We start from the raw sequence: 72,089 nt of genomic DNA on the forward strand, positions 1-72,089 counted from the left end.
CACTGAAGGAACAGGCTCACCTTAAAAGGTGCTGACAGCAACCTCCAGAGGTTCCCACCACGAATGACCATGCACCTCGGCATCCTGAAGTGATACAGCTCCACCAGCCTTACTCCAGGAACACAGAAATACCATGCTCATTTAGGAGAGTAAGTTTTTTGGACCATCCTTCTTCAGAGACTCCTGATGTCAAGGCCACAGGTCTCCCCTCTTGCTCCTCCTACCCTACCTGGCTGGAGTGCTTGTAGCAACTCACCTTTTCTTTTTCTGTTGAATGAGCTGCAGAAACATTCAAAAACACATTAAAAATAAACACAACTCCCAGCAGGCTTAGGCAACTCTGAGTAAAGAATTCTGCATGAACAAACCTCCTGTTTAGTGCACTCTCTGTTGAGTCAACGACAGCACAGGCTTTAATCTCTGGAAATCCACTCTTTCTGCAGCATTACTAATTACACGTTCTGTTTAAGGCTCTGCGTCTGAATGGGACTTGCAATTACATGAGTTGCTGCACCTTTGATTTTTTTTTTTTGCGCCATAACAAAATGGGCCGAAATACTAATTCCAAATATTCAGTTTGGAGATGCTTGTGGTAAGCAGTACAGTGTTTTATCACTGCTGTCATTTCCTTGTGAAAGGTGGTAGAGAAGCAGAGGGGGTTTCATCTTGAACACAGCCCTTCCTAGACTGCCAGCTGACAGAACTTTGTGGTTCTCTTCTACACTCTTCTGGGACAGCCCAGGGCCAAAGCTGTGCTCCAGAGGTTTTTCAGGTAAAGTACAACATGCCCATCTGGAGGAATGTGTTTGAGTGGTCAGCTGGCTCATGTGCTGAAGAGACTAACTGAAACAGGCCAGTGCTGACTTTGCCCATGTTTTGTGGTCAGGTTGGAAGTGTAGGCTATTGAAGAAAAGGTCTTATTCTCACTTGTGTAAAGCTGAATTTGAAGCCTACACACAGCGGCTTTTCTAAGAAAACAATTTTTCTAGGAATGCCAGTTGCAATTTTAGGAAGGAAACAGTGTGGCAATTTTCAAATTCAAATCAAAATTCGGTGCAAAAGAGAAGAAAGGCTTGAGAAGAAAAGCTCATGACAAAATACTATAAAACAGGTAAAAAACTGTCTTCTCTTCTTGTCTCCTTTCCCATCACTTTCAAGCCAGCTTCTTACTAGAAAAGCTGCTTTCCATCTAAACTTCCATCACACTGTCAGTGTAATGCAGAAAAGCACTGCCTAAAAATAGAGCTTTTCTTTTACTAGAGGATAATTACTAGTTGTGCACTGTCTCATTATAAAATGCTGTTGAAGACCAGGATTTTGCTATGAAGATGCTAAAAAGCGTCTTTTGAAAAACTGTACTGTTGAGAAACTATACTGTTTCATCTGTCCTCTGCCCCTGGAAAACACCACTTCTCTGGCAGACAAAGTAGAACACAACATCTCTTCCCGTCATTTCTACAAGATCTGCTTTAAACTGAGAGCTCTGTAGGGTGGGGACCCGTTAGGAACTATGCTATGTATGTGCATTGTAAAGAACTTTGTTAGATCAAAAGTGTGGCAAAAAATTCCCAAAAAACTCAAAGATAGTAATACCAAAGCCTCAAGTGTAGGTCCCAGGAATGACAGTGTAATTATTTTTAGAGATGACTACAGCAGTAACTCAACATGACATGAGAGACTGGGGAAACAGCAAGCCTTTTAAACCAAGGGGAAAGCCAGGAATACAGAATGGAGACTGTTCCTAATGCACCATATTGCATCTGAACATTTTGTTCCTACCCATCACTCCAAAGCATGATGTTTTGCATTTCATATTAACATTCTGAAGACATTAAAAAATTCTTCAATTCGATGTTCATATGCTGTGTCAGAACTCACACTCCAACTGCTTAGAGAGATGCTATGTCTACCTTTTACTCATCTTCCCTCCCTCAGGCTCCTAACCATCCTCCTTCCCACTCCCAAAAAATCCCATGGTCTATTCTTTATTGGTAGCATTATTTAGTTCAGCAGCAAGTTGGTTATGAATACAGTTTGTGGGATTTGGACTTTACTCTGGATTTCTGCACTACCTCAGCTGTTATGCATATGTACTAAGACTGACTGCTAACAAATCACAGTAATACTTGAGGTTCATATACTATTTCTCATCTTCAAAGTACTTTAAAATTTCCTAGAGGTTCTACAAAATCTGGGAGAGAAAGAGCTATGGGCAAAAGTCTTTGTTTAGCATTGGTCTTAATATAAACCACAGTTAGTCCCTTTCCGTTTAGCACTAAACCAGGAATGTTGAAGCACTCAGATTTAGGTCTGAAGTGCTAAACAATGCTAAATTGCCAATAACACATTTTCACTAAAAAGTATTTAAAATACTCTTTGTCATATGGACAGCTCTCTTCAAAAGTTCTGTTCTCACCTTTGAGTTCAAAACTAGGAAAATGGTGACATTAGCATAATGTGTTCAGAGATGGATTTATGCATCAAAATAAAGGACATTTTGATTTCAGAAAGTTTTGTTAACAAAAAAGTCATATTTCATAGGAATAAAACAACAAAGAACATAACCAGGAATCAAAAATATTTTTTAAAAGGTAAAACTAATAATGTTTTACTAATTCCTTCAGTGTTCGAAGCAGAACAGTCAGCTTTTAACATCTGAAAGGACGCTCGCACTAATTTTCTGGCCAGCAACAGAAACAGCAATCAAGAGAAATTGGAAGTGAATCATTACAGGCCTTACTTCTCCTTATCATGTACCAGGGGAAGAATTTTTCTCAGTGCATGAGACTAAGTAAAATGTTCTGCCCCCTTCAACCAGTGAACCATTGGTTTGCAGGAGCTTCATGCCCACTCTGGACATGCACTCTGCAGAGCGCATCCAGGCTCCTGGTGCCCAGGTAAACCTACTGGGTGTTGTCTTTAGCTGTGGGACCACTTCCTGCTGAGCACAGGAATGACCTGTCCAGCTGCACACTCAGTGCTGCACTCACCAGGAGCAGCCTCTGAAAGTCAGGCAGCATCAAATCAGACCTTTTAGGAGAACTGCTACAAGCTATGTTCTTATTTTGACTGGCTGAGTCAGGCTTGCAAATTTTTTTCATTTACCACCATCAAAAAATGAGGATGAAATTAAATGAAATCTAACTTTTTTCTTAGTGGTAAATAAATATGAAAATGTAATGAATAAAATACTCTACTTCTCATGTATTCTACCAAACACGCAATCAAAGCATGACTTGTATTTCACACACTTTCTAGGGCACAGAGTTCTGTGACACAATAAATACAGGCTGCAAGTTTGAAACATACATGTTCAATCAGTTCTTCTGAGGTCATTTATTTGATTGGATTCCTTGTGAGCATGAAACATTTCTATAACATTTCTACAATGGCTGACAAAATATGGAAACATTCTCAGATGAAAGGATACATGCATTCCAGAAACAATTCCACTGAAATCTAAAGGAACTCTTCTTGAGAATACTGAAGTGCAAACTCTTCAGTTATGCAATTTTAATATGGTGGAAAGAAAGAAGTGTAAGCTATTAAATTTGTTTTAAAGCTTAGGAAGCAAATTAAAACAAAAGAACATATATATTATTAATGAATAGCTACAGTGCAAGGTGGGTAATTACATGTTAATTAAATTCTCTCCTTATTATATCTGCAGTGCTTCAAAATTATGTTTCCTCTCTATGTATTTTCCTTGTAGCAACATTTCCTGAAAAAAACATAGGTTTAAAGCAGAAATTGTTAAGTATTTCACAACTGGAAGAATGCAACTGCAGCTTTTTTTTTAAAGTTAGAATTTGTACTCAGAAATAAACTGAACTTCAACATGTTTTAATTATGTGTCCATCTGTTTATAATCTTCAACTTAAGTCTAAACTAAGCAACAACACTGGCAGAACACCGTAAATTTGAGGGACTGGAATGAAATACTTCCAGGTAACTGTTAACAGAACCATTTTCCTCTACACAGAAATAATTTGGGTCAGGCAGCAAGCCAGCCTCCGTGTGTGCCGTCCCCTACTGCCCAATTCCTGCAAAACCCAACATCACCTTTCTTATCTGGCTGTTTAGAACTTTTCAATTTTTCTGTTCTCCAAGTCTAAGCTTCTTCCTGCATTTGTAGCTTTTCATTTAAGTCTGCCTGTAAAGAAAATCAGAAAAAAGAAGTGGTTATGATGGAGCTATCTCAGACTCACATTGTCTTTTGGTTCTGACACAGTGTACTGCAGCAAGGCAGACAACATCCTCTATACCTTCCTGTTTAGCAGACAGAATGGTGTTTCAGCCTGTCCTTATGTGATAACACGTTATCATATTGCCGTGAACAATTCCAAAGGATGGCATGGCAGCCATGAGCAGGAAGTGATCAGGGACAGCCATTCCTCATGTAACCTCGTCTTGGGAGATAGGCTCATTTTCCTGTATTCTCAAATAGCCTTTACCAGTAGACACCAAATCAGAAAAATTGCTTTGGGATCTGGTTGTTGCTACTGTTTTCCTTTGCTGCAGATGTTTGTTCTCTAGTGTAATGTGTTTTATTGAAATAGTGCTGGAATTAAAAAGCATTACTGAAAATGAACAATAAAAAACTGTATTTCTGTGATGCTGCTTGTCTGTCTTAATTACATACACAATTATGAATATGTATCTCATTCTGGAAATCCAAACTGCTGTAGACATTAAGTGTTTAATTTGTAATGTAACATTTGTGGGGAAGGTACAGGGGTTTGGATGTATTCGAATGAAATCTTTGACAGTCACAATGCATAGCGATCTCTGATTGTATGACATTTGGAAATGTGGGATCACTGGAAAAAGGGCCACAAACACTGGTATTTTACAAGTAATTTATGTATATTTTTCAGTATGAGCATTGATTACTGCAAAAATACAAGACAAATGGAAGGAGTGCAATGACAGTATTTCTAAGTAAAATAAAGTTATAAAGTTTTGTTCAAATAACTGGCACAGGCTCACAGGTCTTTTACAGATTCTACATAAAGTGTTTCAAAACTCAGAGTTACACTCTTAATGGAATTCAGGTAATTTTGATAAAGCAAATGGATTTGTACCAGAAGCGCTTGCAGTAACTTGACATTTTAGGAACTTTGTGGCTTGCCAGTTCTAGAAATTCCTATTAGTGCTATTCTGCAATATATCAATGGGTAACCACATCTGAAATGTTTACAAAGTTCTCAGTAGCTCAGATTAGAATCAAAAGGCTGGAATTTCTCTCTCAACTTTGTATCTTTGGAGAAGGCCTTCACCATATTCAATCCGAGTACCAACAAATATATATCTTCATCTCTTTACATGATGTGCGTACTTGGTTGCTGGAACAGTGATCCTCTAGGCGAATCAACTCCCAGCCACTCCAAACGCCTTTTCTTCTCCAGTTTTTACATACCTCTGTCTCTGGTCCTACCTCCACTAAAAATTGTCTGCCTCCACACTTCGCTATGGCTGCTGCTGAGACCACTGAGTGTCAGCACTGTGATATCAGACTAGAAGTTATTTTCTAGACTCAATTAGAGCAACAGCTGCCTTGTTAATGCATATGTTAAGACATAATGCAGATTGTGAAACCATATTTCACACGTAATAAAAAATGGTATGAATTTGATCATGAATCAGGTAAAAATCTAATTGTAAGATTACTTCAGAAGTCAAGAAACTGAGAAAACAGGTGAAAATGATACACTGGTGAAAGAATTAAAACCTGAGGGGAAATTATTTTCTTTGTATACAACTAGAGTTGCAAAAAGAAGAAAAAAATAAAGCATTTTTCTCATCTGTGCGGTCTTGTAAAGAAAAAAAAAATCAAGGTCAAGTGAAAACCAGGTATTTAGTCTTTTCTATTGGTACAGACAGGAATAAGGTAACACAGGCCCATTTCTAAAGACATGTTGAAATGGAATATGAACTCAAATAGGTAGATCTAATGACCAAATCTATTCTAATTCCTACAATAATTAATATAATTATTCTAATTCATATTCCCTACTGATGCATAGTCCAAGTAAAGCAATTTACCAATAGCACAGTATTTTCAGACAACATTAGGTATTTATTAAACTGCTGCTTAGTCAATAGTGTCTAATATGCTGTATCTGAAGTTCAAAATGCCTAATGCCACCTGGTTATTGCCATTAAGAGCAAATTCCAGCAGCTCCTTGGTGCAAATCTGTTCTAGCAGGTTGGCTTTCAATCATTTACTGTTCATTCCAGTGACAGTAGCTTCCTTCCCTTCCATGAATCTCACAGAAAGAAATCATGGACCCCTCAGAGTCTGTAGACCACATACTGACAGCTGATCTGTTTCATTATTGGCAGCTCTTGTGTAGTCACACACCTACCAGACAAAGCCTAAAATTGGTATAAGTGAGTAATTTCTCACACAAATTGAAGGACGTGTGGTATAGATGCAGCTAACAATTTATATTATGCACACATTGCATATACTCCAGCACAGCAGCTGGTCCTGAACCTCTAAGAAGGAATTTTATCACTGACATCACTGAGAACAGAATTTGGCCCATGCTTTTGACACATAGTAAGGCTGAAGATATATGTTGTCATATTACTGAGTATTTTTTTATTTTATCATATGTAAGCTGACTAAACTAGGAGTTATTTATAGAGGCTAATTCACATTTTTACAGCATATGGATGTGCTTTTTGCCAGCTTTAGCACAAACACAGTTTATATTCATTAAGACTGAGCTAGCTAATTAACCATAGACAGAATTAGTGAATAGCTTTCTAGTAATAGTACCTCAAGGTTGTCAATAATTTCATTTGGGATTTCCCACACTGCAGACTTCTCATCTTTAGCAGCATCACCTACAGCATCCGCCTTGGAAGACACTGCCTCTGGACAGGGCCCTTGCAGGTAATCTCCCTGGTCAGACCCCTAGCAGCAACCAGCCACAGGAAACACTGAGTTAGAACATTCTTCTACCCTCTACGAGACCCAACAGCACAAACACAGACAGGCAACAACACACAGAGCTGCTTTCAGAAAGTGCTGCCTTGACAGAGACCATAGTGGCTGTCTCACACTGCCTAGGCTAGGCAGACACATCCACCCACAGAGCGAGAGCCCAAAAGGGCTCCACTCAAATAAATGTCCTCTGCTGACTGATTAATGCATTAAAAGTGATTTCATTTAATCTTAGAAGAGAATGCGTGCTATGTTCTAGAGAATAAATGTCATCAGTGACTGGGATCCAAGGGAAATTCATAGAAAAATCACTTTTTAAAAAAAAAACCAAAAATCTAAAAGAAACAAAACTATACCTGAGATTCTGTCGCTGAAGCTGAGGAGGAAGCTGCAGGTTGGTCAAGTTCAATCTCAATCTGGTAGTAGTAAAAGATAAAAAAAGAAAAAAGAAGAAAGTAATTTATGTTTAATTATTGCTCAGGGGTTTCTTGCAGTTTTTTTAAAACTGAAATGGAATGGCTGGCAAACAACAATAAACAATACCTTTTCTATTACTATCCAGGTGCTCAGAATTGGAAAGCATTCTGAAAATGATTACAGATTAGTTTTAATTTCTAGTTGCATCTCAAGGGGTCCTCTTTATAATGCTTGCAAAGAACAGACAATTTTCATAATTTCATAACACTACAGCTTCTTACTCATGTGGATAATTGCGTTTAGAAAATACAGTGCTTAGGTGACATTCTGCCTTCCCAGTGCAAATTTGTCACGTCTGAACAGGGATGCTGTTGCAGTTTGGAATTGCAGGGGAGTATCAAAGGAGTCAGCTGGAGTGAAGTTGCAATGACACTAAATCAAATAAGGCCCTAAGGAAAATATTAAAATATGTAACTATAATTTAGGAGTTGTTAATGGTCCAAGTTTTGCTGCTTCATTTTGTTCCTTTTTTATGACCATGAGAACCTCACTTGTGTTCTGCTGGTGTGTGACCTGCAGCTCCAGGAATGCTCTGACAAGGGTATGGCTTTTCCTCCTCAGAGCAGCTGGATGAAGCGCCAAGTCCATGCTCAGGTTCTCAGTAGTGATGCAGGAGGCAGCCCTGTGTCCTCTAAAGGGAAAAGGGTTTGCATCCCATTTAAAAAAAATGAATGACAGAGAACATATGTGCCAAATAGGGTGAAAAAAAGGCATTTGTGACCAAGCAAGGAGCAGGGTACAGCACTGAAATGGTGTGTTTGGGGCGTCTACAGGGGAAGCGCCCATCGAGAATATAGGCAGATCCTCCAGTTCAGAGTCAAATCCTGATTACAAACATGATTTTTCTTGGATGGTGTAAGTAAACGATATTAATTCACATTAGGGTAATTGCAGCTCCCTTAAATTAATTTCCTCATATTTTAGAAATTGTAGCTAGGTTGATATTTGGGTCATCTAGTTACTTGATACAGTTAACGTGCTGAAAATATTAGAACTTCTATACATCTGCAGAAGTGATAGCAACAAATGAAAATAAAAAATTAGACCTAGCCACTTCATTACAATAAAAATCTCTTTTGTATTCCTAAAGGCTTTTCAGAATTTCTGTTTGGACTCTGTCACTTACCTCCAAGGTTCCCTGTTATGTGTGAGCTCAGTAAAGTAGGTAGATAGTAGTAGCCCATATTTAAAAGAACCTAAAAAGTTGACAGCAAGATTTGCAGATTATAACTGAGGAGAAAAACAGTTATAGAAGCATTTTCCTCTATCACTTGTAATTTAAATTTTCAGCACTTTGTCAGTGCCTACGTACAAAAGAAATAGTCAGAAAGTTTGGGTTTTCTATCAGAATGAAAAAACTGAACCAAATTGTATTTCTTTCAAAAATAAAGACACTTTATTTTCAAATCCTACCTTTTTAAAACTAGAGCTTTTTAAATTTAGCAACTATTTCAAATTTCTCTGATTTCTTACCTTATATTTTCTTATTAAAAGCATTAGCTGAAGTAGATTAGAATTCAAAATTACTTCTAATTCCTCAAAATATTATTTTTTGCTTGGCTAGTTAGCTATTCACTCAAAATATATTTTTTAATTTAAATTATTATTCCATTTATTCTCTTCAGTCTAATTTTTTTTATAAAGTAAAATTATGCAAAAAAATAGACCAGGTTTTTAAAATCAATTCCAAGCCAGTCAAATACATTTTTGTTGCACGGATAAGATTTTCAGAGGTTCTGTTTTTCGGAATAATATTTTTACCTCACTCTTTTTACAGAGAGCCATTTTCTACTCATCTGTTCCATGTCTAATAATAACCCTTGGATCACCAAGAAATAACTAAATTACAACAGAACTAGTCTCTTTAATGAGGTATAATAGTCCCAACATTCAGTCAAAAGGTTTTTTAAAGACTGTGAAACTTCAATGTAGAATATGAAGCATTTTGTTTAGTAATAACAAGTTTACGAGCAGGACTACAGTTTACAGCCAAAATATAGTGACCTAAAAATGCCATTTTGCATTGCTCTTTCCTATACATTGTGTTCTTAACAAATCCAGGGGAAAATTAGAATGAATGAATTATGGTGAGAGCCCAAAGCCAGCAAACTTATTTAAATTAATCCTTCTGATGCAATACTTTCCTTTAAAAAGTACAATTAAGTCTTTGTGTTTCCTTGAACAAAACCTCATGTTTAATAGCACCAATGGCTCTGTAGTAAAATCTATTTTAAAACAGAGGAGACACAGTAAGTTTTATACAGTTACAGAGGCTTTAAAAAAAGGTTGCTAGTTTCTGAAGTCTGAGTAAATTTATGGTGAATTATTTCCACTGACCTACATTAAAAATTTCACCCTCCTTTTTTTAATTCCTGAAGATTTGTCATTATGTGAGCATTATTCACTATAACAAAGACGTATTACTCCAAGTGTCCTCTTGAATCAATATAACTATTGAAATGTGAGAAACAGGTTGGCAAGATGATAATGCCTTAAAAATTAATTGGCAATATTTTCCTGCACATTGCAGTCCAGTGGGTCCACAGGAATTCAAACATAAAGACATTGTGAGCCAGTTGCACAAATGTAGCTGGCATATCAGTGTCAGCTGCTCTGAAAGAGATTGAAGGGACAACTAGGTGCACTATTCTTACCAATTCTGAGGTGAGGTGGGGTGCCAGGAGGCAACTTAGCCAGGAGAAGTCAGCTCAGCTTGACATGGGACTAATGGGTCAGCACCACTTCCCTCAGCCCAGTGGCACCAGCCCAACTGAGAACTGCAGCTGGTGCAGACACTGCTCTCAGAGCACAGCCCTGTACCACAATCCTGCTCTGGAATTCATTCTGGTACAAGTGGGCATAAAGACAGGTTTGTATAAAAAGTGCTGTGTTGTTCTGTACATAAACTCACACGCTGTTCTTGTTGTTGAGAGGGAGCAAATTGCCTTTTTACAAACATAGGCAGGGAAAAGACAGGAAAATAGTACACAGGGAAACTTCTGAAACAGAATAATGGCAGGAAAGATTGGTAAAGTGTTCTAATAATGAGTTCCACAGATGTGGTAGTTACTATAAAATTAACTTTGCATAACTTACCAATATACCATTACATTTTCTCCCAGATGTTATTTGTTACTTAAATTAATTTTGCTTAAGTTACCATTATTGCAGATTTTATCCATGCTGTATTTTATTATTTAAAGTTTCTGTGGCATGTAACAAGCCCTGGATGATAGTGTTACTTTTAATAATATATATAAGTGGTTTTAGTATTATAGAAATGGCTGCTGGGTATATGTTAATAGTCATAGCACAGAATGTCTGCTCTCAAAATATTAAGTAGATTAAAACTAGCTATTTACTAACACTCTAATTGAGGGCATTGGAAAGGTTTGCAGTATTTACGTATGTGGTATGAAGGGGAACAATCTACTCCAAGAATAAATACCAGAGCTTGGAAATTAGCAAAGCTAAGGTCAAGGTCAGTTTAGCTTTACTAACGTGCTTGCTGAACATGAGAATTCAGAGTTTATGTTTACTTATTTCATAAACAAGAAAAAAGACTGAGGGGGTAATGCATTTGCCTCTTTAATAGAAGGCTTTTGTATCACAGAAATATGTTAAAACCACCTTTTCAGCTTGATATTAACTGCAATTCTGTACTCCTTTCCACACAGTCTTAACATAAATTCTCTGCAGCGAATCTTACGAACACAGGAAAATAATTATTTATAAGGACTGGGAAAAAGATCCCACGTTTAACATGGACCATTTCTAAAGCCTTGTAACATCTTTCCAAGCCTTTCAATGGATATGGGTTTGATTTATACAAAGGGCAGATGAGTTTCAAAAAGGGAGCCCTTTGTACATTATTCTCTATATTCATATTACCTGTGTAGTTTGTACTTGTATGCCACGGGACCTTATGCTACCAGAGGCCTGCATAGGTTTCTCTCCCATATATGTGAGATATGCTATCAAACAAACTCTGTAATACAGGATTTACATTAGTTTGCTATTCGTGCTAAGCATGGCCGGCCACACACCTACAGATGTGCTGAATTTCAGCTGCTGGAACAAAAGGCACTTATAAGAGGTGGTTTATTGGATGCCTGTATTTAATGTGATTGAATTTGAATGAGTACCTAATGGACAAAGATGCATTGACTCAAACCAGCCTTACTTTTAAAAATCCTTCCCCTTTAACCTGTCAGCATATGCAAACGCAACTAATTCACCCTGCTTGCCTGCAGAGGCATCGCCCACGAGCGTTCCCAGAGGAGGTTCCTGGGAGGTTGCTGATAGCTCTACAAATACATCTGCCATCTTCTTTTGCAGTAATTTAATGCATGAGGTCCAAAAGACCAAAGGATTTTATGAAGCACTCAAAAACTTAATCCAGATATCAGATCTCTGTGGTGTGACTGAGGTGACAGAGCGTCCTCCTGCACACCCTTGCTACACACATTTGTATTAATATTAAAAGTAGAATTAAGATCAATGAGAGCCTAAAACTCTGTCTCTGAAGGATGTTCCCTGGTTGCTAATGATGCACATGGAAATTCTGTGTGTGTGTTCCTCGGCAGGAGTTTTTAAACCACTATTCCTAAAAGAGACAGAAGTTTAGTGAGGCAAAGTTAGGCTTTATGCCCTTTTACTCATTTCAAAATCCAAATTACTATGTTCTAAAAGAGTTTTCCATGTTTCTAATCTGTGATGTGAATTGACTTTGTTGATAATACATTTGTAAAGAATCTAGTCTAAAATAGCTATTTGAAGCAATCTGGTGCCTACATTGATAAAATAGAATCTCCTCCTCCCCCAGGAAGCTACAAATCAGTCAGTGACATCTGGCCTCAAGGACATCAGAGTCATCTGAAATGTGGCAATTTATATTAATGAACATCAATATTAATTTTTAAATAAAAAGAATTTGCTACTGCCATTATGTTTACATAAGAAATATTATTTATAGCTTGTGTTCCTCCTTTCCTACAATTTGCCCATAAATTACTGTAATGAAACACAATGTCAGCGTTATAAATATTTTTCCTTGGCGTTAAAGCTTTTACATATCCTCTTACTGTTTTCAGTAACTATATGAGGACAACAATCAGGATTTTCTTGCTACTCCAGGAACTGCTGCCAATTTTAATGCTTGACTGAATAAAAAAGGGTGGTTCTATAAAAACAATCAAAGCCTTCCTCTCTAGAGATATCTTAATGCAGAGTGCCCTTAACACCTAGATTCTGTAAGAATCTATCTTAGCATATCAGGAAAAAAAAAACAAAACATCAAACCACCTGATTTTACTAGGCTGCAGTTGTCTTCTGCTGCTTTTACCAAGCTTCCAATTTGCAGATTATTTAGAAAGACAAAATGAAAGACATAAAAAAAAAATCCCCAGTTGGCTTTAATGCCAAGGACACATCACTAAATAATTCACCTTGGAATGGTCACTCTAAATTCACATTGTACTTAGCATTACCAAATCTCCTAGTTATGGGATTACAAGAGAATCTCAGCCTTCATTTAAAAATAAAGTTAGCTCTTATGGTTGCAGAGGAAAGACTGAAAACCTTAATCTTGAAAGCTCAAAAACTAGACTACAAGGAAAAGGAACCAAACAATTATTTTTAAGCAACTCATGATTTTTTTGGATATGTCTCATAATTTTAAATGCTCAAGGCTAATGTAACCCTTTAAAAAATACACACAGATTTTCAGGAGGGGTGAAGGATTTTTTTTTTTACTTCTTGGAAGTGCAACTCTTGCATGTCTGGACTCTTCAAAGTACCAACCCCGCCCTTCCACTTCAAGGATATCCATTGAACAAGCAAAGAGCAGCCAGCTCCTATTCTGGCTGTAGAGTCATAATCAACAGGGATCTAAAGTAATTAAAAAAAACCAAACCAAAACAAAAAACCAACCAACTAACCAAAAAAACCTCAAACCTCACAAGCACCTTTTCCACAGGAACCACCTATCTAGAGCTATAAATGTTTTTTTAAAAAAGAAGACCTTTTTATTACTCATATGATCACATATGAAAACCATAAAGTAAGTTTTGTTGAACCCAACGAAAAACAGGCAGTGGCATCCACCTTTATCAGGTTGGAGCTTTACACTTACCTGTTGTGCACCTCTTCTCCCACACTATTTCATCAGTAAAGAACCAATATGAATGCTGAAAACATGATTAAAAAGTGAAACAAAACCAGATGCATCTTGGTACTTCTTTCTGGGACCAGGTTTCAAAGATTTTATAAATACTTGCTGCAATTCCCTACTCTCAGAAAACCAATTTTCATGAGAGGATGTGCCTTTGGCAACAAAATGGCTATGAGAATCAAATTGCTTAGGGGGCTGGTATTCATCACACCTGCTTTAGGGGCTCCATGATCCCCCTAAACCTCTCCTTGCAGGAAGTGCAAAGACAATTGCCTCTCCTGAGAGATAGTCAACTAAGTCAACTAAGATGAATTAAGAACCTAAAAATTCCATAATGTACCTGCCCTGGACTGCAGCAAGCACAGCCTGCTCTCTCACCTTTTCCCAAGGGGAACCTTGGAAAGCTGGCTTCCTCATTCAGGGGCCCTGGTTTGCCTGGTGCTGAGAAGTATGAAATATTCGGTATTTTTAATTCAAATGGTCACTGTAGGAACTCTGAGATGATTACCTTGTGTTCCTCCTGCACCCCCGAGTATGCAGGGGAAGAGTCAGACAGCTGTTGGCACTATCCTGGACTGTTTTTTCCAGGTGTTGCATCCAAGATGCAGGAATATTTCACCAACTCTTACTGTTCCACAAGGCTTTAGGTCAGCCCTAAGACCTCCAAAAAGTCTGCTAATGTAGACATGCCCGTTTCCAGCACATGTGAATCTCCATTGTGTCTCATGCTCTGCACACACCAGTTTAGAGCAGCCTGTGTGCCCCAGGAGCTGAGCCCCACCAGATTTCTCTTAGTTCAGCAAGCACAGAGTTCAGATTTTACCCAAACAGGAGTGTACAGGAGACTATAGGAAAAAAAGGCAAAATTCCAAAGACCTAGGAAAACTTAATCCCCCCACCTTTTAGAACAAAAAGGGCTTGAGAAGACCCTGGGGTCTCCTGCAGAGAAGGTCTGACAGCAGAAAAATAGCATTTTGCTGTTGATACAATAAAATGCAGTCACTGCCTGCTGGAAAGAGGTCTCCTGCCTTTGTCTGTCACTGCTCTTGGACAGCCTTCCCTTCCTACCCCCTTCCTCTGAAATCAGCATTTTTTCCACACAAGGCTGGTCATGGACAAGCCCCTCACATAACTGCCCTGTGCTCTGCACATTCTCTCAGCACCAAATGCAAATAAACAAGCTCTCTCCAAACTCCTCTCAGTCATTAGGTGCATTAGATGGGGATAGGTTTGTATTGATTCACCCCAGCTGATGTTACAGAAAATAGCTGCACTAACATTTAAAAGGTTGCTTTAAAAAAAGACCCAAACCAACACAACCTAAGGAATATTGATCCAGAGCTAAGAGGGGGAAAAAAACTGCTCACATAATTTAAAAAATACAATATAGATTTTTTGAAGAAAAAATGCAACATCAGAAAACTTTGCATAATATATGGCCACATAAAAATGGGGAGCTTGTGTTTTGTTATTAGACCTAAAACATAAAGTCTTTGCCTGAGTATGTAAGTTTCTGTTAAAACAACAATTTGTCCTGTGGACTGTAAATTCAATTACTGTTTTTATTGGAATCACATTTTGCTTTGGAAACAGTCATGCAGAAAAACTTAGACATCTTAAAAACATCTCAGAACAGGCATGGCTCTGAGAACAGATCAGTTATGGTAATTCTTCCACTGTAAACGGCAAGGTTTTTAAAATCTATTTCCATATTTTTAATTAACGTGTAGTTAAAAAAAAATCTTACTGTAGGTCATTTTAATCACAAATGGGAAAACAAATTTGTTTTATCAGAAAATTGATTCTACACTATTTCAGAGACTTATTTTTCATGTTTTTATCATAAAAATTAAGCTATTAGCATAGTTTCCCAATTTGGGAATGCAGAAGCAAGCCAGTTATCTAAAATTTTAGTTACAGTTTTCAGTCACCTCACTATGGGAAACTAGTCTATTTTAACACCAGAATATTTGATCAGCAAACACAGCCTCCTCACATAAGTCTAAGGTATCAGTACTTCTTTACAACTCCATTTCTGTATAACTTGAATCTGCACAGTTCTAGCCATAGCCTGTTAGTCAAAAGAAACCACCCCTTTCTTACGTGACACTTGGATTTCGTGCCCCATTGTAAAGAGGTTCTTCTCATTAAGTGCATGTTCATAAATCTGTTTATGCTGCATCTCAGTGTGAATCCCTGTGTTTGTTTTAACTCTCCCTTATAATTCTGTCATTCACATTAGATAAAAAAGCAGCTGGGGATAGGGGCAGGGCTGGTCTGGGGAATGCAGGAGTTGAACAGAGCCTTGCCTCAGCACAGCTTGGCTAGGAGGGTGATTTGAAATCTAGTAAAGCTTCCCCTTGGTAAACTGCCAAAGCCTACCACACCTTGTATGATGTGAGGTTGTTTTTGAGAAGGTAACATCTCTTTACAGATTATCTTCTCCCACTTCAACTTGGAAGGTTTCTGAGAACAGTCATTTCCATTTCTGTTACGGCAAGAAATGGTTTCTGCTGAAAAACAGCATAAATCTCTTTCTGCTTTGACTTTTTAGGAAGCTCATATAATCCAAATCATATAATCCAATGTGGATTTTTAGAATTTGTTTAAACAATGCATGAGAAGAAACAAACATTTCTACTGAATCATTTCTCTCCAATTAAACACACAAGTCTCCTAACTCATTATCCCTTATAAACTGTGATAACTACATCTTCTAGAAAATTACCATACACACAAGTAACAGAACCAACAAAAATATAACATTTGCTCAAAGATTTCCACAATCATACAGAATTCTATCACAACTCAGAATAGAGAGCAAACACTTCCAACTCTGTAGTGAAAATCTTGAGTCAGCCATAGTATAAGTGAAGCTAAAGGGTACTGCATTGAGTTCTACACTGCAGCCTTTCCTCCCCTTGTGCTTTGCCTTTCTGAGAAACTCTGTTCTACAAAAATAGGCAAAGAACATGTAATTACAAAGTTTGCATGCAGTTTGCCTGATGAGATAAAGACAATGTGTCAGCTTTTGATGGAAAAAAATGAAGCAATGATGCCAAAGTGTTTTATTTATTCCTTTCAGCAGCATCTTTTCATTGGCAGCTTTCCTAAAGAGTAGTGTCATAAATACCTAGAGGGAGCAAGCACCCAATGGCAGCATCTTCTCTTGAGAATGCAGAGCCATACCCAGAAACATGACATCGCCTACTCTGAAGCTGCTGTCTTTTGATCTAACCCTTAGAAACAAGCACTCAGCAAGAACATCCAATGTGTCTGGACTGCGAAGTAGAGAAGTGCAGGAGAAGATACGAAAATCACTAATCGCTGGGAAGCTTGGCTGGCAACAGAGAGAAGGGCTGGATGAGGAAACAGGACTTCATTTGGTGCTATGGGAGAAAAGAATAAGAGGGATATGAAGCAGCAACCACATCTCATGGGTGGAGGAGAGGGAGTAAGGCTGAGCATAACCTGGAGATCAGATCAAAGATCACACTCTGAAGACTCCTGGAGGTGGGCCCTATTCACTTCCTTACCTACATCAAGCTTTTTCCCTCCCATAGTCCCATCTAGACAAAATGTCAAATATCCCAGGTCTTTATATCATGTGATTCTCCATTTTAGTTTTAAAAATTGGCAGAATATGAAACAATTCTCACCACTGTCACAGGGTTTGTGCTTTTATGTTGGCCAGAAGTATTGATCTATGCAGAGAAACACAGTCCATACACACGCACATACATATGCAACTGAAAGGACTGAAAAATAAAATTAGAAAAAGGCTTTTAAATAAAGGAGTTTAAAACTAAAATGACTCAACTAGAGACCCTAAAGAGAAAAGACCTTACCAAGAATAACAGACAAATTTTCAGTAAAGTCCCTCTGTACAAAGTATCTTCACATTTATAGGACTAACTGGTTTAAGAGTTCTTTACAAGTGTCCACTGTATCATGCATACACCCTTATAAATCATACTGGATGTGCAGCACCATATGGCAGAAACAGAGCTGATAGGAGGTACCTTTGAAAAACTTGGCCCCAGAACCAGAGACAGGTTATTCTTCTATGACAACAAGTAATAGACATATTTCTCTCTCTGTGGTAAATTAGTCTCAAAGCAACACCCCCCCATCAGAGAAAGGTGCTCTTATAATACAAGTGAATGCCAAATTGAGCACTTTAACTGGATTTTTTAACAGTCCTAAAATTATTAAAATCATGAACTTTAAATAATTACATTTCAACCAGTGTTTTACTAGTTCTCTCCCTACCTTCTCTGATTTTAATTTTCTCACTTGTCAGCATGCCTTGGCAGTGAGAACAAGAAAGACTTCAAACCTTTGCTGATTGCTTTCCATGCAATCTGATTTCTATAAATTAGAAGTTGCTGATGGGAAAGCAGACAGCAGTACTCTTTGATCAAGATACACATCTTGATCTCTTTTATCATTTTTAAAAAAAACAATAATATTACAACAACAAAAAAAAATCATCATACAAGCTTTCCGATCAAAGTGTGTCACTGTCTGCTTCCCAGTCAACATACTGCCTGCAAATTGGCGAGGTGCCTGGAATGCGCAGGCAGCAGCTGGTGGGTTTCATTACCATCTGTATAGCCACTAATGTATAAAATATTGTGTCTCCATCTAGTGGGCATCTGCAGTTTACAGGAAATTTGAAAATGGGTTGGACCAACCTTCTGTGGGTGGCAAAAGGAGCTTCACTCAACTTCCTAACAGCAGAACTGGGCTATCTGAAACAAGAAGGCTTTGGAACCCTGCCCTGGTTCCATTCTTGTGCTGGCACTTGTCCTTGAAATAATGTTTTCTGTAGAGGCATTCATAGAACAACTATTTCTGTTCTTACAACAAACCACCTATTTCCAGTGCTCTGCAGCACCATAGAAGTCTTGGTGGCCAAAATTTGAAAATGTAAAAGAGTTAACAGGAAAAGGAAGGTGAGAGCAAGAATGCCATTAACGACCAGAACTCCTGAAATAAACAATAAGGAATGAGATTAATATGCCAAAACAATGTTTTCCCTTATATTAAAATATTACAAACTACTCCCCAAACTACTTAATAGTAGGACATGCAAAATGTCTGTTAACTCTCTTATACGGTTTCTGATAACATCCTTGACTGCAGAGCAACAGGGGTAACACAAGATACACAAACCTATTTATCGAGAGTGTGCCACAGAAACAGTCCTTGGGACAAAGATTTCAGAATCCATGTGGCCACCCAAAGGAGAAACTGAGGCATGAGTCAGCACTGTGATTTGATGAGAGGAAGCCTTCTTAAGACAGTAACAGGACCAGAACAAATGGTTTATAAAGATGAATTCTACACCACTCATTACACCATGCGCCTTTTCATTGATTACCATCCTTTTTTTGACAATTACTCCACTAGCAATGTACTGACTGGACATACTTTATGCAGAGCCATCTACTGTGAAAACTGCATCCTAATGAAGAGTATCAGTACAGCAAAATGAAATAAAAACCAACATGATCATACCATTGATTTTTTTCCATCCACACAGACCAAACCTAAATTCCCTTAGTTTGAGAAATCTGTTGAGATGACTCTCCAACACAGCATGATTGCATTTCATTTAATGATTTTTCTGAATGCATGATAGGTCCTAAAAAAACTCCTCTTGTTTTTATGAATATCTTCTAATAATGTTGTTCTAAATGTGTTTTCATTTGACACCTAAACTCGTTACAGTAAAGCATTTTTTATTTTTATTGTATATTCCGTTACATTAGAGGTAAGTTTATTAGTCTATAAATAATTCATTCAAAGGCGCTTCAGTTTAACAGCACCTAATAGAGTCACTTAAGGCAGCACGCTGGCAAATTTCAGCTTTAAATCAGAAGCTGATCTGTCTTCGCATAACAAAATGGCAACTTCTCAGAAGAAAGCATCAGTTTTAAGAAACTCAAGCATGAGCACTTAAAAATGAAGTCAGTACGTGCCAACAACTTCTGTACTAATTGATTATATTGCTTGTTTGTGCCAGAATGGGAAGAGACTTTTTTCAGTCTAATCTAATACCCTTTATTTCAACAGAAACTAGAAGAATTAGAAATTACTTTTGGTCCCTCAGCAATTTGCTGTGATAGAAGTTTCATTTTCAAGGTCAGTGCTCTCCATTTCTGATTGCTCAATGGGAGTGCCACAATGGCTAAAAAAAGAAGTTTCTGAAACTTCAGGAAATAGAAACTGCTGACTACCTGGTGAATGAATAATGATTTATAATATATGAATAGAGGCAATAATCGGAGAGGAGGCTGTACTCAAAAAAGCCTTTATTCACAGATCTGCCATCAGAAAGTCATAATCCATCAATCTAGCATCAGAATGATGGATTATGACTTTTTGAGAACATGTAGATATGCCAGCTTCATGAGCATTCCAGGAATTGTAGTCCAAATTGTTTTACTGAGATAATTTCAACAATTTCATCTTTTTCCAATAAAGCTGATGCACTAATATTTTGAAATATAAAAGTTCTGTTGTTTTTCTTTTAAATCCTAAAAATCCTCCAACTAAATATCACAGGTTGCCATAACTTGATATTGAAGAATTATTTTTTTTCAAGTTGTGTAATTTTCTAACAGAGATGACAAGTTTGAAACCTAATTGCTTTTTATGTCAAAAAAGTTTTCTATTCAAGTTTGGAGGCAAAAATAAACAAGGTGCAAAGTGATGGATTAATTACCTTGTTTTCTTTCAGGAAAGAATTGACATATCTTATACATGTTTTCCCCCCAGGCTACTTAAAAAAAAAAAAAAGTTATGATGTGGATTTAGATAGAATCCTTTATGAAAAGAAATAATACTCTTGCAATGCTTGAATACCTAGAGGTTGAAATGTATGTTTTATACAGAAGCTTTTGATATTTTAAATTTTAAAAAGACAGGTGGCACTTCAGTTTCCTCATAAAAACAAATACGGGCTAAGGTTATTGAATAAAATATTCACGAAAGTTCCAGAGATAATTTCATTGAGCACTGCACACTTATTTAAAAGTAACCCACAATTTCATTCATAAAATTCCATTGCAAAATCTGCCACTGGCTTTTCCCCACTTTCACAAACCACCTATAAATTAACAACTGCAACATTAGACTCATTTAGTGGCTCAGATGGGTAAGAGCTCTTCCAAAACTGCCTTCTGCTTCAGTGAAATGTTGAGAATAAAAAGAAAATCTCGTATTAAATGTAAAATATTGCTAAGTATTTTCAATGTATACTCATATTAAAACTATACAAAACCTGTGACTAAAACATCTTCCAAAGGTATAAAAACTTTATTTTACACAAGTAATAAGGGCTAAAGGGCAAAAGAAACAAACCAAACCAAACCAAGCCAAGCATATCTCTTGGTTTTGGGTTTTTTCTGGAAATTCATTTGTCCAGGAGATTGAGTTTCTCCTTCTCTGGTTATTTTCCTTCTTACTCACAAAACGTTCTATCTAAAGGGGGCTTATTAATAAAGGAACTACTTAGGTGAAGTTTTTTGTTTGATTTTTCCTCCCTCTCCTTTCCTCTGTGTTCCTGAATAAAGGTACCACAGAGGACATGTCACAGGGCTCTTTTATAATGACTGAAATAATTTCTTTCACTAAGCCTCATGTATACATTAAGTAAAGACATCCTGGATCCAATGTCAGCCCAGATTTCAGAGCAAACAATGACAACAACAAGACCAAAGGAAGGGGAAAACCTGCAGGAAAAATAATGCACTTTTTAGAGCAGACAAAAGCAATTTACTTCATTTTGACAACTAAATATGAAACGGCTAATAAAAAAAAACCGTAATGTTCCACAAACTCATTCCTCTAAATACATGTAACCTTCATAAAGGTCTCACATAAAGGAGTCACATCACTGAAAAGCAACTACTCCTTTAAATGAGCCTTAAGTAACAATCACACTGCACAACTGATCAAAAGAGAGCACCTCATGCAATTAACTTTTCTGGGGAATTACCATTGGCAAGCTGTAATTACTCACTTGGAACGCAGTCATGAGGACACCATGGCCAACAGTTCTCTGCCTGTAATTTATATGCCTGAGGTAATGACCACTGGCCAGGATATCAGTGTGGCAGCTCCCTTCAAAGAGCCTGTTGTGCAGCACCAAACCAGGTTCACTATTACTTCATCATCAAACCATCTTCTACCTGCATTTTCCTTGGATCCTTTCAGACCTAAGTATTAGGTCTTAACTCAGCTTAACTCAGTTAAGCTTATGCCATCAAATAAGAACAAGTAGGGTGACTACAACCTTTCCAGCCTGAGGAAAGACTACAGGCCTTAGGACTGCATGCAGGGGAAGACAGGAATACACTGCGTATCTTCCAATTCCTCCCCTTTTTTGGAGTTGTGCATTAGTGCTACCCTTTTTCTTGTTATTGAACTGGTTGTTTCCTTTCCTTGTCTCCACTGACACTACTAACTCATTTAATGTGTGTTATGAAGCACCATGAAGATGTTAACTTTCTGCCTTTAATGATGCACGTTTGAACCAATGACCTTGAAGTGCAAGGCTGTGTAGATCTTTACCATTCCCTCGATAGCCTGGTCTTTATTCATCAAGTTTATAAACAAAACCTGTGTGCAAAAGGAACGCTTACTCACAATTACTATTATGGTTGTTCTGCTGGGAGATTGCACTGAAAGAATATGAGTTATAAAGTGCACGGGTTAGTAAAATTTAAACCAAGCAAATGTTTAATATTAAGCCATTTCATCTTTTTCCAAAGTTCAGCAAATTTATTACAAAGCATTGAAATTGCACTTCAAGCCCTAAGGCTCAAAGTGTTGGAGCCTGCCTTATTAACATAATTAAAATAATAGCATAACTCAAAATTTATTAAATAATTAAATGTACGCAGACTTATAGTTTACTTCCAACTGATAGCATGATTCTAGCTAAAAATTTGCACTGCTTCATAGCTAACAAGTTGCTAGAGCATATCCCCTTTTTTCCTACTGTGCATATGATTTAAAAAAGCAGAGGTTAAACACTGCAATAAAAATTGGGGAATTCTATTTCTGGTAACAGTCCTGATTAGTTCTTTCCTCTCTTTTTTACAGTAAGCAGGTGCTGCTGAAGAGGTGAAAAGTCTCATAGTAGGAGGACATTGAGCCTGAGAAGGGTAGAAAAACGATTCCTTGAAAAGAATTGTCCTCCCTTCCACAGTCACTACATAACTTGTATTGCATTTTTCTACCTTAGCCAAGACACAGCTTGCAGGAGAAGGCAAGCTATATCCGTTATATTATTGGACATACATAGCTTGTGAGACCTGGTGTAGAGGATTGCTCAACAAGGCTAAAGCCGACCATTTTATGTGGCATAAAAATCCTGCCTTACACAGTGCTTGTGAGCCACTCACACCTGCATGGCCACAGAGGACTCCCAGAGGTCACAGAGAAAGGTTTTATGGGATGGAAATCTTATTTTCTTGATTCTGAAACCACAGGAAAAATGCCTACTTTTTCTGCAAATGTAGCCTACTTATCTTCATTTTCTCCAGCAATAATTCTGCATTCTCCTTCAGCTGATCAGCAGCCCCTCCCAATATAAGAGGTGGAAAGCCAACGACAAAATTAAGTTGGCAAACGTACCTATATATACATATTACATGTTTGCCCAGTTATGCTTCAGAAATTATGGCAACAGCAATAGAATTCTGCTGCTGTGATCATGGATAATCAAAGGAAGTGAAAAAAAAGCCAGTGCTGAAATATTTTCAAAGGTATGAAAGTCTTTACTGTTATGTAATTTAAATTTACTTGCCATCACTTGAAATTGCCTTTCGTCTGCATGATTAGAATTTAAAAGCTCCCAAAGTACATTAACAAATATAATTCCCATTATATTGCAGATATACTGCAGCAATCTCCTCTTAATGCTGAAAACTAACTAAGCTCCTTAATTCGCTCCAGAAAATACAAACCACAAATAGTTAAAATTATTTCAAAGATGTCTTATTTGGGAATAGCCCACAAGATGAACCAATACAGCCCTTTCTACTCTACTTATATACATACACCCACACATCATCACAAAGCTGTAGCAATATTTTCTGCAACTGTAAATATGGCATGTTTGCATTTTAGAGAGAGTATTTTTAATGTAACAGTTTTCAGTTTGAGGCCAAATTTTGCCAACATTACACGCCATGGTAATGTAGGGTTTATTTTCGATACAATCCTAGCAGTTTCCCTGAAATTACTTGGGGCACAGTGGATTGAGGAAATAATAATTGAACAGTAAATCTTAGCTGCTCACTTAAAATTTATACCTGACAACAGTAAAAAAAGGACAGACATTACAAGTTTTCTCATGCATTATCACATAATAAATTTGTCTAAAAGTCACCATCCTTTAATTTTCAAATTCAAGATGTTTTTGATGAATAGAAATTACTGTGCCCTGAACACAGAGTTCCAGAGCACATCAATGTCATATCAAAGATTTAATGCAGCCTGAGTAAATTTGGTCTTAATTGGGAAGCAGTTGACAGAGTCAACTTGAATGCCAGGTAAACATGAAGCTGCAATACGCTGCTAAAACATCGCTATTCATTGTAGCATTGGTCAAGTTTAGTGTACTCTTCATGAGCAGCTTTAATTTTTCCCCACTATACTGATCTTATCAGATTTGACAGGCAGAATCCTATAAGTAGCACAAATCTATAAAAATGACCTTTTACCTAACTGAATTCCACAGAGCAGTGTTTAGTTTGTTAAGTCATGCTACCTTTTCTTTACCCTTTGTCCATTCTTCTCCAATTGATTTGGTGGAAGGAGAAAATGAAAATGAAAAAAATCAAATTCTGTATGTCTGTATAGGTTAGAATTATCGGTACCTATCTGATTAAGCAATTTATTTTGCTACTAAAGTTGCTAGTATGTTAACAGACAAATGTTAAGGACGAAAGCAGATTTGTCTTTTTAATTGTATTGGTTCACTACAAAATGAAACACAACCAACTCATGTTATGGTCTGCAAAGCCATAAATGTATTAAAATGGCAAGCAAGCTCTGAAAAACTTTAGGGCTTAATTCTCAGTTCCCAAGGCAACATAGTCACCTGTTTAATACACCATGCTCTGTTGAGCATTTAATGTATAAGCTTTAAACTTTTCCGTTACCTAAATAATGCATATGGTTTGCTGCTTATTAGTTTGTGAATATTCCCACTAATATAAAAGAAATAAAAAAACTCCAGCAATCCAGCGGACAAATTCTCATTTTATCTTACACTTGTCAAATATTAAGATTCTCCTAGTCTGTCAGATTTCTAAGCCCGTCTAATGTCTTTCATTTGTATACAAAATTCATAAAGTCTATCCATGCTGTATGATTTTCCAGTTGCTCTGATTCTGATTATGCACAATAATTTGTAATTTAAATTCACAAAGATGTGCCAATGTAGCAATGTATTTATGTTGTCAGTATTAAAGGCTTGGCCTTTTTGACTCTTATACCAAAGCTCTGTTCTTTCTGCCCACTATAAAGTTCCAGTAATGCTTGGACTGACCAATTACTGCTGGTAATTTGATTATGCACCCTCTTTCTTTCATTATTTACCCATTTAACTGAGGATTGATCAGAACAAAGACACAATTAAATATACTGCAATAAAACCAGTATGAATAACAAGAGTATGAACTGAAGACAAACCAGCAGTACTCTAGAAACATAGAGATAAGACTGAAATCCTGTCTTTAAATACTCCTATTGTTTCTGGCCATGGTACGGCTGCAAAGAAAAGGATATTAATTTTACATTCAGTAGTTCAGACAGCTCTATTTGCAAGCAAGGAGGAGGAATGAAAGATAAAATCTGTGTCATAGCAAAAAAAGTAGTATTTGGCTCCTTACTTCCACCTTGAAAATTTCTTGATTTCTCAAACAAAACATGTTTATTAAACAGAAATTAATGGTTCAGTGCACAGTTCCATGCATACAGTATAGACTCAAGGAGTCATCCTCAAAATCAACAGAAACATAATGGCATTTTTAGAAATTCCACTGGAGGGCACCACAGTGGACCAATGGTAGGATTATTTTAAAAAATAAATGAGGAAAAAAAAAAAAGCCACACAAAATCCCCAACCATTCCCCCGGTCCTGCCCCTCCCCCTCCCAAAGTCAGCAACCTAGGCTCTAGCCCTCACTTTCTTTTAATCTAGAACTGCCAGGCCAACAGTAACGCTAAAAATTGAAAATAGTCTATTGTGAGAGTAAAACTTTTCAATACTTCACTGGAAATCTGACCATTACAAGTAATTTAACATTTCTCCAATTGTAAGTCTTAAACTACATCCTAATTCCCAAGGAATACAAAAAGCTGGCATAATATATTTCTTAGAACAAAAGACAATCATTAATACCCTAAATGATAAGAGACAAAAATGATAAATGAGCACCATGAATACACAATGAATGCTAAGAAAAATGCTGAGAGAATGTAAAGCAGATATTCAAAGTAGAATAATCTCTAAGGAACATCCCTGGCACTCTTCCATTTTATTATATAAGAGTACTATATGCATTGGTTGTACTGTATTGCAATCTTTTTGCAAAACACAACATCCAGTAAATCTAGAAATAGACCTGAATTCCACAGCTTTGATCAATGCAAAATTCAAGACGTCTCAAGCACAGGATGTTCTCACAACTCTGAGACCATATTTGGATGGCATTCCTATAAATGAGACATGCAACATTCATCTTTATCACTTACAATCTATGCCATTTCCTTAGATTGTGTTCACAAGCCAAATTTGATAGGCACAGTCAAAATAAATGTCAGTGCAAGTGCACTGGAGATATTTTTTCTTGCCTAGTGTTATTCGAATAGAACAGAAACAACATATCAAGCACAGTAATTCTAATACTAAGAAAATAGTCATATGCAAATCAGCATGTAATTCATGCAGAATGCCATGTTCTGTGGGAGTAGTAACAATATTTTCTGCAATATGTATTGACAATATTGTGAGATTCTTGTAGAAACAACCAAAAAGTCAGAAGGACCGCTTCTCATAACAGTGGACAGTAGAATGTTGATGTATTTCAGGTGAAAACATCTGTATTTGTTCAGGTTTTATCCTGGACATAGCAAAATCTGCAGTGTAACTCTGCAGAACCAACTTTGCAGTCAGAGAACAAAATATGAGGATGAAATCAGCCTATTGAAAAAAAAAGAACACCCACCATATAAGCATCTTAAGGTAAGCCAAAGAGTCTGCCCACTCTCACAAAATAGGAAAAAGCAAACATTAAGTATAAACAATTAAGTATTTCTTCTCTTTGCTTTAAGTTGGCCAAGAGGAGATTCAGGATGAGTTCACTACCAAATTTTCAACAGTGCACGTGGAAAGTCAAACAAAAAAAAATCTTTAGATAATAGTTAACTGTGAAGAACACCAAAAGGCTCCAGCTGCTGTTTTAAGCCTGCCCTGAGGAGATACAGTATATTCTACCTATTCAAATTTTCTGAGTGCTCGAAACACATAATGTAGTCTCAGCTTCCTCAGAAACACAGTAGATTCGTGGGAGACTTAGAAAGCACAAGGTTAGCTAAGGCTGATGGAAGAGGCAGATGGGAGCTTATTTCCCAAATCAGAAGATGAGACAGTGAGGCTCAGTGGGCTGGAGCTGGTGGGAGCTGGCCATCATCTCACACTGAAGAGATTGGAAGGACAGAATTTCTACCCTGCTCTGTTGCTAGCAGCCTGCAAATGACTCCTGCCTCAGGATCAAATGGTGAAGGAAACTGTGATCTCTTTGGATGCATGCAGAGGAAGGAGGGCATGGAGAGAACACTACACCCAAGTATGTATATGGCTCTCCTTCCAGTACCATTTGGCAGCTTATACCCATATTTCTGGTGCCTTACAATATTGTTGCAGCATATTCAGACTCTTGTGAAAGAATCAAACATTCTGCTTTGGATAAACTCCATCCCTTTGTCAAATGTCTTCCTCATTTAAGCTCTAATAAAAACATTTTGAATTCTTACACTGAACCTGAATGGTGCTGAAGTCTTCCAAAAGTCTAGCAAGCTACAAAGAACAAATAATACAAATGCTGAAGCAAACAGTTGTTTCGTTAATATTGTATTTACACAGCTGGATTCTTAGGAACTTTATCCATCTGTATATTTAGTAAGCAAGGCAAATTAATGCCTAGAATTGCCATTTCCTCAGTGAAAAATAAACCAGTAAAATGAAAAGGCTCCCCGACAATCTGTCTCTCCCTGCCCCATTTCAGATAGACATACACACCTCCCCCATAGCCATGAACCACAAAGTAACTGGAGAGGATTCTTCACAAACAGATGTAATTTATAACAAAGGCAGGAAAAGGCAAACCTAACACAGAGCTTGCTGCCCTTCCTATAAAGTTCACCTCCTTACCAAGAAAAAGCAGAGAATAATTTGTTTGGTTTCTGTACTCAACTGCTTTTTCTTTTATTGTGAAATGTTTCCATTGTCCTTTTATGTTTTGATTATTGAGTAAATTTAGAGACTTGCCAAATAGCCCTAGATTGTTAACAGACCACCACTATTTAACTTCAAATGCTTTAACAAAATAAAGGCACAGTTCACATTAATATTCGATGCCCTCATTTTATTATCTTTCCTTTGAAATTTAAACAATTTTCTTAGCTAAGGTTTATTAAATGTAAACCTAAGTAGCAATATAAGTTACCTCACATGCCAACCAGACATCTTATAAAATTTAGCTTTCTAATGAGTAACACTACATTTTGCTGAGCTTAGCATATTTATAGGAAATCAAAATCATGTTTCATGAATTAAATATTCAAATACATCAGACTCAATGTTCAGTAAAAATACTTTATCTTGTATCTTATGACAAATTGTAAAATTCAAGGTGAAATTAGAAGACAGAATACAAACTTTCTGGTGCATTTTAAAAGGAACTTTAAAGGACTGTAAAATTTGTCTGTTATTTAGACTTGGATTACATTTGTCCTCATAACATCAACTAAACGGATAAAAATTTATTAACATGTATATTGATTATAAATCATCATGGTAAAGAAATGTCATACTATTTATTTATATGAATAAGGTCAACATGTTATTCATAACATAAGGTCACAAGATGTATGAATTTGATATATAAATATTCACCCATGGGGATACATTCCCATGAAATATCACATCACTTGCCCATTCCACAGATACTTTTATGAATACAATTTAATTTTCAAGGTGATGAAAAGCTTCAGATAAAGGTAATGGGTACAAAACGGTTGTTAATTGTAGTATAAGGTCATGGATCTGTGTTTGCCAATTACCAAAAATTATGCAGGAAATCTTGGAAATAGGGCAACTGCTTTGGAAAACCAATCTCCAGTAAGTCAAACTGTACAGGCACCAAAATGGTACCTGCTGGCAAACAACTTTTAAAATGGCCAGCTAAATTTGAACCAGGAAAATATAAATAAAATGTGGCGCATTCTTGAATAAATGCTTGGTCCCTGCTACATTACGTGAAAGAGTTTAACACTGAAAATAGCATTGTACTGCAGCAGACGTAATTCATTGGGCTTGAAATAAAATGTATCTGTATTTTTTTTGGCAGATTCCTTTCAAATTATGTTCTTTGAACTTCCTAAAGTTGAGTTATTGTGCAAATAACTTTCTGCCTATGTGCTAGCTGCAACCTACCTCGCTCTCACCAGCTAATGTACAAACTCCTTCCAATGGTTTGCCACACTGGCTGATAAAGAATCCTGTTTTCTAGATTTCTGTCTCCCCAGCAACGTGCCCTATGGCAAGCTGAGGACCCCTAGATCATGTGGGTCTTGTTCCAGCAGAGCCAGCTATGCTGTATGGCACCATGATGGAGCTGGGGCTCTGAAATGATCTTCAAAAGCACTAACATTGTTTCAGAGAGTTTAAACAGACATATAAGAATAGCAATTCTGTTAAGTGTTTATTTTTTTGTTTTAAACTGGAATTAAATCAAACTGCAAAATTTTCAGATTCTCCTATGAAACAAAATTACTGATCTTTCTCATCTCCAAGTGCTTTCTTTCATGCTCAAGTTAAATGGTCTTTTCTTTCGTAGTCAAGTTAAACAAGTAGAATTCCCAAAGGGCATCAACAGAGTGAGCTATTTTGGAATACCAGAAAAGTAAAACAACATTCATATCCTAATAGTCTGCCTTCAGGTTACTTTGCTTGAACACTTGAAAATTTCTCCAAGACAATACATTTCTGCCAATCTCAATGTCTTCTATTAAAATTTACATCTTGATTGATAACCATTTTTTAAATATGCTGTAGTCTTCTGATAGAGCACTTCATCATTTGGGTCATGGAACATTCTGATGAATAGCAGAAACAGGCTGTCATTAATGTACTGGCTATCCTTCCAGTCAAAGCCTACAATTTCTAGCTGACCTGCACTCCAGCAAGTAAACAAGCCATAACTGCTCTTATCACAACTATGTATGCTTACATACATACAAACACATACATACAAACCACACACATATAGAAAGTTGAAACCAAGCCACTTTCTAAATAAATAATTACAAAATTCATAGAGCACATACGTGTATATATTAATTCCTGCATAGTTCCAGAACTGTTTTCCTGCCAAGAATTCAAGCTTTTTTCCCCTCTCTCTCTCTAACACCATACAGTCAAAAAATGTGATGCTTTGTCAACCGTACAACTGAACTAAAAAAGTTATCATGAGCCTCAATTTTTTTTTCTCTAGTATCTTTAGCTTTTCATCCTCCAGGGTACTGAACAATGTGACCCCAGTCACTTCTCAGTTTAATTCTGAGTATTTGAATAGGTCCATTGAAATTGAAGTTCCCGATTTGTTAAAAAGAGGTGCTTGTTGAGATGCTGGCTGGGTCAGAACCATGGTGCTCAGTACACTGAAGACACAACCCATGTCAGCTATTTTGGCACTTGTCCTGCCTGAATTCTTTTCTTTCGTGACTTCATGCATGTTATTGAGTTTAAAAGCAAGCTTGTTTTGTATTTGATGTTTCCTAAGAAAATAATTTTTAAAATGTTTCGTTAATCATTCCCTGAAGCATTGTAAAAGTACTCAGCACTGGCTCATTAATTCCACCGACTCTCTAGAGCTCTCACCAACTTTTAGGGCAGTTCAGCTACCAAAACTCAGGAATGTTAAAACTGCGTTAGATGACCATCAGCATGTGACCTACATGAAAATGTAACTGCTAAAGGTCAGTGTAGCTCCCCTACTGACAAATGAGTATAACAACACAATATTTGTTTCTACTAGACAACAGATGCTTAACTATTTGAAGTAGCACTACATACAATTCCAACAGACTCCACTTTTCATTCAGACTAATAATAAGTTCTTCAAGATCTCTAGTTACAGCCATAGCAAGCCTCAAGATCAAAGAACTGGTTATCTGTGAATTTTGCCAAAAACTCACTGGCTCTCCAGCTGCTTACTTCAGTAATCTGGACTTGGGTTCAGCACACTTCTGTGACATCAGAAATTTCCCCTCAGACATCAAAAGACCAAGTACCTGTTTTAAACTTCGGAATATAATGAACTTCGGAAAATAATGAACTTACTCCTGAAGCTGTAGTTTTGATCTTCATAGCAGTAAAAGCTTGAGGAACATGTTTTGAAGGGAAAAAAAAATAAGAGCATGGAAATGAAAGAGAAATGGAATGTAACACAACGTTAGCTTATGAAAGATACACGATGCCAGACTAATTACATAGTTTATTAAATAAATAATTTTCTAGACAAAAGCAATGTGAGAGATATGGCCAATTTATGAGTGGGCAGGAATACCACACCTGAAGTCTATTCATTCTTGTATTCAATGACAAACTGGGAGGTGACATTGCGAGGACATCTGTTTTTTTAAAGCCTACAGTGCGCTGGGAGTACCTCAGCTAGAAAATACAATAACAAAGGAGAACTAGAATAGCAGATGTACACTGAGACAGGCATATGACAGAGGTATAAAATGTGCTTCTAGGACCTATCATATAGGCTATTCCCAGCAGAGGAAAAGAAAACACTATTGATATTTTACAAGGCCTTGCTTTTATCTCGGCAATAATATTGTGTTTCTTTGGTCACTTATGTTTTAACAAAACTGATTTAAAGTGGAACAATTATAGAAGAAGGCCAACAGGATGACAAGAGGCTGGTACGGATGTAAGCACACATGTATCAAAGTCTACCTTTAAAGCAAAGATTAGAGAAGGCTGGCTTTTCTAGTCTAGCTGAATGAAGGCTGACAATAAGGTTGCTGTCTCTTTATATACTAGAAAAATAAACACTGGGGATGGAAGGAGAGCTGAAAGTCAATACTGGCACAAATTGGCACAAGGACAAACGCACATAAGCTTGTTATGAATACACTCAGACTGGAAATTGAAATTTTATAACAATTACAGAAACCAGGCATCAGGGCACTTCCTAAATGAAGGAGCAAAGACAAAAAAAATTAACTTTATAAACTGGAGTTTGATAGGTTTCTGAAGACGATTATGAATGTTTCCCTATGAGAAAGCAGCACGATAGCTAACAATTGAAGGCACCCCTTCCAGTCTAATGCTCTTCTTGATGTCTTTGCCATCATGATATTTAGAAAACAAAGCTACAAAAAATCAACTCAACTAGTTTTCAGACATTAAAAATATCTGAAACCTTCAGGCTTTGAAAAGCACTCCATTAGCTGGAGAATGAGTTTCTGTAGTGTATACTGATATACTTACGGAAATGTTCTGGTTTCATACATCTCTAAAACACAGTTTTCAAGAAACCATGAAGCAAGTTTGTTTAAACAATGATTAACCAATCTAAATATGCAACACCTAATGAGGATTACATATCAAAGTCAAGTCCCAGACTTTAGGGTTTTTGCCATCAGAAGAAAAACAGTTTTATTAGCTTTCAAAAAGCATATTCTTTCTATCCACCTCCTGAAATTCAAACAAAGAAGGGATTTTGTTCAAACTTAAAAAAAAGAAAATCAACCCAACCCATAACTGGATAAGGACCAGACATAGTCCAAAAGCTTAATGCTTCAGAAAGTAAGGAGTACATTCATGGAAACTAGTTTGGAACTATTAAGTACAGAGGATGATATCTAGTAACTGCTACAATACTGAATCTGCACTGCCATTAAATTTAATCTTCGATATTTTTATTGCAACCTGACCCACTATGACATCTCTAAAGAAAATTACATTGAACACTAGTATTTCAAGAAGTCAAACTCAGCTAGTCATCTGGGCCATAAAATAGCAGATTACTCCATCAGTCTGGCTAAAGCAACTAGGAATAAAACAAGATTTACCAACCACATTATTTTTATTAGGAAATGTTTCAAAGCAGACATAATCCCAAAAGATCTTAGCCTCATACCATGCAAAAATACACAACAAAGAGCAGCAAAAACCATGAACTACAGTATATGGGAAAATTTGTCAATGAGAGATATGAAAAATTGCAAAATATATTGTAATATATCACCCTATCAAAGCAAAATAAATTAACAAAATGTAGAAATAGAAAAGAATAAAAACTTCTACACAATTCATGCATTAAGAATTTAAACCTTTGTTGTAAGATCCGATGTGTTAATAGGAATTGTTCCATTGAATCCCTGAACATCAATATTTAGTCTGTACTCCTTTTGCTTGCCTTGAAACTGTGAGCTAATATAGGTGTATTAAATCGCAGCTAGAGAGCAAAATGTCCAGAACAGGCAGAAGGAAAAAAACAGGATCTTTAACAGCAATATTCCCGAAGAACTCTGATATGGTAGCACTACTTCCATTTTATTTTGGATCATAGCCATAGAACAGCTAAAGCACCTCCTGTAATCATTCTAAATGGGGGGAACTGCTCATAATAGTAACAAGAAAAAAAGCAATGAATTTACTTAGCAGTCTTAACACTTCTCAGCAATTCCTTGTACCATCATGTTTTCTAAAAGGTATTCATGCATACATAATATATAGGTCTTTGTAGATCTGGAATAAAGGAGAAGTAAGGGATTTGATAGCTAGAAAGGCAAGTTTTAAATTTTAAATACTGTCAAAGTAGGTTAGAAGTGTGATGTGTATTTTATCATCTAACCAAGCATTCATGTCTTTCTGTTTTAACCTTTTTTTCCTAGGCAATACAATCACTTTAGGCAGTTTGAGGTTTAAAGGCTTTAGCCAATACAAAAAAAAAATAAAAATTAAATTAGCCTGGCATTTGTTACCTTTTTTTAAGACTCAAACACTGTCTGTGTTTTACAGAGGTGGCTTTATTATGCTAGCTGCATCAAATGCAGAATATTAATCAGACTGTAAAGCTCCACTAATTATGTGCTACTTTTAAATAACTTAGACTTTGTTAAATAGCACAACCACAGATATTGTATGCATGATCTGAGTTTTGAGTAATTTCCCTTTTCTTGTCTGATTTTATTCTACACAGGAAATGACAGGGTCATTTGGAAATAACTGCAGTGAAAGATCAAAAAGGAAACTTGATTGAGAACACTATATAATTGCCTGTGCTAGAGAAAAAAAATCCAATGACTTTACAACCCATTGCTATAAGATTTCTCTGGAAAACACACACTGTGGTTTCCCTAAAAGGGTATCCATTACAACACTGAGTACAGCTTTTATTTGTTGTAGCTGCATCTCTGTTAAAGAAGCGGATCCTCTCCTGAGGCTGTTGGGCTTTTATTCCGTAGGTAATTCTTTTTGGCACACATACTCGCTGAGCTAAAGCCATTTCAGTGGAAGCACATCAGTTCTGTTGAGGCAAGTCATTTGACTGACTCGTCTCAAAGTGTTCATTTACAAAAGGAGATAATCCTGTAAATTAAGCTCTTGGAACACCATGGTTCTTATTATTTGGGCAAATCTGGACATTACAATTTACAGTGTCCTGTTCCAAAAGAAGAGGCTTCTATTGCTGCAGCTAAAGGAAAACTTTTTAGACATTAGTTGCACTCAGCTTAGAGTCAGGATCACATCCAGCTTTTGGGCTGTGGTGTGTCTGCAGTGGCCTTTTTATTTTTTTGGTAAGACATTGGTCTACTTAACAGGACAGCAGTCAAGCTTTCAGCACAAATTCACTATCTACTTTCGGTACATGGATTTCCCAGTCGATCTCCTGTTCCCGGAGCAGATGCACTGCAGAGCAAATGACCCCAGGAGTACTCCTGCCACAGCCATACACACCAAACCACGGCAGCCCAAAAAACTGTTCATCTAAGGGACTGCAAAATAGAAGTAACGATCTCTTTTATGAGCAAGAATTACAAAATAAAACAAAGTTACAGTAAAATAACTTGAAGTCTATGCTGAGTTCACCTCGCCTCACATTTTAATACATAAAGAAAGTGAAAATAATGCCATATATTTGTATGTGCAGCTTCAATACCTTAAACTTTTACTTATTGAAGAACAATGCATCACCCTATCAAAATGAACTTTAACAGAATATAAGTATTGATTTTCTTGGGTGTTGGAGTGTAGTTGCACAAATTAAAAGCTCTCTGCCATGGAGCTCAGAATACAAAACAGATGGATTACAGTGAAGTGGCACCATAGGTAAGAAAAGGCTGTAAAGGAGTTACAGCTAAAGATTGTCATGCAGGGTTTTGTGACAGGTGCAAGCTGCAGATGGCACTTGTTGCTTGGACAGATCATCTCTGAAGTCATTCCCTGAAATCCATTCCTACCATTGCCCAGAGGTGCTGGTACCCTCAAGCAGAGGTGGTGCTCCCCTGTAGAGCCTGCCCAGGGCAACCCCTGTTCTGCAGCTGGGACAGTGCATGATGATCTCACCCACCCAGAAAGGACTATTCAGGAAACACAAAGGCATTTCTCTTAGGCTAGTCTAAAACCTTCTAAGACTAATGATTCAAGTGTACACAAGAATTCCTTAAGCAAAGCCTCATTAAAATTGATTTTACCAATTAAGAAGTGCTACCCATAGATCTGATCACCTAACATAAACCACCCACCCTCACATAGTAATGCTGACCTTCTGCTCTACCTTTGTATTGACAGTTTTGTCACCAATTTCATCATAGTTGGAATTTTAACCCACCTTGTAAATGACAAGAATAATTTCTAAATATTTGCATCCATATCAAAAAAATCTTTTTTTATAATATGGCTACTTAAAAGCAACATGGAAAGCAATTATCCCACATCACCAGAGTCAAAACACCAGCTGAAAGTGTAAAGGAATTTTTCCAGTGCACTAATTTTAACTTCATTGTGTACTGATAAGCTAAAATATAAGTACCATCAAAAATATTACACTACTGGGCTTCTCTGGGCAATCAGTTGGCTCCTAATACAAATTTAAAATGCAATTTTTTAAAATGCATTATAACACATATCCTCAAAAAGCACAGTCAGGCTAAAAGAAGGTTTATTTTATTGACTGAACCTGTCCATTTGAATAAAGGTTACATTCTGCATCCACACATTTTCTTATGCATTTTTTCACATGTTAGAACACATGACAAAGCTCACTGTGAAGCCAACTCACTATTGTTAACTGAATTCTTTCAAAATGCTCAATTTCTAGCCTGCTTCTTTCTTTATAATAAGTATAATTAACTCTTGGTGGCTACAGCAGAAACAAAACTCTGTACATGCACATGCATACATCTCTACTAGGACTATGGTGAGACTAGGAACAGCATACATTTCTGATTTTGACTGCTGACTTTAAAAGAGTCAGACTCATGTTGCCAACTCAAATTACAAGCCTAAACATACAAATACCTACACAACCTGATTTAACACAACTAACGACTTAACCAAGCAATGCATTCACACTTTTTTGAAATCCCAAATTAATTTTGAATACGAGGATCAAAACATCTTAACTTGCAGTCTTTAATCAGCCGTTTTAAGTTAATAATGCAGGGATGTTGACATGAAGCTGCTTTGAGCAATATAAAACATGTGTCACGGTGCACTCATTAAGTAACTCTGCATAATGACTTCCATCTATATAAATGACTCACCTCATTACTTATCACAGGTTCTTCTCTACGACTGTGGAAGAGGTATTCATATGCTTTATAGTGTTTAAATAAACTGAAAAACAACACAACATAGAATATCACAGCTGTAAGTTTTTGGAAAGGTAACAGTATTACAAGTTTTGTTAAACTAAGAGTTACCCTCCAGCATGGCAACATTTCAAATTTTAATAAGAAACAGTTGTTTAACTTCAGATACAACAAGCAGCATATTTAGTTTGCACGTTTATTATCAGATGGCTGTAGAAAATACATTCCGTTAATCCTCATGAAATTGAACTCTGAGAAGACAAAGTTCCACTCTGAAAAAAGTAATTCCTGAAACACTTATCACCAGGATACTTAGGCTTTTATTATCAGCAATAGCAGACAAGAAGGAAACAAAGCCAAATCAGCTTTCAGATTCTGGGATAGGCTGCCAGTACAGGGAGAAAGTTTGATCTTGGAACACCAAAACAATAAAGAATAAAAGTATTTATTCTCTCAGGGTCACTTTGCAAAATCAATGTAGTATTTCCTCAAAGGAAAACTAAAAAACTAAATTAACACACAGCAGTTTTGTGTATTACAACAAAAGTAACTTTAAATAGACTTTGTCAATGTCAATCTATTTATCTTCCTTAAAACACATATGGCTTGGCTTTCCATTTCATAGGTTTTAAATAATTTTCTTTATTTCCTTTTCTAATGATACAGCATTTGCTTAACCAGAAGTTTTGTTTGTCACAGTCTGTTACAATTAGTTCTTCTCTTACAATCATGATACAGACCTCCTGGCTTCTGTCATGTCATTTTGACATATGATTTAAAACATTGCTCTGTGATTTCATAGCAAGTCCAGGTTGAAGAATGATTCCAAGAATTTATTGCTGTCCTGCCTGCTGTATCCGTGAAAGGTACAGCAATATTTGCAGGGAACATCTGTAACTGGTTCCTGTGCTTGCTGGCTAGAGACAGAACAGAGGTTCTATTCTTGAGAGACCCATCAGTTGGGTCAGCAATACCTTTGGCTTGGTACCGGCAAGGCCCACATAAGAAGTCTGGCTACCATCAGCTAGAGGCTACCTTCCCCCAAACCCAGAGCACACAGGCAATTAATTAAGTTTTTACAGTATTTGAAATTCCATTTAAGTACATTTTTATTGCAGCACTTCACCAAAGAATTCCTGACATGTTTCAGTGGAGACACAGAAATTATATTTAAAGAGAGCTCAGGACTTAACCTGGAAATGACTCACACTGATTTATGTAAATATATGTCCCCTTACATACACACCTGCAATTTGGTAAAATTCTAACAGGGATTATTTGGAAAAAGACAAAAGACATTTTATGAACATCACAGACACACAGGAAATAAGACATATATCCTTCCAATCAGATTGGCAGAAATTAATATTTCAATTTGTTCTCTTATCTTAGTGTTTTGGAAATAAGCCAGATTTACAGCACCTAAAAGTCAGGTCCTTTCCTTCCCCTTACCCCCCAAACGTGCTATGATATTCTTTATGAATTATGTTACAGGTTTGTATAATTTAAAATATATACCCAAAAATATAAGTAATTCTTTTTGGCATTTCCGAATTTTATGTCTTTATTTTCAAATAGATCTCTGTTCAACCTGGCACCCCGGTCCTGTATGAAGGAAAAAATTCCTCCATTTAATGCTCTTTAAATCAAATTACATAAATTAGACATCAGCATTTATTTAGAAAAAACAGTGTCGCTTTCTTTCTCATATCAGCCATTATACAAAATGCCCCTTTTTGTTTCTATTTCTTGTGAACAATTTAAAAGTTCCATATCAGTGTTTCTAGCAATTACATATAAATAATTTTACTTGTGTAAGTAACATTGTTAAGAATAGGCCCTCTTATGATGTCATGAGAATCTGAAGGTGATTAACAGTGACATATTTCCCCAGCTCCACTTCTTCCTGAAAAGAAAATGTCAGGAGCTATGTTGATGTGTGTTTGCCCAAGGACACAAGATAAAAAGATGACAACTGTCACCTTCCACCAAACCTGAAGGTGTCATTATAGTTGCCGCACAGTTTGTGCCCATGTGGTTAAGCCTTTGTCCCTTTGTTTCCATTATACATCCCAGGGGTTTACACCTCCATCTGTAAAAATATGATCTGAACTACAACATATCATACTCTCTTGAGTAGGAAAAAAACTACAGGCTTATCATTTAAAATTAAACAAGAAAAAATGTATTGAATTAATATATTAGTTTCAATTTTAATAAAACTCGAACCATTTCTGAGTTCATAAAGTTTAAAGTACACCCATTCAAGTGTGCCAATTCCATTCTTATTTAGAAAAAAATATTCCAGTGACTGAAAGAATGGCTTGTATAAACTGGAAACCTGATACATTTCAGGGTATGTGTGTACATCCATGATGTTGCCACAGCACACACTTGTAATAAATTGAGCAGTTTGAATGCACAACCACATATTTGGTGACCAAAATACCATTCTGCTGTCAAAGTTTTGTAACTTGATTGTATTCCTTTCCAGCTAATACTTTGGTGGAAGTAGGATGGAGCACCTAATCTCTTGGATTAAATTCTTTTGACTGTGAAGGAATTACTTCACAGACAAGATATCTCTCAATGGATAATTTACACAAGAGTTACAGACATGCTAGTTGGAAAGAACATTTGTTCCATATAAACATACATATAAATATACAAAAGACAGACAGGAAGACAGAAGTAAAAGGAGTTGAGACATCTTAAATGCCAAGTTTCCTTTTAGTTTAGGGCTAGTACTTGGCAGGACATTAGTTTGCCTTGACTACAGAAATTTGAGATTTCAAGAGATGTTCTTATTTCTTATGGGAAGAACCTTAAGAGTTTTATATTTTCCATGAAAAAGAAATAAAATAAAAAAAAATTAGAAAGCAGGAGAAAGAGACATATTTTATAGCCCAATTGTAAGAGAAATTACATGCAATGGGTTTAAATCCCCATCTAAATCCAAGTACTCTAAACTGAAGGCTAATAGCTATCCTAGTGTTTTGCCTTTCTTCAAGAGAAAACGCTTTTCTGCATTCAGGAAAACACTTTAAAAACCCCCTCTTTGTTGTGTTAAACTTTTCCTAAAGAATAGTCAGAAAATTCCCAACAAATCTACATATGGATCAGTCATAATCTTACTCAATTTTTATGTCCATCTGTCACATATCCCCCCACCCCCCATCACCCCCCATCACCCCCATTTGGGTCAGAAAATGGGCTGAAAGGCTACACCTGCAGTACAGTGGATGAGCATATACTACTGGAGTAACTTATTAATTTTCCATCTCCTTGCCCCTGACATTCATGGATGGTTAAACAGCTTGAGAACCATTCTGTCCATCAAGTATTGCAAACAGGGGTATGCCAGTACAGCCACTGCCTTAACCATGGCATTCCAGTGGTTAACTGCACTCATTGCTATACAGAAAAAACTTTATACAGGGACATTACTGTTACTATCAGTATTATTTTTCTCAAATAAATAATGAATTTACTTCTGTTTGCATTGCTTTCTGTGTCTCTGTTTAAAAGCTGAGACCCGGCACAAAACTTTTTCATGTACATACTGGATTTCTGCTGATTTTGAAATGCAACATTTTTATGACTCCTATATAATCAGAACCTTAATTCTGTAAGCAAAAAACTTTAAATTACTTCAGTCCACTATAACTGTCAAGGCCAGACAAATACTTAGAGTAACAGACTTTAGATATGATCTAAATAAGATAAATAAGACCCACAATTTTATTCAGATGGAATCTAAAAGTAGCTTTTAAAAGCAAAACAAGAATATTGCCCATACACAATTCTGTTTTCTTGAAACAAAATCCAAAAGGAATATTTTCAGCATAATCTTTAATCTTACTTTTTGATAAACTTCCAGTCTAAATTTATTTTCTCGGCTTTGACATCTGAGGCCTGATCTTTACTGCTCCTTGCATATCCTCTCTTCTTTTTCATACTAGTAATAGCAATAGTAGTGTAATAATAATAATAAAATGTTGATGTTGTTGTTCCTGTTGTTACTGTTATTTTATCAGTCACTTCCCCTATAAGAAATATATAATACATTCCAATATATCAGATTACTGAAATAAGACCAGATTCTGTAGAAATAAATACCTGGTAACCAAGTAATCAATGATTGATTTGGCTTGCTCAATGCTGAATAAATTCAGGTCACCTCTTTCTTCTGACTCAGTTTCTCCTATTCCAGACATTGCTCTTTCGAGTTCTTTTAAATTATCTCCCAAGGTCATACGTTCGCCTGCAAAGTAATCCCAAAGAACAAAAACTATGTATAACACAACAAGGGGGAAGGGGTTTTTTGACCCATTTTAATTATAAGACTTATTGAAGTTTTAGTTATGACCCACCACATAAAAAACAACAGCAATCAAAGCCTTTTATTGCCATTATTCCCATCAACAAAGTGTCCGTCAAAATTACACCACAAAACCACCACTCTACCTCCAAAATGGAAGGATCACAATAATGGATGTTCATGATACTACAGCTTCACCTCTTACCCATGCTGAGAGAACCACAGGCAGAATAATATGCAAATTTGAGAGGCAGAGAATGTTTTTCTTTAAAATAGCCTACTGCTTATAAATTATAAAAGATTATTCTTCTTACCATGCCCCTTGCAACATAAGCCATTAACACAGGAACAGATACTAAAAAGGGCAAAGAATATTTTAAAGTGCTTTCAGTCTAGATTAAACATGAATATGCATAAGACCCTGCATGTATCATCAAACTTGGAGACATTTCTGCATCCTTCCAAACAAGATAATTACTTTACATTTTTATCCTGGAAATCAAAACCAAATGCCAAAACAGGTTGGAATTAAAATTTAAATTCTGTTTGATAACTATCCTGACAAAGGACAATCTGAAATGTATCAGTGCTTGCTGAACCTATATTTTATAGGAAAGAATTCATCTTTCTGATTTGCAGAGTGTCTGCTATCACTAGAACCACGGGAAGTTAAAAAAATAAATAAAGGCTTCAAATACAATTTATTTTTTCATTTTACGTCTAAAAAAATCAACAGAAAAAAATGGGGGAATATCCAACAGTGGTGAAATAGATTCATTTTCCTCATTTTATGTCTCTACTGATACACTCCTTGGCTCTTTTGTACAGAAAACAAATTAAAATAGTTAGAAGACTTCTGTTCTTTTATCATTTTGCCCTTTAGTACAGAATTCAAAGGCTTGAAAATTTTACCTCACTTTTCAGTAAGAGAGGCAGCACAATATAAATAACCATAAAAGGCAGAGGAAATAGAAGCCATAGGAAAAGCAACAGAAACAGAAATACCACCCTTTGTAGGGAAGTAAAGGCACATAACAGTATCACTCAGGCCCTGAGTCTGTTGCCAACTTATGTAAATTTTCTCTTGTCTGCACATCTCATTTTCAGTCCCTACCACCTGTCTCAAGAAGACTCATGCAGCATTTCCATGAGATAAGGAGCACTTTAGCCTCAATGGATAGAAGAGAATCAAATCATATAACTCATTCTGACTCCCCATCAAGAAAGGCCTTCAGTTTCCTTGCCGCTTTACCAGCCTTAAATGCATTTCCACTACTCTCCTCCTCTAAATCCGTTCCTCCTGCTCAATGCTACTCTTGCTATTATGGCCAAGTCAGCTTAATTCTCCAGGCTGACTGGGTCCAGGGCAGAGAAAGGAAAAGAAAGGATCATTAATATAGAAGACACTAGAATTTTGCTTTTAGTTGAAACATTTGGTAATTACAAGAAAATTCATCTCAGCCCTGGGCTGTGAAGCAAATATAAGAAGTTTCCTGCAAGCATTTAAAAACGACATTTTCTTTCTCTAGACATCAAATCTATCTTAGCCAACTAAATGCCATCCAAATGGATTTTCACAGGACAGCAAAAAATCAAATTCACAACATTTGTTTGCCAAACCTTTATCTCAAAGCACTGTGGCATTATACCTGTTAAAAGAAAAGACACAAAATAGGTTCTTTTTCCCACAGTCTTTGTCTGCAAGCCCACTGAACTGGTTCAGTTGCAATTTTATATATAAAAATTCACCACAAGCAGACAGGGCCATGGAAAATTTCAGCTTAAAGAGTTAAAAGTTTGGCAAAGCTTTATGCAACTAAGATGACGTTTCCGAAAAATGTCAGTCAGCTTTAATAACTGGTTGTGCTACCAGCCTGTCATGTACACATGTATTACATGGTCTCATAAAACTAATTTCTGATGGGTTTCCATTCTGCTCCATTGTTATAGTAATATCGCTAGCATATGTTAAGATACTTTCTCATTGGAAACAGGAAGGACAAATGGCATTCCAAGGATCAGAAAGCATGTACGTATTCTGTCAAAATTCCATGTCAGAAAGGCCCTTGAACTAAATTACAGTGAAAGAGTATAATAATTATTATGAGCTTGATTTTAAAGATTCGCCTTGTCTTTTGAATCAAACTGCTGAGTCCTTTCACTCTTCCTCTGGGATGGACTCTTCTCAACATAATCACCTTCAAAGTGAATGTTAAGGAAGCATTAGAATCTCTGACAAAGAAGGTTTCAAAGGACAGTGCTACCATTTTTTTTCTGGCTATTTCATTCCCACTAGACTAAGTTTTGTGGCAAATTTCCTCGTAGCCACAGGAGCTACAGTTCCTTCATTGTCATTTTTCATCTTCAGCAGCAACGCCAGTTTACTTCTCTCATCAGTCCTTAGTTAACATACATTCTGTTCCAGAAGTACAGCATTTGCTATATAGAAAGCTGAGAGTTGACCTCCAAGAATAAAAAAATGTAATTCACCTGCTGTAATACTACAGGATGTACTGAATATCTCAAATAGCAGAGAAATGTTCCCAAGGCTACAGGGAGTCAGTCACTGAGAAAGCTGGAACTGGAATTTAGGAGCACCTTGCTCTCACTCTACTGTAATTATTTATTTTACCATAGCAAAGAAAAGGTCTCCTCAGGACCTGGCCTATTTGTACCACATACTGTACAAACAAAGAACAAGGAATATTCTACTCAAAAGACTTGGTATCTGCCAGTAAGAATTATTTTCATGCACAAGGTCTAACATACCAACATACCAATTCAAGAGGAAAATAAATAATTTCACAATTATTTGCAATTAAATATGACTTTATTAAAATGACTGGAAACATTCTTGCCTTCCACTTTAGATATTTATTTTATTAGTCTTAATTATACTTACTGCTGAGGTTCTCCAAGGCAAAATTTAATAGATCCATGAATCCTGAGAGCTGGATAAGACTGAAGTTCATTTCTTTAGCCCACCAAAATCCTGCAGTATAATAATCTAGTAAAATAGCTTCTTTCAAAGATGTCTTAAGTTGTGTAAGATTCAGAAATTCTTCCATCTTCCTAAAAAAATTGCAGAGTAAAATAACGAAATTAAAAAATAAATTACAGATTCCAAAGTCTTACTTGGTCTGCATGCAATTAAATCTATAACACTTGTTTAGTTGCTATATTATTCATTTGTGCATATGTATATAATTTCTTGAATTTAGCTACATCAATTCCTAACTACATTTATGATCAGAGGACATATCAAAAAGTAAACAATTACTTGCAGGTTTCAGCAGACACCCTTGAAGTGTTAAGATATGACTAACAAAAGAACAAAAATTAGAGCATTACAGCACCAAAGAGAAATACATTGAAAATTCCAGAGAAAAAGAGTGTTTCATAAAGAATTGGTTTGTAGGATGAAACGACACAACTAGTTTCCACCTTTCACTATCATGCTTTCACCCTGATTTAGGTAATTTTACAGTAGTAATAAGATCTTGTTTCCATTTCAAGATTATTTTTCATGTGGCCTCTGATAAAAATTAGATTTGAAAATTCATGTAAATACTATAATATATAATTACTGAAAGTAGCTAAAATATTTAGAAGATTAAATTACACTTCCATAATGGTCAAAACAAAAGAGCCTTACCCCATTTTATTGGCACATAATGAAAATTTTTCCACTTACTTTAACTCAAAATTTATGAAAAAATACACTCCCTTATAGAAGGCCATACTGTTGCTGACACATTTATGCCTATTCTATCCAAACATAGAATTAGTTACTCCTTTTATAACAGCTGCGTGCTTTTTGCCACATGAAGAGAGGGGACTGAGGCTAGAACTGGGTTAATTCTTCCAGTATAGCTTCGGCCGTCTCAGGTAGTTAAGTTTTACATTAAAGCAATCCTTGGATTCTTGACTACAGCTGAGGATACAGGTGCCAGTGATCACAGTTTCTAGTCCCCTGTAAAAAAGCAAGGTCTTCTCAAGCCCTGCTGCTTTCTCATTCCTTTCTAAGAAGGACATTAATCCTAGACTTACTGATCGCAGCCATTAGATTTTTCAGGGGTTTCATGGACATGGTACAGATAGACTGTCAAATGAGATGAGTTTCTTTCTTTAATTAAAGCCTCAATTGCTAACAGAATAAAGCATATAATCCAATCAGTTTTGTTTAGAACATGTATTCCTTTGTTCTGCATGACAAATTTGTACGGCTGCACATATGCAAGTTGGTTAAAAACACTTAACTGTGTCCTGGAATAGAAATGGAATGTGGCCAGCTGAACTTTCCAAGATTTGAAATAGTCCATATCCTCTCTCTCTGAAGCTTCTGCCAACTCTGTGTTTTCATAATCAGAGCTTCTCAGGGATTTAGATTTTCTCTGATTCTACTAACAATGCCAGTGCTCATCTTTTCAATACTCTGTAAGGTATGTCACTAACAACAGTATCTGTACATGACTGTGAAATGATGGGGCAGTTCAATTTTATAGTTACCCTCCCTGCTTTTTCTTTCTTCATAGGGCTCAAGTCTCATGAAGATGGACAGCAGTGCAAAACTCCCTGATAGATGGGAATGCAGGACTTCAAAACTCTCATATTGAATCAAATATATTCTGATTTTCTAACCTTAGCTGTGGTCTTCAAACTACTCTTGTAAATAGACACAATGCACTGTGGTAAACAAAATTTTAATGCTGCTGCTAAACTGCTTAATGTGCATAAAATACCCTGTAACTGTGCTCCTTCCAGTCAGATGCAGTATATACTTTACATTCCCCTTGTACAGTGTGTATATAAAAATACTTATGTGATCAGGTGAGACTAAAAGAGCATATGACCTTTCAGCATTTTTCTTTTTAATCTTAATAAGAAAGTTGCGCAAAGAATTGTGTCGTTAAGCAAATTTTAGTCTCCATGAGTTGTACGCTTCAATCTCCTCTAAATTTAAAGAGGCCTATTGTGCAAGAGAAAACAAGAAAAGAAGGAATTTTTGTATTATTATTTGACGGTAACAAATTTTCTTTCCAGTTTTCTAAAAAAAAAAAAAAAATCCCAGAAAGACCTTTTCTCCCTAGAATAGGAAGAACAGAATATGTTTCAGGAATATTCTGATTTCTAGTAATGTTTACCTATTCAGAGGAACAAAGCTGGATTTTATATACCCCCCAAACTAGACAAGCAGACCAGTCCTTTGGCCTTCAATTCCCTAAGAACCTGCTAGCAGACAAGTGCTCCTAAATAATTCTTGCACTTCTGAGAAGTCCCACCTTGCAAATATAAATATAGACTTTCAGGTTGAACTCCTGGCCTCCTAAATTTAGCTGCTATTGAACACTAATAACAAGGGAAATTGTTGGTACAGGAAAGACAAAGCCTGACATCAGAAGTCTTTGGCTGCATCCCATTTCCCCAGTACACCATAGTGGCGACCCACTAATGCCTTCTTAAGCTTTCCATCCCTTGCTGAACTTTTAAGACCTTTTTGATTTTTTTTGTAACTCATGCTAGAATCTCAAGTAGAATCTTGAATGTTTTTAGAAAAAAAACTTACCCAGTGAGACTTACAAGAAAAAGCTTAATATCAGCCTGTTCTTATTTACATCTTAGTATTTTGTTTATAGTGTTTTTCAAGGTATTGTAAATTCAGAAACCACAACAAGATAAAATACAAGTGGAAAAAAAGAAGTCTAAGCAAAATCAAGATACAGGAAAAACAGTAAACCAGAGTTGATCTGAGATCAAAAGTATTTCTTCCATCTTTTGTGAATAATATTAAATACCAATGACTTAACTGAACATTTAAAGACTAATGACATACCACCATGAAAGAAATCTAACAAATAGTCTGCAATTTTTATTTCGTTATTATATGGGTCCCAGCACTGTTGTCATTGCTACTTACTTTTCAACTCCCTCCAGATTTTCTTCTGACAAGGCAGTAATTTGGGAAAGAGAAAGAAATGTCTTAGTAGTAATCTTCTTTCCACCTACATCATCCTGATCTCGGACTTCATCCTGCATACACGTATATATAGGAATGTAATTTTTAAACTGTTTATTTTATTATGTCATTAACGTATCTAAATAACATTTTTATATTGAGAAGGTATGCAAGGAACTAATTCAACAAATGCAAGAAATGTAAGGCAGCTGTAATTATAAGGCACTAACACAATATCTTAACACTTTCTTACTAGAGAAGAGTTGGGCAGATACATGAAACATAGTATTTTTATCATAAATTCATATGGCAACACACTCACATATTATGTGCTGCACAAGATTAAACTGACTTGCAAATAAAAACAACAGAAGTTTAAAGGTGCAAAAGAATTCCACGAATCTAAATTTGGCCAACATAATACTGCAATACACAATAATTAAATTTTAAAATTAACTTTCTCCTAAACATATTATGAGAATACACACATATTACTATGCTATTTGCTCTCCACCATGTATGTGATTGCATTTTCAAATTTACTCTCTACACTCTCTCCTTCCCCTAGCCAAACAAAAGTCCAAGATGTTTGTTGCAACAGAATGATACACAAAGAACCGACACTACTGCTCCTAGGAAAGATATACGTGTTTTAGGAGATAACACACTGAGAATGAATTAACAGTACAATGGTCTTAGAAAAATAGGAATATTTGATGATATTTTATTTTGTGTTGTCATTGACAAAAAAGAAATTTCAGTAAGAAATCTATGAAATGCAAAAAAACAGTAGAAAATATCCCCTAAAACTGTTTCACAATAGAATATGTAGATGACAAAGTGAGATGTGAGATGAGGCAGCCCCTTCAGAGAGGTGCACAGCAGGGGAACAAGGAACAATGGTCATGAGACAGAGCTCCAGTTGAACGGGATTGACAGTGGGGCAGCATAAGGAAAAAAAAATTCCACTATGAAAATATTTAAGCATCAGAATAGGTAACTTAGAAAGGCAGAGGAATCTCCATCCTTGCAGGCTTTCAAGACCAAAATGGATAAAGCCCTGCCAGGCACTGGGTGCTGGCCCAGCTCTGATCAAGCAGCTGAACCAGTCCCAAAATGCCTTCCAGCCTCCTGCTGGGAGTCTGACTGTCCTGACCACACGAACACCTGTCACACTTTGCTTGTAGCAGGTACACTCGTACATCTACAGGTCTGGGGAAATGGCAAAGCTTGCAGAATCCTGCTTCCAGCTCATACAGGGAGAGTGAAGCAGAATTCCTGATACTGATTTTTGAGCTTGACCAGCACTGCTCTCAGCTGATACCAACTCACTCCAGCGCTGGTCAAGGAGAGCCCCCAAATAAAGCTACACTACTCCCCCTGCTGCTGCAGAGCTACAAGATGTACTGAAATCCTGGGACTAGATGAAGAAACAAAGCCAGGAGGGACAAACCAAGACTGAGAGCAACAAAGAACATTCATTCAGTGGACAGACTATTCTTCCCCTCTCTAATTAAGTTCTAGAGTACTTTCATATACACTTCAATATGAAAAATTATTGTTCCCAACTGTAAACAAGTCAGTCTCAGATACAATGCCTCATCAGAACAGGAATGGAATAACGACGGCTTCATTCACACAGTTAAAAGCATGATGTTAGCTTGCTTTTATTAGCAGTAATTTACATAGCATTAAAAATAATACTCCTACAGTCAGTAAGGCTGCTGTAATTGAAGTTGCAGGGAAAAAAACAATAGCACCACATGCTAATATACAATTATTGAACGACATATTTCAGTAAGTATGAAAAATATAAATGCTTTCCTGAAGTGGTGTAAGAAACCTGTTGAACATGAGATTGTTTAGAAGCTGTGGGAGATGAATTAAATGAATAATTGATATTGATGTTTTGGAAATTGAATTAATGCTCCTCCCTCACTTTCTCTTACAGTGTTCAATATATAGAATACCTTAGTATTTAGAGTGACCACCACTATGTAAAATACATATTACTGGTCAGTCAGTCAACATCTTACTGGGCATAATTGTTAGTAAGGCAAAATGCTAATATTTTATAAGTTGTAGTTGAAACTGCAGAGATAGGCAGCTGCTGTATCTCAGTGTTGCAGATAAGGCTCCATAATCTGCATATCAAACCACAAGAGTTTACAGGGCAAGGTGAATGCTTCCCAAGAACCATTTCATCACCTGGAGCCAGGAACAACATTCCCAACAGCAACATTCCCACCAATGTATTACTGGTTTTGTTAATGCTTATGATAAGGATGGGGTTGGGGCACCACTGTTCACTATACCAAGCACAGGTATCAGATAAGAAGAAATACTGTTACAAATGACAGATGAGGAACTATGGGAGAGAAAGCACATGATTTAAATTTTCTTAAAATCAGCAATGTTTCTGTAATTTAAGAAAGTATTGAAGGTCCATAAATCATTTAAACAACCCTCTGTTTATAGACAGTTTCTCTTTGGACTGAACCTACACACACACACCTCACTAAAAGCTAACAATTATTTTGATTGATTACTTTTGTCTCTTGATTGCTGTCTTAAATCACTACTGGAAATACCGAGAGATTATTTTTATATGCGTTCACTGGTGTCAAAGAACTTACTGTTTATTTTAGTGTTAACTGCAGTGACTGACTGAGGTAATTCAAGGTGAGTTAATTCTAGTAATGCTGTCTTTGTGTGTCAGGAAAAAACTCCTGAAACCACTCCTACCAATGTCCATTCCCATCAGCAGACAGCCTACTTAAATACAGGCTGCTACTAGAGCATTGTTTGTAACTGTTTTATTTTCCTTTGAAGTTTTTTAGCTGTTCTGAATGCATAATATGTTTCTGGGTGTTCATTACATGACTCCAAATGGTCTGGGCATCCCTTGTTAACAGCATCAAATCAAAATACCAGACCTTCTAAAACAAAACATTTAAGATCTTCCTAAATCTCTCAGCCAATGTTCACAAAACACCATGAAGCAGGAAATAGCAGCAGCAGAGTGATATAGTTAAACAGCAAATTGCAAAAAACCTCTGTGCTTACAAGCGTGGGGAAGAACTCTCAAAACCCCAAACCCATACTGAGTGAACCCTGGCTAGGAAAAATGCTCCACTACCTGCAGTTTTGGTAAGGGCTTTTCCCAAGTGGCCAAACCTTGAAGCACAGCAATTGAAACGAGCACCAGCATTCCTAAAGAAAAATAAGCTTGCCCTTTGGGATGAGCCCTCTGCAGTGGTTGATGATAATATTTGCATTTTTTGGACAATATAACACCATGCTTTGCAAAATCATGGCTTCCAAAAATATACACACAAAGGAACAGCTTACCGAATCTAGTCAACTGTAGCAAATACTCAAAGCGTAAGGAACCCAAGATCCTGCTGTCCTCACCCTACCAGGAAAATCAGACTGGACTCAGCTTTACACAAGCTCATGTAAAGCAAACTCAGCTACTCTGCCTGGGCTGACAGCAGAGCAGATGTACCCTGGAAGAGTGTTGTATATTAGTTACAACTCTAATCAAAGCGGGAATGAAAAAACCCAACCAAACTACACCAGCAACACAAGCTGTTATTTGTATTATTATACACATTTTGTTAAATGTCAAATACTCCAGTAGCGGCAGAAGATCCTGAAGCTTTCTACATAAATAGTTAAGGCAGAAACAGAAACACATTCACTGTTTCTGTTTGTTTTTAAAAGGCCCCACTTGCCCGCTCCAACAATGGGAAATTAAGATCAAGAGTTTCTATTTTGAATCATAAAAATTTCTTTTGTCATCAAACAAATGAGGAAATAAAAATAGCAGCACTACTTTCAACTACTTTCAAAAGGGGAATACAGAGATGTGTCAAATGCAAAAGACAAATCCTATAGGCAAAGAAAGCTTTCAAGGACGATTATAAACATGATAGTGTCCTTTTAATAACAACATATGTTTCAAAAATTTCACAGTCCAAATATCGAGATTTATGGTTGATCAAATGTATGATGACATTACATTTTACTGATGTTTTCACAGCTGCAGACCACTTATGAGAAAAAAATGTGGTTAAAAATAAAGCAGCAGCAAGACTTACTAAGACGAGAATTCACATTTTCTAATAGACCTTCTGCTGAAAGTCATTATAAGTCAGAAAAATTACAAAAATATTCAATTTAAATCAAAAAGAATTATCTCAAAATGTAAGGAATTATATAAAAAACCAATGCCAGAATACAGTGTTTCTTACACCTTACATATGGTCCATGCTAAACTACCTTCAGCCAAAACTTGAGACTATAGAATGTGATTCATAAAAACACACAATTCCACAGGGTTTCCAATAAAAATAAATCATAAATGACAGACAGAAATATCACAAAGGTAAGCTACTGTGTGTAGAACAAACTTCAATACATAAGGAACAGAAAACATGAAAAAAAGGTTCACTGAATTCCTCTAAAGATTATTTTTATAGAGCCAAGAAGTAAAAACTACAAAAATTTCAGTGGTGCATTTCAAACAGATGTATACTATATTTTTGACAGCCTGTTGTTTCCTATAGAGCACACCCTGTATCCTCTTACTGTGATCTGACTGCATTACCCCACTGTTACACTGCTCCAACTGCCAAAATATTTACGGAGAGCACTAATGGAGCACACTGTGAAAGATGCATATATTTTCTATAAAGCATTTAGAATACTTAACAACACATTTCACATGGAGGAGGGTTTATTTATTTAACGAAACCTAAATGGTAAGCTTTTGTACTGACAAAGGCACAACCATGACATTGGCTGAAGGCGCTTAATCACTCCCAGAACAGTCACAGCAACTTCTCAGCCAGTGGAGACAACAAAGCAGTTCAGCCAGAAGAAAATTATCTTGTAGCAGCTACAACTACATAGACAGGCTTGAGGGAGGAATTCTGAGTTGATGCAACACCTCATACATTCTTGGGAAGAATAAATTTTATTCTTATATCTCTTGACATGCATCATGAGATGAGTTGCCTATCAGAAACCACTTCTGTCAACCAAGTCAAAAAAGAAAACAGGAAAAAAACAGGGAGGAGGCCAAAACCAAGCAAATAAAGCAAATATTAATGCAAACACAGTGGATTTGTAAAATCCTCCAGAGCACTTCAGCTTCCTAAAGCAATGAAAGGTGAGAAAAACAACTGTGATAATGCAGGAAGGAAAGTGTAAGCTTGCCTCCACTCCCTCAGTGCTCTTTAAAAGGAAACCACAAGCCTTTCCCTCAACAAACAAAATTTAGGAGACTCCTACCACCACAAAAAAGTCAACTATGGTGGTTTGACCCAGGCTGGATGCCAGAAGCCGACCAGAGCCTCTCTGTCAGCCCCCTCCTCAGCTAAATAGGGGAGAGGAAACGTAACAAAAGGCTTACGGGGAAAGGAGGTCAAGGAAAGGTCACTGACCAATTACTGTCATGTGCAAGAGAGTCTCAGCTTGGGCAGAAAAATAATTCATTACCAATGATATCACAGTAGAATGATGCAAAATAAAACCTACATTTCAAAACACCTTTTCCCCACCCCTCCTCTCTACCCAGGCTCAACTTCATTCCCAATTTTCTCTACCTCCTCCCCTCAGGAGCATAGGGGAATGAGGTATAGTTTGCTTGCAGTCATTTCATCACGTGTCTGATCCTGCTGCCTCTTAACGGGGAAGACTCCTCATACTCTAACCCTGCTCCAGCATGGGGTCCCTCCCACGAGAGAGTCTTCCATGAACTGCTCCACCGTGACCTCCATGTGCCTCAGGGGCACAGCTGTGTCACCACGGGCTGCGGGGGAATCTGCTCTGGCACCTGGAGCACCTCCTGCCTCTCCTTCTCTGCTGGCCTTGGAGTTTGCAGGATCGTCACTCTCCTATACTGTCACTACTGCCTCTCTTGCATTGCTGTTGTATGGTTTCTTTCTTCCCCCTCCTAAATCTGTTATCCCAGTGATGCTATCTCTGTCTCTGGTGAGGTCAGCCTTGGCCAGCCATGGGTCTGTCCTGGCTGGCATTGGCTCTAATGGACATGGGAAAAGCTTCCAGCAGCTTCTCAGAGAAATCACTCCTGTAGTTCCCTGCTACCAAAGCCTTGCCACACAATCCCAACATACCAAGAAATAACCATGCATTTATAAAGGAGAGTCCATAACCGAGTGAAACCCGGCAAGGAGGTGGGAGGTCAGAGGTGGCTGAGGCACCCAGCAGCAGCAGGTGAGAGGGGTGAGGGACAGACCCGGCTGGGCTGTGCTAGCCCAGACTCCGCAGAGTCTGCTGGAGGAATTACCTCGCCGAGGCTAGCAGTGTCTCTCCCTTAACAGCCTGGGGGGATGACAGTGGCACAGGTGTATTTTTATATATACATATATATATATATATATATATGTATTTACACACACACAGAACATTAACACCCTTTTCTACACATAATCACGTAATCGTTACGGTTGGCAGGGATCTCTGGAGGTAATACAATCCATCCCCCAGCCGAGACAGGGTCACCCAGAGCAGGTGACAAAGGAACGCATCCCGGTGGGTTTGGAATGTCTCCAAATATCTCTCTCTCCAGAGATAGAGACTCCACAACTTCCTTGCGCAGCCCGTTCCAGTGCTCTGCCACCCTCAACATATTCTTTCTCATATTGAGGTGGAAATTCCTCTGTTGCGGTTTATAGCCATCGCTACTCGTTCTGTTACCGGGCATTACTAAAGAGACTGGCACTATCCTCCTGACCTTTGAGACATTTAAATATACTGATGAGACCTCCTCTCAATCTCATCCAGACTAAACAAGTCCAGCTGCTGCAGTCTCTCGTCACAAGCGAGATGCTGCAGACTCCCGAGCACCCTTGTAGCCCTTGGCTACAGCTCAGCACGGACAATTTAACACAAAACACTCTAAGCCCAACGGTACCTGCGCACTCTCCGCCATGGCCACAGACAGCCCCCCGCCCCTCACCACGCCCTGCCGCCGCTCCCCCCAGAGCCCCGCCCCCGCTCCCCTCAGAGCTCCCCCTTCCCCTCACCGCGCCCCGCCCCCGCTCCCCTCAGAGCCCCGCCCCTCACTGCGCCCCGCCCCCGCTCCCCTCAGAGCTCCCCCCACCGCGCCCCGCCCCCGCTCCCCTTAGAGCCCCGCCCCTCACCGCTCCCCGCCCCCGCTCCCCTCAGAGCTCCCCCTTCCCCTCACCGCTCCCCGCCCCCGCTCCCCTCAGAGCTCCTCCCCGTCTCTCACCGCGCCCCGCCCTTCACGGCCGCGCCGGCGCCGCGGCACGGCCCGGCGCTTGCTGCTTTTTCTTTAATGGATTGGAACAGTAGTGAACTAAAACTACGTCGAAACATTTTCTCTGTCAGCTTTGTATTGCATGAAGCAGCAGTAATTCAGATTAATAGCAATTACTTGCAAGATAAAAAAAAAATGCAAGCATTTGGTAGGTGAACAGTAATGAGAACAAAGAAAGAGCTATTTCTGCAAAGTTTATAGATGTGCTGAGGGAGCTGGTATGACAAAACAACTTCTCTGCGTGCCCCACATAAAGCAAGGGCCTCCCGGGATTTTCTGCAACTGTTTCAAGCTCTGCCGCTGCTTCGGAGCAGTTTGCCACCTTCAGAAGGTTGTCATCTCAGTTTCTTAAAATGTGCAAATCACAAAGTACAGTACCTGTGTTCTAGCTGGGGCACAAGAGACAAGAACATGCCCATTACCCACTAAGATTGTGATGTACAGTGTGAGATTCAACACGTCTGTAGCTCCTATTCCTGCTCAAACACTCTGACCCTCACTGACACAGGTAGACCAATTGTGCTTCCAAAAGGAGTCAGAAATCTTTGAGGTTCACAGAGCTGGATCCTGCAGTGTTTTGTAGAATTATTCATGGTATTTTAAAGAAATAGAGCCTACACTGTGAATTTTAAAGAAATAGAGCCCACACTGTGAATTCCTACAATTTGTACTGTGCTCTGTGGCTGATAGCTGTACAGCCGTGTTACTGCCCCTTTTAAAGTGTATATGAATCTAACCGAGTAAGAACATTATTCAGAGCTGCAAGCACTGCATGTAGTAAGGTGTTAAAAATGGGGAATTAAGTGTGATATTTGGATGCAATGTAACATTGTGTATATTCATTACTATGTTATCTACTTGGTAATAGGTAGATTCTAGACTTAACCCTGCATTCCTCTGGAACTGAAAATGCTCATTGACTTCCATGAACATTTTCAATGTAAAAGACTTGGGGGCTTAAAGCCTTTGGAAGGATCTAATTCTGTTTCTCTTGCTCAATATAAAAGGACTGAATTCTCTCTTACACAAAATCTGAATTGAACAGAGCCTTCATTGAATCTCAAACCATATTTCCAGTTGTGAGCTCCTAAACTTCCTACTTTTCAATTTAGATTTTTAGATAGTTGGTGTCAGAAGGCTTAGAAATAAAAAAGGATTCAAGGGTCACATCAAGCCCTGCTGTCTAATTTCATGTAGATCCTTCATGTTTACAAAACTACATTCATGTGTATGTGAATATTTAAGGTGGCTTTTTGATTTCATTCAAATGCAAAACTTGTAAGTGCAACACAGAAATACTGAACTTAAAACACTGACATAGTCCTTTCCTACTACAGGCAACCATGGTAGATTTCCTATGATTTCTGATCACAGAGAGACTCTGAGTTAGAGGAGAACAGCAGAGCTCTTTCTCCACTGGTGCAGCTGTGTTAGATCCAAAGGTTACCTGAAAGCGTCTGTTACTTAATATTTAAAATATGTAATTTAAACAGAACATATTTGAAAATCTGACTTTACAGAGTAAGTGCTCTTCTATTGGTCTGAGAAGCAACCAGAGTTCAGGTTTGGGAGATGTTTTGCCAGGACTGGTATCACTCAGCACATGACGATCTTGGAAGGAACACTTTCTTTATCTTCTCTCTTTGATTAAAGTTCTTTACCTCATGGTGTCTGTGCCACCTCTAGCCTGTACAAGATAACCACCACACAGCCCACTAATACTCAGCTCTGGTAGAGGCTCGGCAAAGAGCTGGTTGTTCCCCTTAATTTTCTTCAAGTTCTCAGATTTTAATTTTGCTAATAATGCACTGAAGCATCACCAATATAGCAATTCCACACTGCTCACTGCACATTCAACTACACAGCTGTCTTTGTAGAAGCACGTTCCTCTTCATCACAATACTCCATCTTTTGGACAGGGAGCAGGTTCACCTGCATCACACAAGTCCATGTCAAAAGGAGAATAAAGGTCACAGCTGCAAGCAAGCTTTGAAAGTGCAGGCCACCTGCAATTGCAACATAACCAACAAGTGCTCCAAAATATTCCACAGTCTTCCAAAATGTTAATAACAAAGGTGATTCAGTCTGATTTTGTTACTCATTGCAGAGATCCTGGCATTTCAGAATAAATGAAACTAATTAATTTAAGAAAAGGAATGACTTTTCAGAAGTTGCCTTTTAGAAAGCAAAAGTTTTGTAACACAAAACAGGCCCACAGAAACGTCCTCCTATTCACAGAGATCCTATAAAAACATTCGGTTGCAAACACGTTTCCATTCACTTTTAGTTAAGCATCACCAAGCCCAGTAATTAGACATAGGCAAATTCAGGATGAAAAGCAGATGGAAATTCCTAGCAGAGCTTTGCTTGTTACATCAACATCAGATGGGCATACAGTTCCCCTGGCTGCCAGCCCTCATGACAACAAATTGCTTATACTAGTGCCCTGTGGTACAAGAAAAAACACAGGAATATGTGGAGGACTTACACACAGTATTTGGATTTGACCCTCTTAGTAACAAATGGGTAATTTGTGAAAGCAACAGGACATTAGTGCTAGTGACTCTTAATAAAGAGCCTTGCATTACTGTACATGAGTGCATTAACATAATAATTAATCGTCCCCTCCTGGCTCCTTTATAATATTATTCACAGATACTCTATCCAGGAAACAGCATTCCCTCTAGGTAATGTTCTTCTGTTTTACATATATAGATATACACCTTCAGAATAAAATTCTGATTCTGATGATTATATAGTAGGAAAAGAAAAACATAAATTCCAGGCTGTCAGGGAAACTTGTTTTTAAAACAAAAAGATAATTCTGCCATTTCTCAGGCAGTATCCAATTAAAATGAGATACACGTATGAGAGGATAACTGCTTTGGGTGTATCAGCAGCAGGATAGACAGAGTTCTGAGTTACTTAGGAACAGATGCTGCTTCTTTTTTGCTCACTGTTTGTCAACACATTCTAGCTCAGTATCTCTCCCTGCCTGTTTAATTAATAGGTAGGCAAAATTTCCATGTCATTTGACAGTGATTTTGAGAGACTTGTAATGTTAATACTTGGCCCAGCAATAAGAAAGTTAAATATATATACACAAGTTAAATATAGTAAATCATAACTTTTCAATTATTCAAAACAGTATGAATACAGAGAAATGAAAGTAGTAAAACGTGTATTCTAGCAATGATTCCATTATCCTTTTGCCATAAAGAGAAGTGGCTCAATGGAGGATAAAAGCAAATTTTAGATTGATTCTCTTCTTGATCATAGCCAGAAGATTGCTATATCTATTGCCAATAAATTGAATTGAGGTTCACAGAGATCCTAAAAATTAGATAGAAATACATAAAAGAACATGTAACCCATCTCCAGGGGTCCTGTACTTTTTCTTGCCAACAATAACTTCAAGCAGAAATAGGAATTTATTTAATCCAGTAGTTCAAGACAGCTCCTTCCTATGTATGAAATTGTAGGAATAATATAAATGTGCATATAACATTGCAGTACACCATCAGTATGAACTAAGAAAGCTTAGGTTTTTCTCTCCTCTGTAAGAGCCGAAATGAGGGATCGGGGCTCCAGGCGGCTCTTTAAAATGCTGTTTATTGTATCCAAATGATACAACAATTCACTGATCGTGGGTGACAAGAGCCCAGCCCACAGCCTTTTCAGCCACAGCTGTGGGTTCGTCTGAAGCCACTCTAGTTCTTGTTAAAATGCATTATATAGTTTCCATTACAGAGCATCTTTAAACATGACAACCAATCAATACCCTTACTATTACCTATAGCCTATCATAACTACTAACATTACCATATTCATGTTACTATTTTCCAATCACAAAAAGTTAGTATGTTAGTATGTTAGTTTAAGCTAGAAGTTGTTTTTCAGTTTTCTTGCACTGGAAAATTCTGAGATCTTTTCTCTACTTGCAACATTGGCTTTCTTGTTTGCCTGTGAAAATTTTTCTGCTTGGTAAAAATATCTTTTGTTTGAGGTGGATTTATCCTTTGCTCAGAGTTATAAAAGCCCCTTCCAACTCACATACTAACGTACCTTTGGCCTTCTTAGTTATCCAGTCAGACAGGATCAGCAATTCTTTTCTTCTATATCAAAACTTGCTATCATTTCTATTCCTTCTTCAGATTCTACATTCAAAGATCTTTCTGTTATACATACATATCTGTGAGACCTTCCTGTCAAATCCTATGTTTTCCAACACCCCTCTAAGTCCGTTTTAGTACAAAAACCTAAACTACGAGACCTGATGCATAAGATAAAGTAATATGGATAATTTAAAGCACAGCTGTTTCAAACTACCTACCCTTAAGTTCACCAATTGATTAAAACAAAATCCAAAATCTCTATAGAACTCAAGGACTCTTCACAGTTATTATTCAAACCAGAACAATCCACTCAGAAGCCCCAAATTCAAGACAAGAGACAAAAAGAAGAGCACTGACCATTGACTGACTCCTGAGTCTTGTATAGCCATGAGCACACTGGTGACAATAGACAAATAATTTAACATAAGGATAGTGTAGGGTTTTGAATTTGTTGAGAGAATTGTTTCATTGACAGAGAGCTGCATTCTTCAGGAAGACATGCTGTACAGTACAGAATTTGCCAATTAATGTAGTGATGAAAATCACCAGAAAGAATAATTGAACAAGTTATAATTGCAAATACAAATAAAATTTATAAAATACAGGAGTACATAAATTCATATTCTATATAAAATGTTCTATATTAAACATATACTTAGGTATTGGTTCTATATAGTACATATGTATATATTCTTTCTTCAGACTGCCACTTGAGCTCAGATTCCCATCTACTCTGTATCTTTTCTAAGGATATAAACTACTGCTAATCTTGGCAAGTTTATATGAACTGGAGTATATTTTACTCCATGAAAAAGATGAGACATTAATCTTCTGGGCAAACTCTCTTGAAATTTCATTTTGATAGACAAAACTTGACTTTTCAGTTTGAACTACTGTTTCATTCTGTTGGCAGACCAAAGAAGATAGACACAACTGTGTGAAGCATTACACCTTAGTAACACAGCAAAGTCTACCCCAAAAAATAAATTCACTGATTCCATTGTCCTTGCCTTTGGCCCCCAAATGGGAACACAATTTCTTTCAGAGATTTCATAGTTTACTCCTTTCATGCCTTTGTTGTGAAGCTCTAATGATTTTTTGCCACCTTCTCCATGTGATGTTAAACAGGTTTTAGAATAACATATAACAATTTAGGGCAGCAAGTGAAAAAATACATCCAGTTGAAATTAGGGGGATTTTCAATAGAAAGACTATAGTTACTCAAAAGAAAAGCTGTATTTTATACTAAAGCTGATTATAATTTTTGTTTATATGTGAACTGTTTGCTGGTTGGACTACACAAACAGCTTCCAAGGTGCCTCAGTATTTCTTTAGTTGTTTAAAAAGGACTGGCAAGCCTGAATTACTGGGACATAATAATATTACGCTTAAGTGATGTCTTAGAGCAGAATCCCAACTACAGCAGCAACACCTAGAGAGTCAGTATGGCAAATGTATCTCCATTTTACAGAGAGAGGTCTATCCAAGAGAATGAAGTCTAACAATAGAGTCTAGCAATACATCCTAAGCATCCCTGCCACCAGATTCAAGTAATAAATTGGGTTAGGTGTCACGTGTCTTCTCCTTGTGTACTTGGAATCACAGAGTACAAATCCCAAGGAGTAGATGAGCATACTTAGGAAGAACATGTGCATGTAGTCTCCTTAAATATGTAAGCCTAAAGGTATTCTGTGATCACTAGGCAATAGCGTTAAAATTATGATGAAGCTGTTTGTTATTGCCCTTCTCCTTTTCTTCTATGACTCATTTGAGGTTATGGACTCATCTTGGCAAAGTGCATTAAAATAAAAGGGTATATAATCCAGTAGTCAGTCCTGGGAGCACTTTCCTTCCCGGATTCTGAATTTGAAATATCTGCTATGCAAGCATATATTTATAGAGGAGGAATTAATGTCCATACTCACTCCAAAAAGATTATGTAGTTGCATGTAAAGAAATGAATTTGCAGAGCTCTAGAGAGCTTAAGTGTATTACTTCTTGTAAAAAAAAACCTCATTGAGAAGAGGACATAAGGCCAGCACATATATTTGTTCTAAGAATATCACTTTAACTGCACACGAGCTCTGCATGTGATGTCATGTAACATTATGGGTTTCTTCTAGAACAGGGGTCAAATAGCTCCATAAGGTATTTATTAATGTAATTTATTGATTTAGCTGAGGCAGAATTAGCCTGTTGTGGAGTGGAAATCTGATTAGTGTGGCCCATTCTTGAGTTCTTGGAACTCAAAATTCAAAGGAAGAGAAAGAAGGGCCACAGCTCACATATACTCTGCTGACACTTGTGACTTAGTTTAAGAGAATAGGGGTATATTTTGGCACACAGGGAGCAGAGTTACCCACATACTTATCCTAGGAAACTTAGAAGGAGAATGAAAAAACTCAGTGCACTGTTTGATAGTGTTCCTTGAACTGGTGCTTATGCTTTTCTCATTTACCTGAAATTGGAAAGATGGTAGAAATCAATGGAGTTTCCTTATGGTAAAGCAATGTAAAAGGAATCGTCCTCCTTGTTTAACATCTGTGAAAGCAGTCTTCCTCGCAAACAAAACATATGAGATTCTTCCGTTTTAATTCTGTTTGGCATCTGCATCTATACTGCCAGGGACATTCAGAACCATTTACATTAGCAGCAAATATTTTTACTCTAAAGAAGGAAACATATCCTTATTGATATTCAGCAAGTGATGTGTTGTTGCAACCAAGATATAATTTACTCACTTGTCTGACTGGATTACATTACTCCATGCATTTTATAGTTTCATCTGTGAAAAACTAAACTTTAGTTCTACAGCTGTCATTTCCCATAATTCTTTTAAAACAATCTGTGGCTAAAGGATAAAAAATAGCTCAGATAGAAATTTCTGGGGATGGCATTTGAAAAGACATTATTTAGAGTTAATGAATTAGAAGTTTGTCATATTCTTTATGTGAGGTGTGAGTCATTGTATACAAGTATTTCTACCATTTGTGTACTTTGTAAAGCCACGACTCCCTTTGTTCCCTGGGAACCCTGCAGTGAAAACATTTGTCTTGTTAGGCTGCCTGGGTAATATTTCCGGTTGTTCTGACCTTTTCGTGTGCTCAGAAGCAGCAATGCACCCGCCCACTGCCAGACCTTGTCAGGGCCGCCCTATCTTAGCACTGCAGTCACCTGAGCAGGGCAGCGGCTCAGCAATTCACAGGCAAAGCCACAGGAGTTTAGCCAGCACGAGGATGGGAGGACTGAGCCATTACTTATTTATAAAATTAGCAATTAGATCTCAACTAAAATGGAAAAAGTCCCCAAAATGGAGGATCGAGATGCTCTTTCATCTCTGATTTCCGCCTCTTTATTTCTTCTGATGTAAAATTTGAAACTCTCTTTGATGAAAAGAAGATCAAGCTCCAAAACCAGACTAGGCTTCAAAAGATGATTATAGGCTTTCATACACAAAACTGACTCAAAGTTTTATTTCCTGGGTTTATCACACACAATGTAATTTTTCTTCTACCCCTTGCTTTTACACTAGCACATAGATCACACATTCCTTCTTGGTAACTACCTTTTGCATGTTATCCAAGCCAGACATTACTCTTGATAAATAACTATTTAAATTTTCACTGCCTCTGCTGCATTTCAAAGTATAAACTGTAACTGGATGTTTTATACACGTACCAGAGAAATATTTTTCTCACAGCCACAGTGAAAAGTTTTGTTGAAAATACAGAGAAATTAAATGCAATGCAATAAAGCTTTTTTAAAGTTGAACTCAACCATGTAAATTTTTGGTGCCAAGTAAGAATTAAAATCAGAGGATTATAATGGAAACAATTTTTCCAGTGCTACCTACACCTTTCACTGCTATACATAAAACCTGTTATCACTCATGCAATAATGATAGAGCAATCATAATTATTTCTGTATTAGACCAAAAAAATTCCCTGTATGATTTCATCTGATGGTAAAACATAAATCATTATACTAAATAGATACTTTTTGCCTGCTTACAGAAAAAAATGGACTCAATCTTCTTTCTCTCCACCCTATATAATTAAAAAAAAAATCAGACACCAATTTTTAGCCATGCATTCATCAGAGAATGTATTGTTAACAGGTGTTGTGTATTACATTTCCTACGCATACAGTGTTGGAATGTAAAGCTGTAATATTGCTCCTAGGAACAAGTAGCATAATTAAAATTCTTTGTGAGTTTGATTTACTGGGTATTTTCTTCTTTTAAAATAACTACATTGCAAACAAGAGCCAATTTCTTAGATTTGATCTATGGGCTGTACAGCTTATACTTCAGGTTCAAAATGGTGATTTAGACAATAACACATAACAGCTGAATACTTATTTATAATGGCACAGCACCTGCGGCAGATTGTCAGCTGAAAAGGCAAATCTAAATGCTTTCAAATTCTCTTGTGTCTTATAATGGCAGTAAGTAGTGGCCGCTATAGATACAATAGCTAGGCATGTAATGTAACTTTTGTTTCTGATTGCTTTCCATCTTCTCAATTTTATTTCCTTAAGACTGAAAATGTTCATACTTGGTGTCAGTCCATATGCATTTAAAGAAGCTCAGGCACAATTTAGCTTTCTGGTAATTTTGAGAGTGGAAGGTGTCAACGAACTTAAATATTAAATAGAACATATTTTCTCATAATTTTAAGATTTTCCACATTTCCCCGACCATTACACATGCATAATTAACACAACTTTGGCTTCTTTTTTTTTCATCTTGATTAATGCTGCTGAATACTCTGGAAAATTTTGATCTGAAATATTAAAACTGTAAAGACATTTTTCTTACCTCAATACGTGCCAGGATTTTTCTATGAGCCTTTTAGCAGCAGCTCTTATTTAAAAATCTGAAATAGTGCGTATGCAGTTTCCTGTTAAATTTGGTTCCTTTCTGGACTGAACCCAGCATTAATCATTTGTGTGATGATGTGCTAATTCTGCAGTGATGTGAAACACGTTAGGAAGAAATGTAACAGCTTGTTGCAGCAGACCCAGGCCCATACAAAACCATCAGGGCACTGATGGAACCTCCACTCATAACAGAAAGGCCATTTAGATGCACCAAGCAACATTCAGGTTTCCACCAGATGGAACGGCTGGGATGTGAATGTGCAAGGATCATTCTCAAAAGGAAAGCACTCTAAATCCATTAGAATTTTCCAAACAAGACAGAAATTGAACTCCTGTTGTCTATTAAATATCTATAAAATTACCTATATACCTTCTGAGTGTTGGGAGGCGTAATATGGGCCATGTGCTTTGGGATCTTTAATTGGAAGGTGACAGACAGTCCAAGTACAACAGTACATTTCTACCAGAACAACCAAAGTCATATTAAGTAGTAAGTATAAAAACATAAGCAGAAATAACATTTTTCCCCAGATGAAAGGAAAAATAGTTTCCAAGGTGCTTTAGAACACAAGCAATAGAAAAAGAAAAGAAAGAAATGACTGGTCTGTAATAGAGATCTGTAAGAGAGGCTAGGAAAAATCCACTTGCTCTGGGGTTGATGGGATGTGCCACTGCCAATTAGCACAAGTGCTTTGTTTTTTAACATTCATCTACTCACTGTATGACCTGTTTTAGTGTACACCTCAAAATCATCTTTGGAGTACTTTCACTGGAGCCAAGGGAGTTAATCCAGGAATTAGCTTGGTCAGTGAAGTAATTCATATGCAACAGAAAGAGTTACAGAAATTTAGTCAGAAAAGAGTAATGGAGAGAGATTCATGCATGCTGTAAATCTTCTCGGCTTTGTGCTAATGTGATTTATCTACTTGAGATAGCGAGGAGGTTCTATAATGTGTGCATACTGTGCAATATGGGACAGTAGCTTTGCAATATAAACTGTCCATTAGTAATGCAAAGTGACTTATTTTCATTTGCTAGATCATTACTGCAAATTTTTCTTCCTAGTTTTGGCATGTTATATATCTTAATGAAGTCCACATTTGTTCTCTTTATCTTTTACTTCCATTTGATTCACTCTATTTAAATGTATGTAAATACACTGTAAGACCAGCAAGATTTTTGTAATTTCAGGAGGGCAATGCTTCCACTTCTAGGAGAAGTTGATGCCCCACACCTCAGTCTGCCGGCCTGTCACAGCTCCAGCAGGTCTGAAGCTGCACGGATAAATTTGGCCATTCTGTTTCCAACAGAAACTAAATTCGGTTACCCCAGTTCATTATAGAATAGAAGTAAACAAGTCCCTGGGTGAGACAAAGATAGGTTGGAATCAAACTCAAACAGGGGGCCCCTTCCAATTCCATTCAATCCTGAATGCAGGCATACCATATCAGGCCAGTGAACTGGGCGCTGCAGAGATATCAATCAATCTGGAGTTCTAGCATGGAAATTTTGAACCCCCTATAAAAGGTGTGAGGGGGTTGCTAAATAAATAAACTCTGGCTGTGTTGCATGATCCTTGGTGTGATCTGTCGTGTGCCTGTCTCCAAAACTGCCACCCTAACATAATACTGGCCCAGCTGGGGGCAATTCAGACATTCCTCTGAGCATCTCTCACTTCACAGTGCCTGTACAACCATAAGACACAAAAGATTTAAATGGGTTGAAGCACAGATTGAGATAGTCGAGCAGAGCTGTGGCAGCAGCAGATGCCAGGGAGCAAGGTGTAAGAGCTCCTCCAGCATCCCCTCCCCATCAGTAACCAGTGTCCTGTAGAGCTGCATGCACTCCTCAAGTGCCTGGGCAGCAACACGTGCTGAAGCAGCTTTGGCAGTTTGGAGGGCAGCTGATTCAGTGCTGACTCACATCCTGTTCATCCTCCCAGCCTTCAGGTGCGTAAGCCCTCCTGGCATCACTTCTGTCAATGTAACACTCCAGGACTGCTTGCAGAACGTGCGGCCCTGCGTCAGCCGACGACACCAGACAAGATGTGACCCCTTCCACCAGCTTACAGAACTGACCTCTCAAACAAGCTGCCAAATGGTACACCTGGGTTTATTTCATATGGTCACAATATTTCCCATGCTGTCTGCCAATAAAGAAAAGATGGAATGCAAGAAGCAGTAGGCTGCTACTGACTCTGGAATGACTTCAGGTCTGGTGAGAACTGTTGGATTGTTATTAACCCTTGCCTTCACTGCCTATGCAGTACAGACAGATGTACTTACTTATCAAGATTCCTCCAGCTGCTTCTCATCAGTAAACCTGTCTCACCTGAGTGCAGCAGAATCCACATTGTTGTACCCAACTCATTCCCTAGAAGAGCAGTTGTGCCAGAATTACTTGCATACCCTTTATTATTCTGACTACCTTTGAAAGACACTGAAAGAAGTAATTGGGCTTTTGTAAGACACCTGTCCCGTTCCATTTCCACTGCACCCACAGCCACTGACAACTCTTCCATGCTACTGGGGTTTCTCTATAGTTTAATGTTTTTATCTCGGTGCTAATGTAGCCTCTATCGCCAAACATTCAAAGCAGGAGCAGGAGATATGACCTTGCTGCTGCAGTTGGCTTTTCAGCTAACTTGTGTGTATAAGGTCCAGTGATGTCTGTGCCTAGAATCCATCATCCACAGATCCTATAGTGCAATTTCACTGAATATTCAAAGCTGTGCCTACTGGCACAACAAGACATTTGTATATTTTTGGAGTTAAGAAAGCTGGAGCAAAGTCAATCCAATGCACACACATTGGCAATGGCAGAATAATTTTAAAACTGAAAATAAAAACTTTCATTTCCAGCTCTTAACTTAAATTGTCACTAATTTTTTTGGTTTTGATAAAATCATTAGCCGTTTTTAAAAATTATTTTGATATAAAACTAGGCACCCAAGATTTTCAACATCATCAAGGCACTAATCTAACTTAGAATTCAAAAAGTTTTTAAAAATCACTGAAGATATGTATCAGAACCTTCCAAGCAAACTTAAATTTTCTTTCAGGATTTGTCTCCACTTCCTTTAAACTCTTGATTTCATTATGTAATAATTGCATACACTTTCTAAATATCTTCTAATTTCACAAGGTTCTACTAAAAATTATTTCATTAATATTTATAAACTACAAGAAAAGCTGTAAAGCTTTTTTTTCCCTACAATAAGAATTATATTTTTAGCATTGCATATATATATATTTGTAGGAGGTATTTATTTGACTTAATAATCGCTACTCTGTTGGAAGCCAGCAAAAATTAAGATTAAGCTGACATTCCTTTATCCAGGAAATCCTGATTAGTGGAATTTTACATAAGAAATACAGAAAAGCAATGCAGTTTTACATTCTCTTTAGGAATAAGATCTGGGGATCTGGATTTTCCTTCTTAGCACAAACACCTCCAGGGAATTTCAACCCAGGAATTAGAGACTTCTGCTTCTTCCTTTCATTCTTTTTCATGCCCATAAACCATGTCTACTCTTTGAAAACTATTCAGACTTCACCTGAAATTAATTTCCAGACCCCTCCTGCCATACATGAATACGGCAATTTGCAGGATGACCAAACCAGAGCCATTGGTAACTGAGCTGACATACCTTTGTTGCAGTTCCCAAGGGTTATTAAGGCCTGTGTACACCAGTGTCTGTGTTACATACACTAAAACAAATCAGGGTTCTGTGTGCTCTAGTTCTCTTCACACTGGCTCCCAGACAGGCACAGAGGGGCTGCCTTGGGCCCAGGATGCTGCCATTCTCCTTACTGTGAACACATAGACAGTGATACACTACAGTAGAACAGCCAGCAGCCATGCAGTTGCCAAGCTAACAAGAATGCAATTTTTTGCTTCAGGCTCCAGAAAATCTTAAACCCATCCCTTGCATTTTCCTCCTCACTCTGCTAGGCAGGAAATGCCTTTCCTCTGCCCACATCTATGAGGAAAGGTTTGATGAAAGATCTATACTACCAAGTATTTACCTTGAAGTGGCAGATGACATTGCCTTGCTATCCCATACCATGTGATGGCAGTGCCTGTGCCACAAATACCCTCTCTCAGGTGATCTTGAGCTTGACAAGCTGCCTGACAGCAAATCGGATATTCTGATAGCCTTATTCACAGGATGTAAATTAAAGCAATACTAGCCCATAGGTTGTCTTTGACTATTGGAGATAAATAGTTTGCTAGCAATAATCCATCATATTTCAACCCATTTGGCAAAAGGCAGAGAAATTTTTAAATGATGCTGTAATTATAAAGCTGAGTAATTTCTTTATATTTATTTTAACAGTATGGATTTTAAAGTGCCCTCTGGGAGCAAAAAGATGTTTGTAGAGACAAAGCTGTAGGGAGCAATACATTCATGCCGACACACGCAGCTGAACCACCAATTTTGCTTTATTAATTTAGTTGCTGGATTTGTTCCTGATATCTACAGCTGTATTATCTGCTCCTAGAGGTGGATGAGTGGGTGGAATGAGGTTGATTACAATTGATTTAGTAACCAAAGAATAATTTTTTCCATTGTTTGTTCAGCATATTACTAAACATATGGCTTAATTACAGTTGCCTTGTGTTCTTTTCAGTGTGGTGTTGCTTATTTTACTGAGACACTGATTTATGCAAAATATTAATTGAAATAGAAAACAGACTTACTATGAGAACTGACATCCATAAAAACATTAGTTGCTTATATTTTGCACTGAGCCTATTGAACTTCTCAGGGGAGTCAGTGTTTACAGTTTAATTTGGAACAACATGAGCTCCCTCCCTCCAGAAACAGTAGTAGAGCATGCACCACAGACTGGAGCATGGGTAAAAAAAATTTACTTTTACCAGCAGCTGCAAAAGGAAATCCTCAGAGTTCTTGAGCCAAAGTCTCAAAAATGTGCTGTTAAAAAACAGCTGAGGTAGCTGTTCCATTTCAGTGTGATTGCAATAATTGTATGCAAATGTCTCATTAAAAGTAATTCAACTTTATATAGCTATAAATAAACTACTATGCTGTTGTAATGTGTTTCCAGGCCATTAAGTAGTATAATAAAGATACACGGATTCTCTCAATAGATTAGATTATCAAAAAACCACCCAGCCCCACAATCAAGCAACTATACATTAGGAGATCTTGTTTTGTTTTCAGAGTCATCTTTATAATTAATCTATTTGGAATAAATAATTCACTAAATATAAAATAATTTTTAGTCACAGAACTCATAACTCAATATATCCAGAAGGAATGCTTTTATATTTCCTATTCAGGATTTTAATTCAATGCATTGAATTTTGCTGTCTCTTTCATAAACCAAATCTAATATAAAATCAACTTTATAACCAGATAGTCAGAATACAGAATTAAATGGTTTTACAGAGGAACTCATAAAATCCTCCCAAATATTTTTAGGAGTATGAGAATTTTGTAACCTTCACTACCCATTAATAGGATTCAGATACCCACTGTGAAATGATCCAAACACTTCCTGGGTAACAGCCTCTGCAATTGATAATAATAATATTGTTTTCAAAGGAAAAAAAATAGCTAATACACGTATCTCTATACTGCTCTAGAGAGATACTCCTAGGGAGGAAGACTAGACAATGAGGGAATGAAAAAGTGAGCCACAATATCCAAGTCAGCAGGACTGGCAAAGAGAAGGGTTTGGATACCATTATTGAGACCACATCCAAGGACTGGCAAGAATAAAACATAGTGCAAACTCAGTTTAAAGTTTGTCCCATGAGGAGGTGAAGATACCCAATCTCTCAGTGGGGTCATGAGCTGGAACACCCACACGGCCAGTGCACACAGTATTAGCCACAGTTGCTGCCTCTCACGGGCCTCTCTGCCTGCACTAGGCTGCACCCAGATGATTTTCTTTTGTTTGGTCCTTAAAACTAGAGAGGAAAGGAAACTCAGATAGCCCAAGAAGAACAACAATATTAGACACTGTTGTGGGGCCATAAGGAGGCATTGAAATGGATGCATACCATGTTCTTGCATTAGTTTAACTCTCAAAGATTTTCAAGGCTTCAGAAACTGAAGAAAATACATCTAGAAGAAAGAAAGGAGAGGGAGGGCAGGAGAAGAGTTTAAATTTTAGTTTGAAATTTTAGCACAGTTGCTTCATCATGGTCATCACAACAGCCTGCAGAGGAATCTTGGCACCAGTGCCCGGAGCACCTCCTCCCCCTACAGAAGGAATACTGGGTTTGCACAGCCTGGTTTTTGATAGCAGGGAGGCCACAAAGATGTCTCCTGTGAGAAGCTGCTAGAAGCTTCCACCATGTCCAGCAGAACCAATCCTTGATGGCTCTGAAGATGGACATGCTGCTGGCCAAAACTGGGCCAGTGAGAGAGGTTGGTAATGGTGCTGTGATTACATTATTTAAGAAGAAAATCTAAACGAAGTCACAAGGTTTTTGCTCCTAGTCAGAGAGGAGAAGGTGAGAATATGTGGGGAAACCACACGGCAAGACCAAGGTCAGTGGAGAAGGAGGGGGAGGAGATGCTCTGGGCACTGGTGCCGAGATTGCTCTGCAGGCTGTGGTGACGACCACGGTGAAGCAGCTGTGCCCCTGCAGCCCGTGGGGTGTACGGGGGATGGAGAGATCCACACATAGCCTGTGGGGGAGGTGGCCATGCAGGAGTGGGTCGAGGAGGCTGTGATCCAGTGGAAGATCCAATGGAGAGAGGGGCCCTGCTGGAGCAGCCTGTCCCTGGAGGACTGTACCCCATGGAAGAGTGACCCATGCCACAGAAGTTTTGGGAGGATTGTCTGCCTGTGGGAGGGACTCACCTTGCAGCAGGTGCAGTAGGGCTGCTGCTCGTGAGAGTGGACCCACACTGGGGAAGTTCACAGAGGACTGTCTCCCGTGGGAAGGACCCCATTGTCTCACAGGGGAAGGGCTCCTCTCCCAGAGCAGTGAAGAAAATCTCAGTGATGAACTGACCAAAACCCGTCTGCCTTGTCTCCCTGCACTATTGGTGGAAAGGAGGGAGGGGCTGAGGGAGAGGTGTTTTAATGGCTTATTTTGCTTCTCATTATCCTCCTCTGATTCTGTTAGCAATAAAATTCGCTTTGCAACTTAAGTTGAGCCTGTTTTGCCCCCTGAAATATTTATCCCGGTCCTTATCTCACTCATGAAGTGTTCGTTAAATTTTTTCCCCCTCTCCTCTGCCCTACTGTAGCAGGGTAGGGTGAGCAAGTGACTCTAGTGGGTGCCTGGTGTTGGGCCAGTGTCAAACCATAGCACTTTTAAGCAACAGTAACACAGGAAAAGCTGATAGTTCGAGGCTGTTGGGGCATCAGGAGAAAAAAAGCTTGGGAGGCATGGACAACATGCATATCCACGCTGAAGTTAACCAGGACAGGAAATGGCCACCTTCAGTGCCAGGTGCTTTAAGACCTGTGCTTACTCATAAACGACAACCACATGCATTCTGTCTGGTTGGCTTCTGCCTCCTCACTGCCAAGCTGGCAGAGAAACAAATCAGAGACAATTGTTTCATATCCTAAATGCTTTCAGTGGCAATGCCAGGAGGTGCAATGTACCCAGTTCTCTGCACTGGAGCCTGCAGGAGTACACAGGGCAGGCTGTAAAGTGAGTATCCTGGTTTTGAAAAGACAAGTGTGTTCTAGCGAAGAGCAGGGCCTTCCCTCGAAATGGAGCCAATAAACCCCTCCCTCTGAATTAGTATAATTTTGGATTTAAGGGGCTCTTAGGCAAAGATATGGGGATAGGAATAACAGTTCTTTACAGATATATATATATATATATGTAAAGGCAAATAAAACAACAACAACTGCGAAATTAACAACAAACAGGACAGGAACCCAGTAACAGTTTTTTGGTTGTGGACACTCCCCTGTGGTGCAGTTACCATCACAGCTGGCAGTCAGTGCCAGCCGGCTCCCGGTGGGCAGGGGCAGATGCGGCGATCCCGCGTGGCTGCAGCAGTGCTGGGGGTGACGGCGGCTGCGTCCCGGATGGGAAGGGTGGAGGAGAGACTCTGCTCACGGATCCTTGGAGGCAGTGTCGGTCCCGGCTCTCCAACAGCATGCCCGGAGGTGGCACACTGAAGCAGCAGAGCGTCCGAGCAGGGGTGCGGGGTCCCACAGCCGAGGAAAGTGGCTCCCAGCGTTGGGATGGCGGGTGTGAAAGATAGTGAACCGTGTTTTTCACACGGGATTGGAGGGAGCAGCAGCGACCGTTCTCCTCCCACTCCACCAGCTAAACGGGGGCCGAGCAAGGGCCTCACCCTCTCTTTACCTGCTGCTGATCTCGCGGGTTTTTTCCCTCCCCTTCCCCCCAGCCTTTTTCCCCCCCTTCCCCCGGTCACTAGCCATCCGAGCTAAGGCCTAGCCATCAGGACTTTCTTAGCATGTCAATGGGGAAAATTCTGTAGAGAGGAAAGGGAAAAACCCAACCCCCAACACTGAGGCAGTATCCTGGGAACAGCACAAGCAGCGCGAAACTCCCCCATTGCCACTCCTGGTCAGCTCCTATTGATTGCCGAGCTCTTCGCCAATAGCCGAACTATATTTCCCCGCACTCCTGAGACATCCTGGAGTCTGTATTGGAGCACATCAGTTCTGGCATTCTCTGAGAAGGGCTGACTGCAGATGCAGTGCATTCGCACCTCAGGGCTCACTGCTGCTCCTGCAGTGGGAAGGAAAAGAAGGGCACAGAGCAGAACTGTTAAGGGTAGAAAACTC

General features: G+C 37.8%; 1 protein-coding gene across 9 annotated transcripts; it reads right to left on the reverse strand.

The window, feature by feature from the left end:
• Positions 1-3,312: 3,312 nt before the first annotated feature.
• On the reverse strand, positions 3,313-54,014 carry CABCOCO1 (ciliary associated calcium binding coiled-coil 1). Of its 9 annotated transcripts, XM_088168790.1 has the most exons (11): positions 53,966-54,014; positions 46,984-47,096; positions 43,969-44,138; positions 40,865-41,009; positions 36,698-36,770; positions 8,559-8,628; positions 7,499-7,539; positions 7,312-7,371; positions 6,788-6,925; positions 4,063-4,153; positions 3,313-3,721 (listed from the first exon to the last, which is right to left on the reverse strand). In XM_088168790.1, exons 1-10 carry the CDS (start codon positions 53,981-53,983, stop codon positions 4,112-4,114), a joined length of 870 nt encoding a protein of 289 aa, XP_088024916.1. In that variant the 5' UTR covers positions 53,984-54,014; the 3' UTR covers positions 3,313-3,721; positions 4,063-4,111. The 9 variants fall into 9 exon arrangements, with proteins under 9 accessions (XP_088024916.1, XP_088024921.1, XP_088024915.1 ...); XM_088168795.1 differs by lacking the exon at positions 6,788-6,925; XM_088168789.1 differs by having other exon boundaries at positions 3,313-4,153.
• Positions 54,015-72,089: the final 18,075 nt, after the last annotated feature.

Source organism: Sturnus vulgaris, chromosome 8 (assembly GCF_052056855.1).
Source record: "Sturnus vulgaris isolate bStuVul1 chromosome 8, bStuVul1.hap1, whole genome shotgun sequence".
NCBI lineage: Eukaryota > Metazoa > Chordata > Aves > Passeriformes > Sturnidae > Sturnus > Sturnus vulgaris.

Excerpts from the sequence above, each read along its gene's own strand:
- CABCOCO1 (XM_088168790.1), bottom strand. Across the intron at positions 41,010-43,968 it reads TGCCTTGGAGAACCTCAGCA|GCGAACGTATGACCTTGGGA; the intron begins GTAAGTATAATT and ends ATTACTTTGCAG. Across the intron at positions 7,540-8,558 it reads CATAACAGGGAACCTTGGAG|AATGCTTTCCAATTCTGAGC; the intron begins GTAAGTGACAGA and ends AATCATTTTCAG.